The 72,089-nt window shown below is 45.4% G+C and overlaps 1 protein-coding gene and 1 non-coding gene across 2 annotated transcripts; both read left to right on the forward strand.

Moving 5' to 3' along the window:
• The first annotated feature begins 9,062 nt into the window (after positions 1 to 9,062).
• LOC130483901 (serotriflin-like) lies at positions 9,063 to 21,586 on the forward strand. Its single transcript, XM_056856810.1, has 8 exons — positions 9,063 to 9,125; positions 10,023 to 10,145; positions 11,158 to 11,248; positions 13,480 to 13,628; positions 14,276 to 14,370; positions 18,138 to 18,229; positions 21,265 to 21,366; positions 21,567 to 21,586. Exons 1-8 carry the CDS (start codon positions 9,063 to 9,065, stop codon positions 21,584 to 21,586), a joined length of 735 nt encoding a protein of 244 aa, XP_056712788.1.
• TRNAA-AGC (transfer RNA alanine (anticodon AGC)) lies at positions 16,721 to 16,792 on the forward strand. The gene has a single exon. It is a non-coding gene; the product is annotated as a tRNA-Ala (tRNA).
• Positions 21,587 to 72,089: the final 50,503 nt, after the last annotated feature.

A 72,089-nucleotide genomic window follows, 5' to 3' on the forward strand; every position in this document is an offset into this window, starting at 1 on the left:
CCCAACCTGACCTGTGGCAAAACATATAATTTAGTTCGGCCCTTAGAAGGTGTAATTCTCCTTAGGGTAGCCCTATAAGTCATTCGGAGAGGCCACATCCCTTATAAGTCTTGTCTCATTCCTTCCATTGCCCTCTCCCCCCTTCTGGGGCAAGTCTGCTGTGCACAGTTTAAGGACTCAAGGCGAAAGTGACCGCACCCTGATTAAGACCTTTGTTTGCATTTCAGAGAGTCTGCCTAAGGTCATGATGAATCTCTGCCCTTGAACATTCGTGTAAATATCAATCCTCCTTGTTTGTAAATACATATTGAGAAGGCACATGTAGGAGAGTAGGGAAAAGTTTAGCTACTTGTAAAAGATGTTGATGTTTATTATTATACTTTTAGATTGTACTTATATTTCTGCCCGGACTATAGGTAAAAACAAGAGCTATTAAGTAGTCCGTTCGATTAACTTTCTAAAAAGCTGTATGTTATATGTAATCTTTTTTTGTATATCGCAAGACAGATACCCCATACCTTTTACTCACCCCCCCTTCCCCTTCTGAATCCATATAATACAATAATAATAAAAAAAGAGAAGGCACAAGTACCTGTACAAAGCAAAAACTACATACTGATATCGGCGCCACCATAAAAAGTTCTGAACTTAAAATTTGTCCGCAAAATACACAAATGGACCCATTTTCCTCTGTGTAATGCGTTTGGAGACATGGAATCGGTAAAGTGGGAGATCATCACACGCGCCCATCTGGAACTCCTGTAACTTGAAGCCGCAGTTTCCCACACATCAACCAATTGCTCCTCTATCCCTGATTGACCTTATCACCCCTTACAATTCTCCATGTGAGTATGTACAATGGAGGAGATTTAGTTCTTGGTGCAAACCAAAACCTGTATTCTGCAGATCAGCACTGCAGGTATAATAATAATATAATTCAGCGCCGTCAAGTCACAACCAATTTATGGCATCCTCTCATGGAGTGTTCAGGCAAGAGATGAACAGAGGTGGAGAGCAACCCTTGTTTACCTTGGTGGTCTCCCATCCAAGCACTAACCATGGCCAATCCTGCTTAGCTTCCAAGCTCTAACCAGCATGGGCTATTTAGCTCCTGCAGGTATTTCTTATTAAGATGTTCTATATTTTTTTATAGATCCACTCTTTCAGCTTAGAATGTATGAGTGCATGTTCTACCCCGGTAGAGTTAGAGCTAGCGTAGTTTAGTGGTTAAGAGCAGCGGACTCTAATCTGAAAACCCGGGTTTGATTCCTCACTCCTCCACATGAAGACTGCTGGGTGACCTTGGGCCAGTCACAGTTCTCTTACAACTCTCTCAGCCCCACCTACCTCACAAAGTGTCTGTTGTGTATGGGGAGAGGGATGGCAATTGTAAGCTGCTTTGGGACTCCTTAAAGGTCAATAGAGGCGGGAGTATTAAAAAAAACTCTCCTCCTCCTCCCATTCTCCTCCTTCTCCTTCACCTTCTCCTTCTCCTCCTCCTTCTTCTCAAACTGCTTAACTGTGCTCTTGCGGTGCCAATGTGACATAGTGCTTATAGTATCTGACTAGGATATGATAGACCCAAATTCAATCCCTCTTCCTCCATGAAGCTTGCTGGGTCTCTCTCTTTCTCCCACTAATGTACCTCACAGGGTTGTCATGAGGATAAATGGAGGAGAAGGCAGCGATATGTACGGTGCTGAGGTCTTTGGAAGAAGGGCAGGATAAAAATGCACTAGATAGATAGCCCAGGCTAGCCCAATCTCATCAGTTCTCGGAAGCTAAGTAGGGTCGACCCTGGCAAGTATTTGGAGGGAGACCTCCAAGGAGTACCTGGGGCATGACGCAGAGGCAAGCAATGGCAAACCACCTCTGTAACTAGCCTCTTGCCTTGAAAACCCCACCAGGGGTCACCATAAGTCAAATATAACTTGATGGCAAAAAAAAAGTATATGTGTGGCAGGATAAACATGTGCAGGCTCTTTGCACGTGACCATGTGTGAAGCATCGTCATATGTGAACCCAGCATATTCCTGCACTCATGCATGAAATATGCAATGTGGGACTTAGGGACCAGCCTAAATGAATGGTGGAGAATCCTTTAATCCATTATGGTGAAATGTGCATGTGGAAAGAGAAGGTCGCAGCTCTGCACATTGCTTATTTTGCCACTCAGACTTGTGCATGTAACATGCTGGCTCCTGTTCTACATGTAAACACTTCCACCTTCTCACCTGCAAGATTGATATAGGTCATTTATGCCTTGGTACTTTGACTCACATTCACTCCCTGTCTGTCTCAGTTGTTCCTTGGAGTTATGCATGAGTTTCCCCTACATTAGAGATGACCTCGCTGCCAGCTCTCACAAATCCAGGACCTTCCCATTCCTCTGTTAACCTGATTCTTCCCACTCCCCTGAGCTCAACCCAGGTTAAATCCCTGTGCATAAGGCAAAGTGCGGGACCACCAAGCTTGGTTTCTCTCACTGCCAGTTACAAAGCAGCCTGTCCAGAGGTGGGGATTCAACTGCTTCCTGCTTCCTGGGAGCTCTTTCTGAGCAGAAGAAAGGCTTTTTAAAACCAAGGCTTGGATTTCCCCCTCCCTTCTTTTCAGATTGTTCCGTTTTTTGTTTTATGTTCTTAAAATGCTTTTTTGTGTGTGGCAACTGTTTTTTTTTTGGGGGGGGGAGGGAACTTTTCTCTCTCTACTGCCAATTACGAAGCAGCATTTCAAGGGACAGGGATTCAAATACTTCCTGATTTGAGCTTGGAGACTGCTGGTGCATAGACTCCCAACAGGAAAGCATGGGTACAGTGAGCAACGAACCTCATGTAAAACTCCCATGCATAAAGGACCATATGTACGCAGGGCAATCTGTGTAAATGGTACCTATTTTTCAGAGGGACACACTTCAAGCATCTCATTGGGATGGCTCATTCTCCAAGGAGCCTTCTTCCAGCCTAAATTTTGCTTGGATCATACCTCTGTTGGGAAACCACATAGATCCATCTCGATTGGCAGTAATAATGTTATGCTGGTGGGAAAACAAACAGGCATGTCAGCTGTCAGATGTATAGGCAGTTTTTGTTCCTGAACTGTGGAAAGGGTTGCATAGATAGGTCCTTCAAACTACTCAGCCTGCGTTTGAAAAAAACATAGGATGTCCCTGTACCTCCATGAACCCAGACTTTAGGACGGAGAAATTCAAAATGGTGGTTTAAAAAAACCCAAACAAAACAAACATCTGTAGTATATTAGCAATAAATGACTCCAGGAAAGGAATAGACTAATGACCACATTTTGGAATATTTGCTCTTCTCTTTGTTTATGTAATCCACCATCTGCACGCAAAGCTCCATGAGCATGAACTTAAACAAATGCCAACCATGCAAGGAGAGGAAGATCTCCTTTTTTTTTGGCATGAAATTAGGCCCACCCCAACATATAAAGAACTGCTCAGTCCGTTGGGTTGCTTCTTCCTCTGGCTGGGACGGTTGGCCTGTCTTTGGTGGAACATCTGTGGTGATCATCTGTAAATTGCTGACTTCCCTTCTTCCCCTACAAGGTAAATTTGCTGTTTAGAGAGTTAGAGTTGGATCCAACCGGCTAGTGAAAAAGGAAGAGAAGGTCTTCTTTGACCCCAAACAAAGGTTGTGCTGGGGATCACGGGACCTGCAGGGACAAAAGGCATGTGAGTAAGGTGCCGGAGTAAGGAAGGGAATGAACTGAAATGGAGTGAAAACGCTGGTTGGATCCAACCCTTAATGTTCTCGACCCTCTGTTATGGAAGAGAGTCAGTGTGGTATAGTGGTTAGAGTGTTGGACTGGGATCTAGAAGGTAAAAGGTAAAGGTCATCCCCTGTGCAAGCACCGGGTCATTCCTGACCCATGGGGTGACGTTACATCCCAACATTTACAAGGCAGACTGTGTTTATGGGGTGGTTTGCCTGTGCCTTCCCCAGTCATCTACACTTTACCCCCAGCAAGCTGGCTACTTATTTTGCCAACCTTGGAAGGAGGAAGGCTGAGTAAATCTTGAGCCGGCTACCTGAAACGGACTTCTGTTGGGATCAAGACCACAGCTTTGACTGCAGTGCTGCAGCTTACCACTCTGCATCACAGAGCTCATAGGACCAGGGAAACCCAGGTTTGAATCCCCACTCTGCCATGGAAGCTTGCTGGGTGACCTTGGGACAGTCACACACTCTCAGCCTAATCTACCAATTAACAGTGCTGTTGTGTGTAATGTTACAGAGATGGAAGTTCCTTAAGAAAATAGTGTTTGTTGTAGTATAACCATCTATTCATGTGTGTGTGTGTCTATGACTCTATGATTCTAAAGGGCACTTAAGAAGAAGAGTTGGTTTTTATATGTCAACTTTCTCTACCACTTAAGGGAGACTCAAACCGGCTTACAATCACCCCTTCCCCTCCCCGCAACAGACACCCTGTGAGGTAGGTGGGGCTAAGAGAGTGTGACTAGCCCAAGGTCACCCAGCTGGCTTTGTGTGTAGGAGCGAGGAAACAAATCCAGTTCACCAGATTAGCCTCCACCGCTCATTTGGAGGAATGGGGGAATCAAACCCGGTTCTCCAGATCAGACTCCACCACTCTAAACCACCGCTCTTAACCACTACACCATGCTGGCTCTTACCATTGAACTCAATGGGACTTATTTAGAACATAAGAAAAGCCCTGCTGCATCAGACCCAGGCCCATTAAGTTCAGCAGTCTGTCCACACAGTGGCCAACCAGGTGCCTCTAGGAAGCCCACAAACAAGACAACTGCAGCAGCATTCTCCTGCCTGTGTCCCACAGCACCCAATATAATAGGCACGCTCCTCTGATCCCGGAGAGAGTATTTCTGAGTACACATACTTAGACTTGCATTATAAACCAACTAAGCAGATGGTTGGCACAAGACTCCTTTGACAGAGTTCCTTAAATCCTATAAGTTGCAGGTCCAACAGTTAAAATGATTGCAGTTAAGCCCAGGTAGAGGATGTTCCAGAGAAGTATTCCCTGGACCACTATTTTGGACAATGTCCCCCCTGGGACTTTCCCCAGTGGCCATAAAGGCTAATCAACCCCAGCAGCTGCCTATCATTTCTCATTTGCACTTATAAACGATGTGTACCTTTCTAGTACCTTTCTCGTGTACCTTTCTAGTTGACTTAGTCCAGTTGGGGGCTGGAGTTAGGGGTGCCAACTTCCAAGTACTAGCTGGAGATCTCCTGCTATTTCAACTGTTCTCTAGCCGATAGAGATCAGTTCCCCTGGAGAAAATGGCCACTTTGGCAATTGGGCTCTATGGCATTGAAGTCCCTCCCCTCCCCTCCCCAAACCCTGCCCTTCTCAGGCTCCACCCCAAATATCTCCAGGTATTTCCCAATAGGATCCGGCAACCCTACCTGGAGTTCCCCTGCAATTACAACTGATCTCCCGACTGCAGAGATCAATTCCCTTAGAGGACATGTAGGGTTGCCAGGTTCCTCTTCACCACTGGCAGGAGATTTTGGGGGCAAAGCCAGAGGAGGGTGGGTTTTGGGGAGGGACTTCAATACCATAGAGTCCAATTGCAAAAGCGGCCATTTTCTCCAGGTGAACTCATCTCTGTTGGCTGGAGATCAGTTGTAATAGCAGGAGATCTCCAGCTAGTACCTGGAAGTTGGCAACCCTAAGGACATGGCAGCTTCAAAGGATAGACATCCTATCCCATTGTAGCAGGACTTTGTCACTGAACTCCCTCCCCTCTAGGGTTGTCAACCTCCAGGTACTAGCTGGAGATCTCCTGCTATTACAACTGATCTCCAGCCGATAGAGATCAGTTCACCTGGAGAAAACGGCTGCTTTGGCAATTGGACTCTATGGCATTGAAGATCCTCTCCTCTGCAAACCCCGCCCTCCTCAGGCTCCACCCCAAAAATCTCCCACCGGTAGCAAAGAGGGACCTGGCAACCCTACTTCCCTCTGCAAGGAACTGCCTCCAAATCGCTGAGAATATTACAACCTGGAGTTGGCAACCCAGGAACCATGACTGTGTTGAAGAACCCCAGGAACAAAAGAAGTGCTTCAGGAACTGGACTCGGATGAAACTTTCCAGCCTAGTGGTTTAGAACAGAGCCTTGTGGCTTCTTCAAACAATGGTAATGATGAAACTGAACCTCACGGGACACAGTCAGGCCCTGTATCAGTTACTGCAGGATGCCTCTCGCTGCAATTGGCAGGCAGCAGAACAGGTGAGTTCTCCTGCTCTGCCTTTGCCAACCACAGCTTGTCATTGGGAGAAATGAGGGCAAAGCTCTTTGATCCGCCTGATCCATTACTCTTTGCAGAGGATTATGTTGCTGGGCCACTCCTCGGACAGGTTGTGGGGCCCCTTTGTTTGAGTTGAGCTAAAAATGAACAAACGCTTAAGGAGAAAATGAGCTGGTATTAGAAGTCTACTTACAGTGCTGACCTAAGCACAGCTACACCCTTCTGAGGCTTCAGCGGATTCAGAAGGGTGTGACTCTGCTCAGGATTCGGATGGTTAGAAGCCTCCCTGGCAAGGTCTTAAGCAGGGAACAGCTGCTAGCTGCTAGCACTTGCCGATGTTGGGACAGGGAAAATATAACAGAAACCCCTCAAAAAGCACCAGTAGCCCTAAAATCAACATTAACTGGGGAACATCTGATGAACAGTTTTCTTTTTATTGCTGGACCATTTGCACAAGCAGACAAGGGTTGCCACCTCTGGTTTGGGAAACCTCTGGAGATTTGGGGACAGAACCTGGGAAAGAATCGCAGGACCGCAATTTAAGAAAGATGTAGACAAGCTGGAACGTGTCCAGAGGAGGGCAACAAAGATGGTGATGGTTTGGAGACCAAGTCCTATGAGGAAAGGCTGAAGGAGCTGGGCATGTTTAGCCTGAAGAGGAGAAGACTGAGAGGGGATATAATAACCATCTTCAAGTACTTGAAGGGCTGTCATATACGGGAGGGTGCCCAGATGTTTTCTGTTGCCCCAGATGGTCAGACAACAACAAACGGGTTGAAATTAAATCAAAAGAGTTTCTGTCTAAACATTAGGAAGAACTTCCTGACAGTGAGAGCGGTTCCTCAGTGGAACAGGCTTCCTCGGGAGGTGGTGAGCTCTCCTTCCCTGGAGGTTTTTAAGCAGAGGCTAGATGGCCATCTGTCAGCAATGCTGATTCTATGGCCTTAGGCAGATCATAAGAGGGAGGGCATCTTGGCCATTTTCTGGGCATGGAGTAGGGGTCACTGGGGTGTGTGTGTGGGAGATAGTTGTGAATTTCCTGCATTGTGCAAAGGGTTGGACTAGATGGTCCCTGGTGGTCCCTTCCAACTCTATGATTCTATGAAAGGGAGCTCAGCGGGGATGTCAATCCATACAATCTGCCCTCCGAAGTGGCTATTTCCTCTAGGGGAAGTGATCTTTGTAATCTGGAAATCGTTGTAATTCCTGGATAACTCCAGGACCTGCATGGAAGAAGGCAACCCTAAGATGAGGGTCTTTTATGCATGGCTGTTTCACTCGCCGTCATCCCATTGATGACTTCAGGTCTTTGTGTTGATAATGCATGCCGTTTCCAACTGTCAGAGGTAGCCTCGCTCTCACCCTGCGTTTCCCTGCATTTTGCCCGCGTTTTCAAATTTGAAATAAAACAGGTCTCTGAAAACACAGGCAAAATGCGAGGAAATGCAAGCAGGGAGGGAGGTGATCTTGGATGGTCAGAAACGGCATGCATAATCAAGACAAAGGCCCAAAGACTTCAGAGGGGTGACAGCAAGTGAAACAGCCATTATCAACTATAATGCAAAGTATCTTTAAAGCATTGATTTAGTCGGAACAAAAGACAAGGTCATCGAATTACTAACAGATTAAACATATATACTAATTAAAAAAACAAATTGCAATGGTGAAAAGAGGAAATTAACCTTGTTATAAATTGAAATGAATATTATACATTTAAATAATTTGGGTAATTTTTTTAAAAAATAAATGCGAATTATTAATTGAAAGTTCTTTTCTTTGGCTTTGACCCTGATACAGTAGGGTCAGTCTACAGTTTTAAAAATTAAATTAAAAAGAGAAGTGAAACAAAGTAACAGCAACTATTAAAGTAGTAACAGTCTTTTTAAAAGCCATTTGTATTATATAGGAAGCAAGCTAGTACTTCTTGTACCAGGTTTGATTCCCCACTCCTCCACATGAGCAGCGGAGGCTAATCTGGTGAACCGGGTTGGTTTCCCCTCTCCTCCCCATGAAGCCAGCTGGGTGACCTTGGGCTAGTCACAGCTCTCTCAGCCCCACCCACCTCACAGGGTGTCTGTTGTGGGGACAGGAAGGGAAGGTGATTGGAAGCCGGATTGATTCTCCCTTAAGTGGTAGAGAAAGTCAGCATATAAAAGCCAACTCCTCCTTCTCTTCATCCTCTTCATCCTCTTCTTCTTCCTCCTCCTCCTGTAGTTATAGCAGCTGGCCAGTAGGCAGGGTTGGGAAATTCCCGGAAGTTTGGGGTGGAACCTAGGGAGGGATCTCAGCAATCACAGTGCCACAGAGTCTACCCTCCAAAGCAACAATTTTCTCCAGGGAGCTGATCACTGTAGTCTGGGAATCAGCTGCCATTTCAGGAGATCTTTAGGTCCCGCCTGGAGATTGACCACCCTAGTAGAAGCTTTGTCACCGCTCGCTGTCAAAGGGTAAGGGGGCAAACATCTGCCCCTTTACCAATGATGTCATAATGAAATGAAATGGTAAATTGGCCTTATGGAATATTTGACAGTCCAAGACTGCACTCAGCTGATCAGTTTGCACAAGGCAGTCGGGTAACAGAAGCCTGAGAAGCTCTGCTTACTGAAGACATGCATGACTTCTTGGGTAAACTCTTGCACAAGTATTTGCAGAATAATCCCAATGGCTAGTTCCCTTCAGCTTGTAAACCTCGGGATCCGATCCAATATTAATAAATGCTATGAAATGACTGACAGGGAAAAACTGTGTTCTAACAAGAATGCTTTCCCAAGGAAAATAAACCACATCTTTACTTTTTCCTAGTGATGTCTCTTCTAGTGACTGTTTTGGCTCTCGCGGTTGGACTCCATCAATGTATTGGAAATGAGGTATGAAATAGACGATGAGGTATGAAATAGATGATGTGCATCTGATGGGATCAGGATTATGCTCTTGTTCCTTCAGCTCAGTGTTCTAATGATTCTGCGAGCTAACGTAGTGTAGTGGTTAAGAGCAGTGGTTTGGAATGGTGGACTCTGATCTGGAGAACCGGGTTCGATTCCCCATGCCTCCACGTGAGTGGCGGAGGTTAATCTGGTGAACTGGGTTTGTTTCCCCACTCCTACACATAAAGCCAGCTGGGTGACCTTGGGCAAGTCACGCTCTCACAGCCCATACAATATAATCTACTTGAAACTTGGCAGAGGATTAGTGGACAGGTAGTACTAGGTTACCTACAATTTTTGTGCCATTTGATTGAAAAACAGCCCCCCAGAATGATTCCTCCATAGGGAATAATGGAACTGAAAAATTTAAGAATTCAGTTGTCGTCGTCGTCGTCATCATCATCATCATCCCCCTGGGGAGAGGCTGTGGCTCAGTTTGTAGAGCATCTGCTTGGCACGCAGAAGGTCCCAGGTTCAATCCCCGGCATCTTCAGTTAAAGATGAAAGACCTCAGCCTGAGACCCTGGAGAATCGCTGCTCGTCTGAACAGACAATACTGACTTTGATGGACCAAGGGTCTGATTCTGTACAAAGCAACTTCAGGTGTTCATCATCATCATCATCATCATCACCATCCAAATACCAAAACTGTATGGGGGGACATAAATTACCCATAATACTGGGTCTAATCTACTCGAAACTTGGCAGAGGGTTAGTGGACAGGTAGTACTAGGTTACCTACAAATTTTGTGCCATTTTTGTGCTTCTCCTACTCTTTCTCCTCCTCTTCCTCCCTCAGTATATAACAGAGAAAAATCATGCATGTTGCTTTCTCGACAGGAATGGGATGCAGCATTTAATGCGTTGTCAACTGATCTGCCGGAGAGGCAGAAGGAAGTTGTCGACAAACACAATGATCTGCGGAGAAAAGTGGAGCCGAGGGCTTCCAACATGCTGAAAATGGTAAGAAAGCGTGCAAGGTTTTGTTGAGAGTTTCAAGGGCTCCTGGCCTCAGCCTAACCCCAGAACTACACCTGGCTTTGATTTGAAAAGCAGAAACCCTGAGGATTCTCTCAGTTCCAAAGAACATCCCATTCCTGGAGAGTAGCTGTGTTGATTTGGAGTAGAGGAGATAGATTCAAGTGCAATAGCACCTTAGAGACCAACAAGATTTTTGGGGTATAAGAAGGTTTCATTCCTGCTTGTATCTGATGAAGGGAGCTTTGATTCTTGAAAACTTATAACTTGAAAATCCTATTGGTCTCTAAGGTGTTATGGGACTCAAATGTAGAGCCTACATAGAGATACAATGTATCTGCAAAAAGCCGCGAATGGGTTTAAATGGGTTTAAATGGCCAAATTATTTGGGAAACCCGAATTTAAAGCCAAATTCCTACCTTTAACGGTATAGGAAATTCAGCATTTGGGTTTTCCTGAATAAAAAAATGGCCAATAAACCTGAACCTGAATTGTAATGAATTTTTTTTTCAACAGCCCTAACGAACACAACTTTCATGAACTTTAAAGGAAAACATCTAAAATTAATAATTTCTATAGCTCTTCCTCCAACTTAAGTGGCTCTTCCTCCAACTTAAGCGGCTCCTCCTTCAACTTAAGTAGTTCTTCCTCCAATTTAAGTGGCTCTTCCTCCAACGTAAGTGGCTTTTTCTCCAACTTAAGTGACTCTTCCTGCAACTTAAATGGCTCTTCCTCCAACTTATGTGTCTCTTTCTCCAACTTAATTGCCTCTTTCTCCAGTAGAACAGCCACCAAAATTGGAGGAAGTCTCCTTAGACTGGAGGAAGACCTCCAACATGAGCCAAGAGGAAATATTTTAATAAATGAATAAATAAATGAATAAACTTTGCTCAGTGGAGTGATAGGATATGGGGTAGGTTCCACCCCATTATCCTCACCATTGGTGCTTGCATCCAGTTGTGAAAGAGCTCCACATTTTTTTCTTGGTTCTTTGAAGGAATGGAATGGGACAGCTGCAAAGAACGCCCAAAGCTGGGCTAACGAGTGCAATTATAACCACAGTCCTGTAAGCCGAAGAACAATTGAAAGTAAGTTTCTGGGTTAGAGATTTCGCCACAATCTTTAACTCCCCTTATGTTAGAAATCATCAGTTCAGTATAGCAAAGGCAGGGTTATCAGGTTCCTCTTTGCCACCAGTGGGAGTTTTTTTTGGGTGGAGCCTGAGGAGGGTGGGGTTTGGGGAGGGAGTTTAATGTCATGGAGTCCAATTGCCAAAGCGGCCGTTTTCTCCAGGTGCATTGATCTCTGTCGGCTGGCGATCAGTTGTAATAGCAGGAGAACTCCAGCTAGTACCTGGCGGTTGGCACCCCTAAGCACAGGGGTGTCAAATTCATTTGACACGAGGGCTGGATAAAGCATAAATGTCACTTGGTCGGACTGGGCCGGACCATGCCTCACCAGCCCAGATTGGGAGTGGTGGTGGGGGGCTGCCTCGGCTGGCTTGTGGGCCAAATAAAAGCTCTCGAAGGGCCAGATCCGGCCCCTGCGGCTCATGTTTGACACCCCTGGTTTAGAATATTGTGAATGACGTTTCCCCCATGATATTTTCTGAAAAACAATATTTTGCCTGAAGAACAATATTTTGCATGGAGAGCCAGCTTGGTGTAGTGGTTAAGAGCAGTGGCTTGGAGCGACAGACTCTGATCTGGAGAACTGGGTTTGATTCCCCACTCCTCCACAGGAACGGCGGAGGCTAATCTGGTGAACTGGATTTGTTTCCCCGCTCCTCCACACAAAGCCATCTGGGTGACTTTGGGCTAGTCACAGTTCTGATAGAGCTCTCTCAGCCCCACCTACCTCCCAGGGTGTCTGTTGTGGGGAGGGAGAGGGAAGGTGATTGTAATCTGGTTTGAGTCTCCCTTAAGTGGCAGAGAAAGTTGGCATATACCAACTCTTCTTCTTCTTCTCTGGGCTTTTCACCAACTGAGCAGAATTCATTTGTTATAGAGAAGGCATACATATCAAATGGATTTTGTACATGGCTCTGAGAGTTATCACAGCCCCCCCAGATGGAGATTTCCCAGGCTTGTCACTCTCCTGTAGGGGGCGGGGGACCCCCTATCAGCAGGCACTTTCCTGCTGCTGCTCAGCTGGCTGGGGGGGGGGGATAGTGGGAAATGGAGGCGGGGGAGAACATTGGCAGCATCCTGATGTACTGACATCACTCCCCAAGTACCTGGAAGCAACATCAGTGCATTGCTGTGGGACGCTGGGGACTTTCTGGCATTTGGGCAAAACTCTATAATTTAACCATAGAGTTTGAACCAAATGCAGGAGCATCTCTGGTGTCCCTTGGCGATGCACTGATATCACTTCCGAGCATAAGGGGATTGCACTGCCGTCAATGTCAGTGCATTGTCAGTGCATTGTCAGTGCATTGCCGGCAATGTCATTTGTCATCAGCGAGGGCCTCCACTGCAGGAAAGTCCCCTGACTGGCAACCACCAGATTTCCTCCCCTATCCCAGGACTGAAACCCAATTCCAATACCATATATATTGGAGAGGAGAAGACTGAGAGGGGACATGATAACCATCTTCAAGTACTTGAAGGGCTGTCATATAGAGGGGGGTGGCGAATTGTTTTCTGTTGCCCCAGAAGGTCGGACCAGAACCAACGAGTTGAAATTAAATCAAAAATTTCCATCTAGACATTAGGAAGAACTTTCTAACAGTTAGGGCAGTTCCTCAGTGGAAGAGGCTTCCTCGGGAGGTGGTGAGCTCTCCTTCCCTGGAGGTTTTTAAGAAGAGGCTACATGGCCATCTGTCAGCAATGCTGATTCTATGACCTTAGGCAGATGATGAGAGGGAGGGCATCTTGGCTATCTTCTGGGCATGGAGTAGGGATCACTGGGGGTGTGGGGGGGAGCTGGTTGTGAATTTCCTGCATTGTGCAGGGGGTTGGACTAGATTACCCTGGTGGTCCCTTCCAACTCTATGATTCTATGATATAATCACATGACTTGCCTGGTTCCATGGTTCCCCAAAAGGGAGCAAAGCCCCCAGAATTTTGTTTCCTTGGCCCCTTTCTTTCAGCAGCCCCAGACTTGCAAAGGAACACAAAGAGCACTTTCCAGCCTGGCTGCCCTTTTTCGGTGGCGAGCACTCGAAGGCTCTCAGACGTATGCATCTTGCACATACAGGTCTAAACAGATTTCTAAAAATCGATCACACGTTCAGTCACCTTTCACCTCTGACCTTGAAAATCTGGATGGCCTCGCATCCTTTTTTTTTTTTTGTTCATACTATTTTGTCTTTCAGATGATCTTCTGTGTGGCGAAAATCTCTTTTATTCAAGCGTTCCTAAATCGTGGTCAGAAGCAATCCAAGCATGGTTTGATGAGAAGGAAGACTACGTATTTGGGGAGGGACCAAAACCAGAGAATGCAATAATTGGACATTATATTCAGGTATGAATACAGTGTCCCTGACCTGGATGGTGCAGGCTAGCCTGATCTCGACAGATCTCAGAAGCTAAGCAGGGTCGGTCCTGGTTAGTATTTGGATGGGAGACCACCAAGGAATACCAGGGTTGCTGTGCAGAGGAAGGCACTGGCAAACCACCTCCGTTAGTCTCTTTCTATGAAAACCCCCAAAGGGGTCACCATAAGTCGGCTGCGACTTGACGGCACGCACACTGAATTCAGTCTGACATGCTTGGACCAGGATTGTGCAGCTGCAGTATATTTATTGCCAATAAATGTCTTCACCTGCTGTTCAAAGACAGTGATAGAGGGATACAGACCAATCTCCCTGGGGAGGGAGTTCCAAAGTTTTGATGCCACGACAGAGAAGACCCTTGTTTTGGTTGCCACCTGGTGGAGTGACTTAAGGAGGGCCTCCAAAGATGACCAGAGTGTATGGATAGGTTCATGTGGGTTGACATCTTTCCCCACACAAATCCTGAACTGTAGTTATGATAACGTCTCCCTATGGTACCAGAAGGCAAAATATAGATTTGCAAAATCCAAGGCAGCAATTTAGATAGGCAGGAAGGCAGGAGCTCCTGGTTGTAATGGGAAACACTGACCTAATTAATTGTTTTCCTTCCTTGCAGGTGGTTTGGTACAAATCCTACTTGGTTGCCTGTGCTGTAGCCAAGTGTCAGCATGAGTTATATGAATATTTCTATGTTTGTCATTACTGCCCTGCGTACGTATACCAACTGAGATTATTCTTTGCACACATTTCCTAGTTAATGCATTTCTACGATCCTCATGCCGAATTAGAATTGTTGTCCAGAGAAATGTGGTACATAGGATTCCCAATTGCCTGGTAAGAACGGGCAATTGCCTGCCAACTCACTGAGCTGCCCGCCAAACCTGTGCTGGCCAGCAGGAGGAAGTAGGTCAGATGGGGGGGGGGATGATCCGCGTACTCTGCATGCGCACTGCACCACCAGCACTTACCCTGCACTGCCAGGTTACCCTCGAAGCGCCAGAGATTATCTAGCAATCTCCCCCAATACTGTATGGTTCCCATAGAGTTTTCAGAGGGGTATTGCTAGAGTGTCTTGCATGCGTGCGGCACTTCCGGGGTAAACCCAGAAGTGACAGTATTGCACTGTGTGCATGCATGTGACGCATGTGCGAGAGAAACTTGCCCTCGTGGACACATGCTGGAGGCTCCGCTGGAGGCAAGGTAGGACCTGGCAACCCTAGCGATACTACTGAAAACTACTGAAGAACCCCCAAGTTTTGTAAAGATTGGGTCAGGGGATCCCGAGATATGGGGCCCGGAAGGGGTCCCCCCAAAACTGCCCACAGGAATAAAGGCATTAAAAACACATTTGCGCCTTTCCGTGGCTCTGGGGGGGCATGTTTGGAGGTAGAGGTCCCAAAATCTCAGCGTACCTTGAAGAGACCCTCCTTGCAAGAACCTCCAAGTTTTGTGAAGATTGGGTCAGTTATGGGGCCTGGAAGGGGTCCCCCATCTGCCCATTGGAATAAAGCCATTAAAAGGGATGTACTAAAACGAATGACAAGTCAGCCCATCGAAAGCAATGGGAGAGGCTGCCCAGCCCATTGAAGATAATGGGAGAGGGGAATGTCGGTTGACTTGCATTGACTCCACTGAAATACATTACAGGGGATATACTAAAACGAATGACAGGCTAGCCCATTCAAAACAACAGGAGCGGCTGCACAGCCCATTGGAAACAATAGGAACCAGCCAGAGAGAGACTCACTGACCCACAGTTAACTCCACACGAAGCTGGCAACCAGTGAAAACAGTAGAAAGCACAGTCCCACACAGAGGCAATCAAGCCCACCCCCCAGCAGAACAGGTAAACCCACCCCCCTTTGGCTTCCCCCCTCTCTCTCACACACACAGAATCTCCCCCCCCCCACATACACACACACAGGAAAAAATTATAGAGTATTATAGAGAAAAGCCCCCAAATGGGTCTTACTGTGGATGTCTTCTTCTCTTCTATCAGGAGCAGGGACTGGGAGGACTCAGGAGTAATCCTATCCAATACAATTCTAGCAGACTCACTCACACATACTCTCTGGCACGGGAGGTTTTGCCTTGGATTTGCTGCTCTCTAGATGCACATTAAGGATTGCCTGCTCCCATTCATTCCAATGGGTGGATTAGGGGGGGAACCCATAACTCGGGATTAATTGCCTTTTAGTCAGACCCCCTGGCCGGGGTAATGGTACGGCCCAACTGCCGAGGCAACCAGACCCCCAGGCCGGGGTAATGGTACGGCCCAACTGCCGAGGCAACCAGACCAGACTCCTGGGCCGGGGTAATGGTATGGCCCAACTCTAATGTGTTTTTAAAGGCTGTAATGGGCAGATGGGTGGGGGGACCCCTTCCGGGCCCCATAACCCGGGACCCCCTGCCCCAATCATAACCAAACTTGGGGTTCTTGCAAGAAGAGTCACCTCAAGCTATGCTGAATGTTTGGGGCCTCTACCTCCAAAAATGCCCCCCCCCCGGAGCCACGGAAAGGTGCGAATGTGTTTTTAATGCCTTTATTCCTGTCGGTGATTTGGGGGGGGACCCCTTCCAGGCCCCACAACTTGAGACTCACTGCCCCAATTGCCACCAAACTTGGGGGTTCTTGCAAGAAGGGTCACCTCAAGCTACGCTGAAAGTTTGGGACCTCTACCTCCAAACATGCCCCCCCCCCCAGAGCCCGGAAAGGAGTGAATGAGTTTTTAATGCCTTTATGGTTATACTGCTGATTCGGAGCCCCCGAATTTGCTGAATTTATTCGGCAATTGCCCCAAACTTGCTGAATTCGACTTGTTGTTTTCCCGCCTTTTTTGAATTTGGTTCCATCCGAACTAGAAACCGTCCAATCAGGGAAATTTGGCTGTTTTTCGGTTCGGGATGAACCGAATCGACAGCCCTACTCTAGCATGCCCCTAAAAAAACCTCTATGGGAACCATAGAGTTTTTGGAGGAATATGCTACAGAGTCCCCGTCAAACCCAGAAGTGATGGGGATGCTCTAGCATGTTCCTCCCAAAACTCTATAGTTTAGGGGAGGGGCTATGGCTCAGTGGTAGAGCATCTGCTTAGCATGCAGAAGGTCCCAGGTTCAATCCCTGGCATCTCCAGTTAAAGGGACTAGGCAAGTAGGTGATGTGAAAGACCTCTGCCTCAGACCCTGGAGAGCCACTGCCAGTCAGAACAGCCAATACTGACTTTGATGGACCTAGAGGTTGGCAACACTACTTGGAAGGGACATTATTGTGCCACCCTTTATCTGGTCTGTTTCCCCTATCAGAAAGCTGAGGGGCAGTGGGCAGGCTTGTTGATTGGTGGGTAATTGCCCGCCATTAACAGGCACCTGGCAACCCTAATTGCCATGATCATTGCAGTTCCATCCTCCTTGCCACTATAATAACTCCACAGCACCTGGTACTAAGGCCGAACAGAACTTTATTAGAATGTAGGCAAGACCCAGTATGGGCCCTGCTAGGCCATAAACAGCCACAGTCAGCAACCAATATAACAAGTGAAAAGTGAATCTAAAGCAAAGGCCTAAAGCAAAAGCCAGCGTGGTACAGTGGTTAAGAGCAGTGGTTTGGAGCGGTGGGCTCTGATCTGGAGAACCGGGTTTGATTCCCCACTCCTCCACATGAGCGGCGGAGGCTAATTTGGTGAACTGGATTTCTTTCCCTTCTCCTCCACATGAAGCCAGCTGGGTGACCTTGGGCTAGTCACAGCTCTCTCAGCCCCACCTACCTCACAGGGCGTCTGTTGTGGGGAGGGGAAGGGAAGGTGATTGTAAGTTGGTTTGATTCTCCCTTAAGTGGCAGAGAAAGTTGGCATATAAAAACTAACTCTTCTTCTTTAAGAGATCATGTCAAAATAACTATGCAATACTATATGGGAACATCAACAAATTCACAGCTGCCCATGATATAACAGGAGGAACTCACCTTAAAAAGTACTCATTTGTTTGGAGTTGCAAGGAGGGGGAAGGAACTTCCAGTTCCCCCACACCCCACTTTCCCCAGTGGACAGGGCAGAGGGAGTTTGCCCCCTTTTTTTGGCTCCAGGTGCCCTAGGAAGGACCCATGGAGAAAAAGAAAAGGGGCAAAGCCCCTCCCGGTCCTTCTCCTTGTTGAAGCAGCCATAGAGTTGCGGAGATGTGAGATGAGATGGCCTCTAATTTGGAGAACCAGGTTCGATTCCCCACTCCTCTGCATGAGCAGCGGATGCTAATCTGGGGAAGCGGGTTTGATTCCCCGCTCCTCCACATGAAGCCTGCTGGGTGAGCTTGGGCCAGTCACAGTTCTCTCCAAACTCTCTCAGCCCCACCTACCTCACAAGGTGTCTGTTGTGGGGAGAGGAAGGGAAGGCAATTTTAAGCCCGTTTGGGTCTCCTTAAAAAGGTAGAGAAAAGCAGGGTATAAAAACCAACTCTTCTTCTTATTCGTCTTTTTCATATTTCAGGGGAAATGTCCTGGGAGAAAATTTTTATAAACCTTACAAAGTAGGAGAACCATGTGCAGATTGTCCCGATGCTTGTGATGATGGACTATGCAGTAAGTACAGTGTAGGCGGTGCTTCTTTACAAACATTCATTCCATAGATCCTATTCAAGTCATTTGGGTTAAACAGTCTGATCTTGATTGAAAAATGGTCGGAGGGCACAATCAGACATAGGGTTGCCAGCTCCGGGTTGGGAAATACCTGGAGGTTTTTGAGGCAGAGCCTGAAGGGGGCAGGATTTGGGGAGGGGAGGGACTTCAACGCTGTTAAGTCCGCTTGGGGAGGACACACGAGGTCACAGATGGAGTTCAAACAGCAACCGCGTTTATTGTGAACAGGAACAGAACTAAAGAACACAGTGCAAACGGCCCTGCTTATAAGCCCCCCTGGCTGCCCGCGGCCACTCCCCCCCTGATCCATGATGGGGGGGAAACAACCCCGGGTCACCAATGGTGCGTGCCGGCTTAGGGCCAATGGCGCGTGCAGGACTCAGGATCATTCGTTCAGGACTCAAGCTCCTAAGTTCCCCCTGCATATCGCCAACTATATACATACATAACAAATGCCATAAAGTCCAATTGCCAAAGCTGCCATTTTCTCCAAGGGAACCGACCTCTGTCGCCTGGAGATCAGTTGTAATAGTGGGAGATCTCCAGCTACTACCTGGAGATTGGTAACCCTAATCAAACATGTTGTTCAGAAATGCACCACGGAGGCACCAGGCTATGTAGAAAGGGATGGTTCTGGCTGTAAACTGGTCCTAGTTCCTTATTTATAAAGTGTGGTCTGCAATTTCAAGCACACACTTGGTTGCTGTGGGGAACCCTGGACAGAACAGACATGGGCTCTTTCCAAGTATTCAGTGGGCCAGTGCTTAGAAATCACAGTGAAGCCACTGTGACACTGTCTTGATTTTTTTTGGAGGGGGGGGCTTTCATTCAGGCTGCTTTCACACAGGTTGAGTGATGCACCTTCAGTACACTTTTGATGCCATTGTTTGCAAGGGGTTTGTCCCTGTTTCACATAGGAAAATCCACTTGCAAATGATTGCTAAAATGCATTGAAAGAACATTATCCAGTGGGCGGGAAAGCCGGCCAATTGCATGGAATTGTGCATAAAATGTGCCTGTAGCTCAAGAAACTCTAGATTGGCAGTATCCCTGGCACTGCTAAGCGGCTGTGATTGGCAACCATTTCCTCCAGAGGAGCTGATCTCTGTAGTCTGGAGGTCAGTTGTAATTCCTGGAGTTTTCCAGGCCCTACCTGGAGGTTGGCAACTGTAATGCCAAGAGAAGACAGGCAAGTGATATTTGCAGCTTGTCCCAACTATCCCGTAGTAAAGTCTCTGGTTAATTACTGATAACCATTTTACTTTACATCAACTCCTGATGTATACGGAAGGACTTCATAGTGAATGAGATCAGGGTTCCTGTTGGCAGCAGAGGACAGGACTCGCACTAATGGGTTTAAATTGTGGGCAGAAAGATACCGACTGGATATTAGTAAAAAAAACTTTTACAGTAAGTGTTGTCTGACAGTAGAATCAGCTACCTGGGGAGGTGGTGAGCTCCCCCTCACTGGCAGAATTTAAGCAGAGGCTGGACAAGCACTTCTCAGGGATGCTCTAGGCTGATCCTGCATTGAGCAGGGGGTTGGACTAGATCGCCTGTCTGGCCCCTTCCAACTTCTATGATTCAAAGATAACTTTAAGGTAGTTTGGATATCTACAGGGGCTTGTAGAAGCTTTTGATCCACTTTTTTTTTTGGTAGCAATTTATAAGACAAGAATGGGATCACTAATAGGATTGCCAGCTCTGGGCTGGAAAATACCTGGAGATTCTGGGGGCGGAGCCTGAGGAGGGCGGGGCTTGGTGAGGGGGGATTTCAATGCCATAGAGTCCAATTGCCAAAGCGGCCATTTTCTCCAGGGGAACTGACCTCTGTCACCTGGAGATCAGTTGTAATAGTGGGAGATCTCCAGCCACCACCTGGAGGTTGGCAACCCTAATCACTAAACATAGCTTATGCAGAGGGTTTCCCCAACCTATTGCATCTGTTTTGCACACCTTTCTCCCTCCCACTGTCTGTCTGTCTGTCTGTCTGTCTGTCTGTCTGTCTATTTCTAACCAGATTGCTCACATTTTCTAGCAGATCAGTGCAATAAAATCACCAAACATTTACACAGCACTGCTTTTTTTGTTAGTTGGTCATCATTGTTGAGGTGGAAGAGGGTGCGATGGATGAATTTGTTTCTCAGGGAAGGAGCTGAGCCTCTCCAAGGCAAGCTACTAGTCCACCCCACCCCAAGTTTTTTTGTATATTCTGTGGCACAGTAACCTTGAAGCCTTTGAAATGGAAAGGAAGAATAAAAATAACTATTCCAGAGTAGGGTTGCCTGCTCTGCGTTGGGAAATAACCGGTGATTTTGGGGGTGGAGCCTGAGGAGGGGAGGGTTTGGGGAGGGGAGGGACTTCAGTGGGGTATAATGCCATAGAGCAGGGGTGTCCAATCTTTTGGCTTCTCTGGGCCACATTGGAAGAATTGTCTTGGGCTGCACATATAATACACTAACACTGCCAACGAGTCTATTTTCCTGAGTGGCCATTTTCTCCAGATGAACCGATCTCTGTCACCTGGAGATCAGGTATAATCCCAGGAGATCTCCAGCTACCACCTGAAGGTTGGCAACCCTACTGCAGAGGCCTACTGCCTGGCCCATGTGGGTAGGCTGAATTCTCGTCTTGTGTTGACTGACACCCCCAAAGTTTGGAGAGTTCATTCTGTTTCTCACAGGTGGGATGCTATCTCAGAATGTCCCTCATCACATCTCTAGAAGGTACTCAAGTGGAAAGCTTCCATACCTTCTTTATTTGATAAGACCCAAAGAATTGCCTTGTTGGATTCGATCCAAGGTCCATATCGTCCAGAATCCTGTTTCATGTTATGTCCAGTCTGGGCTTCTCACAAGTGGGGCATAATGGGAATCTTTTTCCCCTGTTGCTTGTCCCAGGTCTACAGAAGTACGACTACCTTCAGCCCAATTAAGAATACCTTTTTGCTAATCACCTGCAAATGCTTTCCCTTTCAGCCAATCCTTGCAAACAGGAAGATCAGTACTCCAATTGTGTCTCATTAAAGGAACGCTTTACGTGCAAGCACCCGATCATTGAGCAAAACTGTCCTGGATGTTGTCAGTGTACTACAGAAATACAATGATTCCCGTTTTTTAAAAAGAGATCCTCAAGCTCAGCGGAAGAGGAAGCATTAAAAAAAAAAATAAGGAAAATGAAAACAAATTGCATATTTATCAAATAAATGTAATGCTAGCTGCAAATTAGACATAAAGACTCTGGGTTGTGCACTGTTCTCTTTTGTCTCCCATCTTCTTAGCTACGAACAATGGGTGTTGATTCCCTCCGGTCGCTCTGCAAAAAGACTTCCATGTTTAGTCCCACTGTATGACCCTCTCAATTATCAGTTCACAGGGTTATGAGATCTGCACGTAATGTAGGCTTTTGTTGGGTTTCATTATGCCCAAATCCTTGATAATTTAGAAGAGCACACATGGGCTATTGTGGGCAGGGAAGCCCGTTCAAAATCTCTGTGTGTGCCAGAAGAAAATTGCTCGGAGCCTTTTGTCTATTCAACAAATATACTTCATGTATTGTAGGAACTCCATTTCTGGATGGGATAGAGTAAAATATAGTTCCCTATCTATTGTAGGGGGAGGGACTGTGGCTCAGTGGTAGAGCATCTGCTTGGCATGCAGAAGGTCACAGGTTCAATCCCCGACATCTCCAGTTAAAGGGATTAGGCAAGTAGGTGATGCGAAAGACCTCCGCCTGAGACCCTGGAGAGCCACTGCTGGTCAGAGCAGACAATACGGACTTTGCTGGACCAAAGGTCTGACTCAGTATAAGGCAGCTTCATATGTTCATGTGTAACTAACTAGGATGGAGGGAGATCCAGGACTTGTGTCCTTCCTTCATGGGGGCAAGGTTAAGAAGTGTGTCCATGAGAGTGGAGGTGAGGAAGAAGCAGGAAGGAAGGAAGTCTTTCCCTGAGAGTAGCAATCACATGTATTTATTTTGGCGCATGTCTATACCTCCCTAGAGCAAATGTGGTGTACTGGTTAAGAGCGGTGGACTCTAATCTGGAGAACCGGGTTTGATTGCCCATTCCTCCACATGAGCGGTGGAGGCTAATCTGGTGAGCAGGGTTGGTTTCCCCACTCCTCCACATGAAGCCAGCTGGGTGACCTTGGGCTAGTCACAGTACTCTCTGAACACTCTCAGACCCACCTACCTCACAAGGTGTTTGTTGTGGGAAGAGGAAGGTGATTGTAAGCTGGTTTGAGACTCCTTAAAGATAGAGAAAATCAGGGTATAAAACCCAACTCTTCTTCATCACCATCACCATCACCTCCTCCTCCTCCTTCCTACGAGTCTTGCTGAGAACCTTTTTTACTTGAAAAGCAACTAATGCACATATAACATAAACATACCATCACCAGGATGTTAATTTGCCTGACCGACGGCCTTCCCCTCTGCTTCTTCCTCCACCTGAACGATGAACTCCATATTCACTTAAAAAGTGCAAGGATGGTGAATTACATTGTGTGTAAAAAAATAACCAAAGTTGGAATGGTCTTAATCATTTTAAACGGGTACCGCTTTTTAAAAGCATTTGTACATTCAGATCTCTGTGGTTAACTACCTGGTTTCAGGAGAAAACGAGGCGTGAACATTTTTATAACCGATGAACAAAGCAACCATTGATACGGTGAACAAGGAATTCCATAGTATTCTGGTCAATAGGCTGTGTTGCTTACGTTGGGTCATCGGTCATTAAGTTTCTTCATGCAACAATGAACACCATATCCTAGAAATAACCCTTTTGTCCCCTACACAGTTTCATCTATGGCTTCTTCTGTCTGCTTAAAAAAAAACAGTTTTTTTTTTATTTCTACTGTCTGCTTCCTATTTTTTAGGCAGCTCTCAATCCATAAGACGACTTGTCCTCTTATCCCATGACTATGAAGTTTGCTTAGCAGACTTTGGTAGGGGACTTTGTCAAAAGCCTTTTGGAAATCCAAATACACAATGTCTACAGGCTCATTCCTGTCCACATGCTTTTTTCAGTAAATGGGTGTTACATTGGCCATTCTCCAGTCCTCTGGTACAGAGGCTGATCTGAGGGACATGTTACATATCATTGTTAGAAGTTCAGCAATTTCCCACTTGAGTTCTCGAAGAACTCTAGGATGAATAGCGTCTGGTCCCTGTGACTTGTTAGTTTGCAGTTTGCCTAGACGTTCTAGGACCGTGTTGGCGAACCCATGGCACGCGTGCCACTTCCGGCACGCGTAGCCCTCTCTGCTGGCATGTACGGTTCCTCCAAGCCGCTGGCCTTTCCGGCTCTGCCCCGCCCCGGGTGATCTCCAACCAATAGAGATCAGTTCCCCTGGAAAAAATTGCCACTTTGGCAATTGGACTCTATGGCACTGAAGTCCTTTCCCAAACCCCGCCCTCCTCAGGCACCACCCCAAAAACCTCCCACTCATGGCGAAGAGGAACTTGGCAACCCTAGCCTCTCCCTCTGGGCCCCCTCTGGGGGTGGTATTCAGGTTAAATTGCCGCATTGGCACTCGACGATAAATATGTGGGTTTTCGGTTGCAGTTTGGGCACTCGGTCTCTAAAAGATCACTGTTCTAGGACTTCCTGCCTTGTTGCCACTATTTGAACCAGCTCCTCATTCCCCCTCCCCAAAACTTCAGTTCAGGAGAAGGTATCTGCCCTATATCTTCAACAGTGAAGACAAATTAGAAGAATTCATCTTGATATACTTCAACTTTGCAGAAAATGAGAGAGAGAGAGAGAGAGATTTCTTTTAGGAACAACATCTGAACGCAGCACGACCCTTTTAACTGAGCTCTTAGAAAACATTATTCTATATTAAGTAATGCAGAAGCTCCCTCTGGTGGCAAAATCCAACACTGCGTTTAACTAGCAGGGAATTCTCAGCGGACCCGATCCTTAGACAATGAACGGAAGCATTAAAAGGGATTATGTTGGGTTGGGGGGCGTGGGGGGGGGGGAAAGATGATCACTCGAGTGAGGTTGCTGATTTTGAAAACAATCATATTATTTTTACGTAGCTGGATCCTCTGCGCTCTGTGCAATGTAACTTCACTGAGACTTGCCTGGGTAAGCTGACGTCAAGAGCTGGGTAAATTATAGCATAGATTTTGCAGCCTTTTTGCATCTCATAAACAGGTTGCATTTTATTTTCTCAAGGGAAGAGCACTGGAAAAGAAGTTAAGGCGTTTGTTGCATCTAGGGTTTCCAACCTCCAGGTACTAGCAGGAGATCTCCTTCTATTACAACTGATCTCCAGCCGATAATCAGTTCACCTGTAGAAAATGCCTGCTTTGGCAATTGGACTCTATGGCATTGAAGTCCCTCCCCTTCCCAAACCTCGCCCTCCTCAGGCTCTGCTCCCAAAACCTCCCGCCGGTGGCGAAGAGGGACCTGGCAACCCTAGTTGTATCCCTTAGGGCTCATTTGTAAGCAAAGGCAGCGGGGTATAGCAGTTAAAGTGTCTGGCAGACCTGGATTCAGGTCTCTGCTCGGTCATGATGCTTGCTGGGTGACCTCGGGCCAGTCACTATGCCCCAGCCTAACCTACCCTGCAGGGTTCTTGTGAAAATAAAGCGTAGAAGGGGAGAATGCTGCAAACCATCCAAAACTCTTTGTTGGAAAAGCAAGATTTTTAAAAATGTACTAGATACAAATTTACATTCAGATTTATGAGAAAATATTCACCATTGATACTTGTGTGATGTGAAGAATTCTAACATGGGAGCATCTAAAGCCATTGAGCTTGGGTATAGGGTTGCCATAATTACCACTTATCTCTGGACTATAGCAATCGCTTCCCCTGGAGACAATGGATGCTTTGGAGAGTAGACTCTATGGCATTATATCTTGCTGAGGTCCCTCTCCAAACTCTTTGGTCCTCAAATTCCACCCCCAAATCTCCAGGACTTTCCCATCCTGGGGTTGGCAACTTTACTTGGGTGCCATGTCTATCTTCCCCATATATCTGAGCCAGGGAAACGTCTTGTCTTTTCTGTGCCCTCCTCTCCTGGAGATGCACCCCAGTTTCCTCCTCCCCACAATCCCTTGCAATTGTAAATCTCCCCCCTCACAAAAAAATCCATCTCTCACCTGTCCTATTAGAGAAGCCTTCTAAAACCGGTATGAAAGGATGACTTGAAGGAGAAGATGTGGTGATACAAACATGGGCCTAAGTTTCCTGCATAAACTGGTGGTATGACAGATGCTTTCTCCTGCACTGTGGATCAAAACCAAGCAATCCTGAGCTGTGTGGTTTCCTAGGAGGTGGTACCTGGGTCCATGTCTACTGATTTTGCCAACACAACGAGGCTTTGGGCTAGGGTTGCCAACCTCCAGGTTGCACCTGGAGATCTCCCGTTATTGCAATTGATCTCCAGACGACCAAGGTCAGATGATCTGGAGAAAAGGTCTGCTTTGGAGGGTTAACTCTATGGATTTATACCTGACTGGTGTCTCCCCTCTCCCCAAACCCCGCCCTCCGAGGCTCCACCCTCCAATATCTCTAGGTATTTCCCTGCCCAGATCTGGCAATCCTACTTTGGACACTGAACTGGATGGCACAGGCAAGCCAGGTATTGGAAGCTGAGCAGCATAGGCCCCTGGAAAGTAACACACGGAACAGCCTGGAGCTGTTTGTGATCAGCCAAACTGCTTGATGAGAAAAATAGGCTAGCTGGCTGGCAAACAGAATGTTAACCAGCAGACGTTTGAATACCCCTAGTTCTGATTTCCATGTGGCATTGCAAAATGTATTAACCCTCTACAGTTCATGCGCACTGAAATGATAGTAGTAACCCCAACACTGTGAAGTACTCTGCCCCATGGTATGTGCTTGCCCCCTTCACTGATGTCATTCCAGGGACAGGTGAAGACCATTCCAATCTCCCCAGCTTTCGAAGGACGTCAGTTAATCTCCTTGGCTCAAATTCTATTGTTTTTATGAAGTTGTTTGGAGATTTTATAGGTGATGGTCTTTGTTGACTATGGTTTTTTCATTGGGAGGGAAGGTGGCGTGGTACAGCCTGATTTCATCAGATCATGGAAACTAAGCAGGGTCAGTACTTGGAATGGAGACCACCAAGGAAGATTCTGTAGAGGAAGGCAATGGTAAACCACCTCTGCTTCTTACTTGCCTTGAAAGCTCCTTGCTGGGACTGCTGTAAGTTAGCTGTGACTTGGTGGCACTTTACACACACACATGGATTTCTAATTAACATAAGAACATAAGAAAAACCATCTGACCAAGGTCCATCAAGTCCAGCAGTCTGTTCACATAATGGCAAACCAGGTACCTCTAGGAAGCCCACAAACAAGACAACTGCAGCAGCATTGTCCTGCCTGTGTTCCACAGCACCTAATAGACTAGCCATGCTCCTCTGATCCTGGAGAGAATAGGTATGTATCATGACAAGTATCCATTTTTACTAGTTGCCCTGAATAGCCCTCTCCTCCATGAACATGTCCACACCCCTCTTAAAGCCTTCCAAGTTGGCAGTCATCACCACATCCTGAGGCAGGGAGTTCCACAATTTAACTATGAGTTGTGTGAAGAAATATTTCCTTTTATCTGTTTTGAATCTCTCACCCTCCAGCTTCAGCAGATGACCCGCATTTTGGTATTATGAGAGAGGGAGAAAAGCTTCTCCCTGTCCAATCTCTCCATACCATGCATAATTTTATAGACCTCTATCTTGTCTCCCCTTAACCACCTTTTTTCCAAAATAAACAGTAGGGCTGTTGGAAAACAAAATCGGTAAAATTTGGATTTGGCAAAATTCGGCCTGTTTTGATTCGGGAAATGCTGAAGTCCGATTTGGATCAGTGCAATTCGGTGAGAGATTTGGAGTTTGGGAAAAAATTCGGCCATTTAAAGCCATTAAAAACACATTCGCTGCTTTCAGCGGCCGGCCCAGGGCACTCGTCCCAGGATCCAAGAACAGATCCAGCAAGAAGAAACTTCTGCTGAATCCAACTCCATTCCTCCGACTAAGTGTCTCCCTGGTTTTGGGCTTAACATCCTGCCAGAGTGGGTCCCTGCCTGAAGAACAGGGTCCCGAGATAGCGAGGCTGTTGAAAAAGTGGCAAGGAGAACCCGGGGGGAGGTGGCGGGGGAAGGGGTTGAGATGGCAGGCACACCTGCACCATCTCTTCCTCTTGCACCTCCCCCACCCTCTCCTCCCATGCCCCCATGGAAGAACTGCTGTTGGGGAGTGAAGAAGCAGGTGTGCTGTCCAGTCGACGGGCTGTCCAGTGACTGTGCAAACTCCTGCACCACCCTCTTCGAAGTGGGGGTGAGCTCCGACAGACCCACGTCAAAGAAACTCAGCCCCACTTCCTCCCCAGACTGCTCCCCTCCTCCTCCTCCCGCCGCTGCAGGAAAGTCTCCAGAACAGCAGCACCAGGAGGATCAGGAAGAGGGACAGCCTGACCACCAGCAGCAGTCCCCTGGCCCAGTGCCAGCAGCACCTGTCATCACCTGTGCAGGGGTTGCAGCTCCAGAGGCCCCCTTGGGAAAGAACATCTGCCTCTGGATCTTGGAGGGTGCCTCTGGAGCTACTTCCCACCCAGGTCGGGGGTGAGTTGAAGGAAGAGGAGGTGCTGCCTGGGTGCCGAGCAGAGAGAGACTCACTAGCTGCCGCAGACTCAACTTTGAACTTTAAAACTTTAAAAGCAGAACACGCAGTCCCGCAGAGGCGAGGGGGCACACACCCCTCGGCAGAACGGGCGAAAGCCCCCTTTGGCTTCCCCCCCACCCACACAAACTGCTCCCCCCCACACACAGATTCTGCTTCCCTCCCCCCCCACACACACAGGAGAAAAGGTATAGAGAAAAAACCCCAAAATCAAACTGTGTGGATATCTTCCAGCAGGAGCATGGAGAAGAAGTAAACCCAATCCTATTCTGGTAAGCACCAGCAGCTCGGCCCAATCAGGAATCGGATCTCTCAGCAGCACCGCCACCAAATTGGAAGGCAATGAATACAGTCGGGACGGGAGGGGAGGGACGGGAGTTTTTAGACTCTTCTCCTGGCCATTTCAAAAGTGACAATCCCTGCTCTGATTGGCCAGGAGAAGACCCAGCTTGGCCACCATTGGCCTTGGGAGAATGCTCCTTACTAACTAACGGTTATGCTGCTGATTCTGAGCCCCCGAATTTGCTGAATTTATTCGGCGCGCCCCAAACTCACCGAATTCGGCTCGACGTTTTCCCACTTTTTTTGAATTTGGTTTCATCCGAACTGAAAACCGCCAAATTGGGGGAAATTCGGCTGTTTTTCGGTTCGGGATGAACTGAACCGACAGCCCTAATAAACAGCCCTAAACGTTTTAACCGTTCCTCATAGGGCAGTTGCTTTAGTCCCCTGATTGTTTTGGTTGCTCTTTTCTGCACCTTCTCATGCTCTGCAATATCGTTTTTTAGGTGTGGTGACCAGAACTGTACACAGTATTCCAAGTTGTCAAAATTAGGTTGTCAAAAGCTTTGAAAACTTTTTTTTAAAAAAAGTTACAAGTGGCATATAAATTTGGTGAAATAAATAAAAAAACAAATCACCCACTTTGCCTTGCGGAGCAACCGTGGCTACAGTGAACATTATGGCGTAACTCAAGCAGGATGCCTGGATGGACAAACTGCGACTGATGTGCTTCAATGGCACGTTCACGCCTTCAGTCACAGACTCCTCACTTTCCAAAATGCCATTTCTTGCAAATGGATGTTGTCTATTTACTTCCCCCCTTCCCCAAAAAGGCGCAGTGTTTGATTTCCATCCCGAAGAGACAGCGCTTAATAAATCAACTGCTACATTACAGCTTCATGCCAAGTTAGCACCTTCATCATGGAATTAAATTAGCAAAGCAAATAACGTCGGGTGATTGTGAGAGATGCTAATTACCCTCTCTGCTAGTGAAATAAGGCATGAGTGATGTGTGATGAGTCTGGTAGGGAGAGAGTCATGAACACTTGGAAATGCAACATTTAAATAATGTCTCAAACTGCCTAGGCAGAGGGAAATGAAGAACCGGCAGGGAGGGAGGAACATATGCTTTTGGGAGGAAAAAAAGAAGTCTGGAGAAAGTTGAAAAGGCAGTTTGCGTCATGGGGCAAAATAGACGGTTCTGGAAAATGCTCGTAGTCTGTGGAACTGCCTGAAATCTTTACTCTGAAGTAGGGTTGCCAACCTCCAGGTACTAGCTGGAGATCTCCTGCTACTTCAACTGATTGTAGTTCCCCTGGAGAAAATGGCTGCTTTGGCCATTGGACTCTATGGCATTGAAGTCCCTCCACTCTCAAAACCCTAACCTTTTCAGGCTCCGCCGCCCAAATCTCCAGGTATTTCCCCACCTGGAGTTGGCAACCCTAGGCCAGGGGGGACCTGGCGACCCTAAAAACAGCTGTTCAAAAATCTTGACCTGAACAGAGCTGATTCAGTAATATTGTTGAAGGCTTTCACGGTCAGAGTTCATTGGTTCTTGTAGGTTATCCGGGCTGTGTGACTGTGGTCCTTTTCTTTCCTGACGTTTCGCCAGCAGCTGTGGCAAGCATCCACAGTTACTCCTCTGAAGATGCCTGCCACAGTTGCTGGTGAAACGTCAGGAAAGAAAATACCAAGACCACGGTCACACAGCCCAGATAACCTACAAGAACTGATTCAGTAACCTCTAAAGGCAACTAATTCCAATGAAACAACCTATGCGAGTATAACAAAAAATCTGTAGATGGGCATAAAAGCCTCCGAGTAGAAAGAAAAACGACCCAACGGGTTCTCCTGATTTCAATTGGATATAGTAATTATAATATACCTACCTTGGACAAACAGATTTGGTTGTTATTACGTTGTTTGCATTCTTTCACAGTTCTTGGTATTTTAAATTTAGAGCCCCCGTGCTGCTGTTTATTTCCAGCGTTAACTATTTCAGCATAGGTGATTGTTTGTATTACCTGGAGGTTGGCAACCCTAATGAGGAGCTCGAGTATTGGGTTAGACAATACAAGTCGAGATGGTCTTTTATTTAGTTTCAAAACTGAATTTAACATTATGGATAGTTGCAGCTAATAAATAGGGTTGCCAGCTCCATCGTGGCAAGAGACAGCCAGCATGGTGGAGTGGTTACCAGTGGTGGTTTGGAGCAGTGGACTCTGGAGCACCAGGTTTGATTCCCCACTCCTCCACATGAGCAGTGGAGGCTAATCTGGTGAACTGGATTTGTTTCCCCACTCCTACACACAAAGCCAGCTGGGTGACCTTGAGCTAGTCACAGCTCTCTTGGAGCTCTCTCAGCCCCACCTACCTCACAGGGTGTCTGTTGTGGGGAGGGGAAGGGAAGGTGTTTGTAAGCTGGTTTGATTCTTCCTTAAGTGGTAGAGAAAGTCGGCATATAAAATCCAACTCTTCCTCCTCCTCCTCCTCTTCTTCTTCCAGGCTGAGAAATACCTGGAGATTTTGGGGCGGAGCCTGAGGAGGGTGGGATTTTGAGAGGGCAGGGACTTCAATGCCATATAGTCCAGTTGCCAAAGGGGCCATTTTATCCAGGTGAACTGATCTCTGTCGCCTGGAGATCAGCTGTGATAGCGGGAGATCTCTGGCCACCACCTGGCGGTTGGCAACCCTACCAATAAAGGAAATCTTGTGTAATTTTTGGCAACAGGGAAAAAGAACAGTTAAAGGGTTTGTTTTTTAAATTAGGGAATCTGCAAAAAAAATTAAGTAGCTACAAAGAAGTACAGTATGTTAAAAGTAGTGTTCCACACTCCTCTGGGCATCGCTCCTGACATATTACAGTAATAAGTCGAGACAGCTGTCACTGCGTAGCGGTATTAGTCTAAACCCACGTAAAAAGGAAAGGTACTCCAGCGCATTGTGATTTTGTTTTTTAGGGGAAAAAATCCTTTTGCTAGGAGAAACGACTGCGAGGAAGTTTAGCAGCTCGTCTTCTTGCGACTCAACGGAATTAGTTTTCGAAATGGGCTGAAGGATTCTCATTCCAGCCTCGACTCCGCCGGAAGACCACCTGCCGTGAAATCATGGCGTACCGACCAGCCGTTATTATAGCAATAGCCATAAGTTTACTGCTTATTGGTACTCGGCTCGGATCTTAGTAATTCTGAATTACTGAGTTAGCTTAGATTTATGGAGATGCGGGATCGTTTGAGAACGGCACTCATTCCGAAAAGGGAGATATTATCCAAACCAATTTGCTTATAGTGATGCAGTTGCAATCCCATAGTTATGGTTGTATCAGTGTTTTCCATTATCAGCTTCCCCTTTCGAGCCTTATAATTTGACCATAAAAATGCACTCCTTGTTGAAACTTCGCATATGAGGTCTGAGCTGGAGAATTATATATGCTCTTCCCCCTCCGTTCGTAAAAGCTCAACCAATCTAGCCCCTGCTTATGTTTCAGTTCTTCTTCTAAATGGTATTTATATTAAGCTTCTTAAACGACATCCCATGGTCTATATAAACTTCGTCTAGTTTCTCGAAATGGTAGCTGAAGAATCTTGGAAAAGAAATGTGAGGTCATCTTTTGACCTTCTGCTAAGGCTACTTTGGACGGCTTTGGAGAGCCAGTGTGGTGTAGTGGTTAAGAGCAGTGGTTTGGAGCGGTGGATCTGGAGAACCGGGTTCGATTCCCCACTCCTCCACATGAGCGGCGGAGGCAAATCTGGTGAACTGGATTTGTTTCCCCACTCCTATACATGAAGCCAGCTGGAGGACCTTGGGCTAGTCACACTCTATCAGCCCCACCTACCTCACAGGTAGGATTGCCAGCCTCTAGGTAGCAGCTGAAGATCTCCTGCAATTACAACTGATCTCCAGCCAACAGAGATCAGTTCACCTGGAGAAAATGGCCATTTTGGCAATTGGGCTATGGCATTGAAGTCCCTCCCCTCCCTAAACCCCGCCCTCCTCAGGCTCTGCCCCCAAAACCTCGCACTGGTGGCGAAGAGGGACCTGGCAACCCTATCCGCAGTGGCTACCGTGACAGCTATTTCCTCATTAAAATAACATGGCTGATCCGTTCACTGATCTCTCACCCTTTGTCTTCTTTGATTTGCAGCTTGCTTCTGTTCCCTAGCCTTAGCAAGTGGAGATTTGATCCATGGTGATCTGTCACCCTGATAATTACCAACATCTGAAAAGTAGACATTTTTCTAGCTAAGTCACAAACCAGGTCATCACAAAGCAAAACATTCCTGAGGAAAACTAGGAAAACTAGCAAAACCCCTCATGGGAGGAAGTGTTGGGCTCTGAAATCCTGTCTAGGGTTGCCAACCCCAAGTTGGGAAATTCCTGGAGATTCGGGGGTGTAGTAGGGTTGCCAGGTCCCTCTTTGCCACCAGGTGGAACCTGAGGAGGGTGGGGTTTGGGGCAGGTGGGACGTCAATGCCATAGAGTCCAATTGCCAAAGTGGCCATTTTCTCCAGGTGAACTGATCTCTATCAGCTGGAGATCAGTTTGGGTTGCCAGCTCTGGGTTGGGAAATACCTGGAGATTTTTGGGGCGGAGCCTTAGGAGGGCAGGGTTTGGGGAGGGGAGGGACTTCAGTACCTTAGAGTCCAATTGCCAAAGCGGCCATTTTCTCCAGGGGAACTGATTTATATCGGCTGGAGATCAGTTGTAATAGAGGGAGCTCTCCAGCTATTACCTGGAGGTTGGCAACCCTAAGATCAGTTGTAATAGCAGGAGAGCTCCAGCGAGTACCTGGAGGTTGGCAACCCTAAGATCAGTTGTAATAGCAGGAGAGCTCCAGCGAGTACCTGGAAGTTGGTAACCCAAAGGTGTAGCCCGGGGAGGGCAGTGTTTGGGCAGGAGAGCAACCTCAGCAGAGAATAATGCCATAGAACCCGCCCTCCAAAGCAGTCATTTTCTCCAGGGAAACTAATTTCTGTCATCTGGGGGTCAGCTGTAATTCTGGGAGATCTCCAGCCCCCACCCTCCTGGAGACTGACAACCTCACCTGTGACCGCTCTTCAGCACATTTGAATTAGTTGGGGGGGGGGGGGTGCGTTTCAAGCAGCAGCCAGGAGCATAACTTTACGCTTGCAGAACGCACGCTGAATTTCCTAGCTGCTAAAACCTTTGTCCCTTCTCCGCCGCTTCTCCAAAAGGGCTCAACGCGATGCACCCAATACAATCGCATCCAACCGACGGAAATCGATTAATCGACGCACTTATTAAAAATAAGTGAAAACCTTATTGAAAAGGGGGGCACTGTATGTGTTATGGGTCGATTCAAGAGGGCTTTTCCAAGACTCTGCCAGCGTTCTCTTTGGAAGCTGTTTTATGATATGTAGCTTGTTTCCCCAATAAAACACAAAACTGTTCTGCTCGTGGAAGACACGACTAACACAGCTGTGCGGTGGGCAATTCTTCTGTCTGCCTCAAGCCATGCTTCGTTCTCTGGCAGTGTGTTCTCTCTCCCCCGCTCCTTCTTTCTAGTTTCACAGGCTTCTAAATAATTGCGATCGACCCCAAAGTCTCATTTTTCTATTTTTTTTTGTTTGCAAACTAAGCAAGCTTGTTAGAGAAAATACCCAGCCAGCTAGCCAGGACTTACGAGCCGAGGGCTGGCATTCCTCTGTTTAATCTATGCCAGCCAAAACAACGCACTTTTGCCAGTCAGTAGTATTCTGCGTTGCCAATGGGCTGGAAAATACTTCCACGAGATAGGGGGAGCTTTGAAAGCCATACATTTCCAATTTTATTTTAAAAAAGAAAACACTAAAATCGCTCAAGTCACCTTATACAGAAGAGCTAGGGCCCGATCCAGATCTCAAGCGCTTTAAAGCGGGGGGTGTCGAACCCATTTGTTACAAGGGACAGATATGACATAAATGTCATATCAGGCCGGGCCATGTGTACTATCAAATTTAATGCCATGTACTGGAGATTCAAACTTTCTAGAAGACACAGGCAAAGCCAATTAATGGAAAAAAAATTAACTTTATTTTTACTTACTTTATTTTACAGTCTTACAGTATTTTCTTTTATTTAACTGTCTTTTATCATAGACACCTTGGGATGGGGGCTGCCTTGGCCGGTGAATCACCTGTGGGCTTGCCAGCCCAGATCAGGAGCTAGGGTTGCCAACTTCCAGGTACTGCAAAACAACAACGTTAGCTTGCTGAAACGTGTGTTTGGAAAATTAAGCAGCAATAATGCCAAAAATTCACAATAGCTAAGAGTATTTAACAAAAATGTGAGTTACAAGGACAACAATATCACAGTAATACAATACATACATATATCACAGTACCACAATACACGTTCGATACATATACATACACAAAAAATGTTTTTTCTCTTTAAATAAGTAGTTTTTTTCTCTTTAAATAAGTAGCTTTTAAATTACTTCAGTTGTACTGCAAGTTGGTTCCTATGGCATCCAATTTTTGCTTCTCTGGTCCCAAAACAATATCGGCAAAGAAATTGTCCAAACAATCAGAACATTATCGAATATGATGTGAACAAGCTAATCTGGTGAACCAGGTTGGTTTCCCCACTCCTACATATGAAGCCAGCTGGGTGACCTTGGGCTAGTCACACTCTCTCGGCCCCACCTACCTCACAGGGTATCTGTTGTGGGGAGGGGGGAAGGGAAGGAGATTGTAAGCCAGTTTGATTCTCCTTAAAAGGTAGAGAAAGTTGGCATATAAAAACCAATTCCTCCTCCTCTCCCTCTCTCTCCCTCTCCCTCTCCCCCTCCTCCTCCTCCTCCTCCTCTTCTTCTTCTTCTTCTTAACATGGATGATACATCTGGCTTGCTATAATGGATATTATTCATTTATAACTGCAATGAATTTGACTAATTCTTTTTATATGCATAGAAAATGAGAGGTTATCAACTACCAGTTGTGGTAGTGATGGATTCCAGAAGTTATTATTTTTTTATTATTAGCTTTTTTTTTTAATACCCTGCCTTTCCCCCTGTTGGGGACGCAAGATGGTTTACATCATTCTCCTGTCCTTCGTTTTATCCTCATGACAACCCTGTGAAGCAGGTAGGCCGAGAGTGCATCACTGGCCCAAGGTCACCCAGCAAGTTTGCATGGCAGAGTAGGGATTCGAACCTGAGACTCCCAGATCTCAATCTGATACTGTAACTACAACTGCATATCCTGTCTTGACTCATTAAATTCTTTTTTCCCTAGATCCAGAAATGTGGGTGGGAAATTCTTTCAGTGATTTATTCTTCCATGGAAAACCTTCCATTTCTAAAGGTCCATTGCTTCGTTAAAGTAATAGCTATGAATGCATGCCACTGCCAATACAGTATTATGCAGGAGACCCATGTGAAGCTGCCTTATCCTGGTCTATCCAAGTCAGCATTGTCTACTCATGCTGGCAGCAGCTGTCCAGGATCTCAGGTCAAGGTCTTTCACATCCGCTACCACCTGGTCCTTTTAACTGGAGATCCCAGGGATTGAACCGGCGACCTTCTGTGTGGAAGAAGAAGAAGAGTTGGTTTTTATATGCCGACTTTCTCCACCACTTAAGGAAGAATCAAACCGGCTTACAATCACCTTTGCTTCCCCTCCCCACAACAGACACCCTGTGAGGTAGGTGGAGCTGAGAGAGCTGTGACTAGCCCAAGGTCACCCAGCTGGCTTCATATGTAGGAGTGGGGAAACCAACCTGGTTCACCGGATTAGAGTCCGCCGCTCATGTGGAGGAGTGGGGAATCAAACCTGGTTCACCAGATTAGCATCCACCACTCATGTGGAGGAGTGGGGAATCCAGATTAGAGTCCACCGCTCCAAACCATCGCTCTTAACCACTACACCACACTGGCTCTCTCCACTGAGCCATGGCCCCTTCCCTATCAGGCCAGCTTGGCTGTTTCCAACTGGTAATTAATGATTTTCATGTGATTATTCCTGGGAATTGTGGAAGAGTATGCAGGTATGTTTTATTGATTTGCAAAACAGGGAGTGTGTATGTGTGTGTCTGGAAGGTAGCAGTGGAACGAAACCAGAAATACGCAAATCAAAATTAAAAGTGAAGAAATAATCTGCTTTGCTGCCCAGGTGACATCACATCCCAAATTAAAACTCTCATTTCTGTTTTGTGGCAGGGAAGCTGTAAACATCAGTCTGATCTGGAACTAGCAAGTACTGCAAGTGATGCCATGGAGAGGGAGGATGAAACTGAGGTGCCGCATTCATCTCTGTGAAAGAGAGTAAAATTCTGTTGAAATAATTGAGTGGGCAACCACGTCCACGCCATATGACGCTCAGTTCTTTGGGTGTGCTAAAACTCAGGTTTCAACAGGTTCCGATGCCTTCCGGTGATGTCTTAAATATAACGACGGAAGGGAAATGTTGTCCTTAAGTTTTAGCAAGTATTATTCCAATAAACATAAGTTCCTGATAAAGCTGTGCATTTATCTGAACGTAACATTTAAGCTTCCCTTGATTGATTTGTTTTCTAATAAAATGTTTCAGTTCAAGTATTTGTTGCTATCGGGAGGCCAAAATTAACATAGGGTACTTAATTTTTTTTAAACTGAATACAGCCCACATCAAACACGTTGAATCAGGTTATAGGGCACCAGGAAATGTTCCCATTCAAATCTGTCTGAAAAACCTCAGCTTACGCTCCAAACTGCCAAGTTCTGCTCTGTTGCTATTAAAATACGCAGAGTTTTATTAGAGAATGATTGTTAGAATATTTTACAATTTTATCAATTTTAATGTGATAATTTTAACCAGGGGTTGCTTTTATTGACCTTACACCTTTATATGTACGGGCAGTTTGTGATTCTGCGGTGCAAAACTATTGTGTCTGGAAATTTTGATGTGTTGGCACGAGATTGGTCAGTCGACTGTATTAATAAACTTGACTTGACTGAAACTTGACTTGTCTGAAAAACCCACATTACCGCCTGAATCTATCCCCAACTAACTTTATGCGAGGGAGCTCAAGAAATATCAGCTAATTTTGGAACTTTATTCACCCAGTCTTTTCTTTTCTCCGGTTAGAGACAGGTACTTTTTCTTAGTGGGTTGAATTTTCAATCGTTGGTTCACATCCATTTAATCTGCTTCCAGCTAATTTTTTTTGGGGGGGAGGAGAGCAAATAAGCCCATCAGAATGATAATTGGCGCTAACCTATCATTTGCTCATTCTCCTAACCCCCCATTAAACTTCTGCGGCAGCTCAGCCTTCTCCTGCTCCACTCTGCTTTAAGTCCCAAATGGTGTCAATTATCCACAAATCTCAACGGGCCTGTACCATCTGAATAACAATTCATTAACCTTCACTTTCCTCTCCTGATTAGCGCGCCCCCTTCTACATTCCTAATGTGGGAGACGTCATGTCAGAAACTCGTCCAAACTTTTTAATTATGCAAATAATACAACACCCAGAGATAATGATTTTTTTGCTGGAGACCCTCGGCTACACGCTCCCTGCTCTCCTAGGTTTTTAACATCCTGTTCTTTATTTCACGCCTTTGTATTATCTGAGCATTGTCAAGGAGAATGAAGGATTTTTCACTCCATTCCAGGTAGGTGATCCCCAAGGAGACCAAATACACAGACAGGCCGTTGATTTGAGAATATAGATCAGGTTATTTTTGTGTGTGCGCGCGAGTCGGATTAGGCGCATCCAGGATTGACGGTTTAAGATCCAAGGAGTGAAACAATGAGCGATTTTTTTGCTGATGTACAAACAGCAACAACTTGTGTATTTTTTACTCCAGGCCAATGGGACAAGCTTTCTTTCTTTTTGTCCTGCACAGCTACAGAGTCAAAGTTTTGATCCAGATGTCATAATAGGTCCATTATTCAAGAAATGCCAAATGCTTTCCATTACTATGTACCTTAACCCATCCTGTTCCAGAAACCCTTTTGTTGCCACAGAGTTGACTTCCCCTCTGTGTCCTCACGAGAGAGCCAGTGTGGTATAGTTGTTAAGGTTTAGTTGTTAAGGTGTCGGACTAGGATCCGGGAAACCCAGGTTCGAATCTTCACTCTGTCATGGAAACTTGCTGGGTGACCTTGGTTCAGCCACACACTCTCAGCCTCGACCCTGGCAAGTATTTGGATGGGAGACCACCAAGGAATACCAGGGACATGACGCAGAGGCAGGCAAACCACCTCTGAGCATCTCTTGTCTTGAAAACCCTACGGGGTCACCATAAGTCCTCATACAAGGAACAAACTGCAAATGGATACTTTGTTTTTAGTAATAGCACTAACCGTATAATCGTGAACAGAGTTAGACCCATTGACTTAGAAGTGGGGGTAACTCTTCTTAAAATTGCCCTGGAAGAGTGGCATTTTAGGCCACAATGTGTCTCTGGTTAAATGGTATTTTCTTGTGGCTCAAGGTGGCTTACATGGCACAGTCAAAACATTACCATTTAAAACTCATAGACCCTGTCCTACCAAAAAAATATCTACCTCACACTTCCAGTGGGTCCCAGCAAGGCTGTAGAAACCACAAACCAGTGCCTGGAGGCAGTTTTGAGATGGATGATGGCTAAACTGAATAAACTGAAACTTAATCCTGACGAAATGGAGATGCCACTGGTGGGTGGAAGGTAGGGTAGCCAGCTCCAGGTTGGTAAATACCTGGAGATTTTGGGGGCGAAGCCTGAGGAGGGTGAGGTTTGGAGAGGGGAGGGACTTCAGTGCCATAGAGTCCAATTGCTAAAGCAGCCATTTTCTCTAGGGGAACAGATTTCTGTTCCTAGAGACCAGTTGTAATAGTGGGAGATCTTTAGCCACCACCTGGACGTTGACAACCCTAGGGCTGACCCAGGAATTGAGGTGTCCCCTGTTCTGGATGGGGCTGCACTCCCCTAAAGGATCAGGTCTGTAGCTTGGGGTGCTTCTAGGCCTGGGCTTTCTGTTGGATAGCCAGGAGGCAGCAGTGGCTGAGGTGGTTTTCACCAGATTTGTCTCATGATCCAGTAACGGCCTTGCCTGGGTGAGAAAAATCTTGCCTCTGTGGTGCATGCCCTAGTAACATCTAGATTTAGGGGGTGCAGACCTCCTGAACCAGACCCCTCAATCCCTGCCACTGGGGGGGGGGAATATGGGGAAATGGGCATTTCCTCCAGAGGTCACAATGACACTTCTGATGTGAAGTGACATCAATGCTAACCACCTACCTGACCACTGTGGTTATCTTCAGGTCCCCTTCTTTGTGTACCCTTACTGTCTGAGGCTACATGAGTGGCAATCTGACAAAGGGCCTTCTCAGTTGTGGCTAGGGTTGCCATCCTCCAGGTGATGGCTGGAGATCTCCCGCTATTACAACTGATCTCCAGGTGACAGAGATCAGTTCCCCTGGAGAAAATAGCCACTTTGGCAATTGGACTCTATGGCACTGAAGTCCCTCCCCTCCCAAACCCTGCCCTACTCAGGCTCCACCCACAAAATCTCCAGGTATTTTCCAACTTGGAGCTGGAAACCCTAGTTGTCGCACTAAAATTATGGAATTCCCTCACAATGGAGATGTTTCTTGTCTTCTGTGAGTGGGTGAAGACTTACCTGTGTTCCTTGGCTGGTGATTAGTCTGAAAGGCAGTCAGTTTGCCAAGTTGCCAATTCTTTTCTAGCTGCTTAGCCATGCTACAGCAGAGTAGGTGGGAGCTGCTTAATTTTTCTCCCAAGAGTCTTGAGAGCTACCATCCAGAGACAGAGATCTGTTTGCCTGGAGAACATGGCTGCTTTGGCAACTGGACTCTATGGCATTGAAATCCCTCCCCTCCCCAAACCCTGCCCTCCTCAGGCTCTGCCCAAAAAACCTCCCGCCGGTGGCAAAGAGGGACCTGGCAACCCCTATACTGGGCCCTGGTCTCATTAGGCAGAGAAAAAGCCCCTGCCCTAGTTGAGGACTGCCGGACACTCTTCCGGATGGGGACCACCAGTAGGTTGTTACCTGCAGAGCGTAATGCTCTCTTGGGGGTGCACCAGGAGAGGCGGGCCCATATGTTTGCTAATTTTTTTTATGACAACAGAACCACCCATGTAACACACACACACACACACACACATACATATTTAATGTATTAATTGTCTTTCTGTTAACTGTAGAAATTATTACAGTTAAAGGGTTTTTTTTTGTAACTTGCACTTGTACACATTTCTGAAGAGCATACAGTGTTTACTGGCATGCGCAATGAAGTCATAATAGAATCATTAGGATGCTCCAGTAGGCAACTTTGCACACAATAACAACCTTGACCAGCAACGAACGCTTCCCGCAAGCTATCGCTGGCTTTATCGTCTCTGAATCACTATGCCCGAATCAAGAAGGGTTGACCCATGCTCTCTCGTCACGCACAATGTTTTTGGTTTGATTTGGCTGTCCAGATAGGCTGGCCTTCGAAATCCAAAGTTGGGAAAGAACTTAGTTAACGTGTATCTGCACACTTGCTAAATGGTTTTCTTTTTTAAAAAAAAATATAAATGGTAAACTAACTGTATTTAATTGATCCCCCCCCCATTGCTGTACACTGAGAAATAGGATTTTATATCTCTTGAATAATTCAGGGCACTGATTCCTATGGTGGAGAGAGAGAGAGAGAAGAATATAATGATCATCAGTGGAGGTCAAAAGGACAACCTGGCCTGAAGTTCATCCCATAGACACCGGGATTCATTTCTCGGTTATTACAAATTACCCTTCTGAAATATTCTTGCAAAAGGAAGTTTTGGGGGGCTGGGGTGGGGAAGAGCTCTGCTTTGGCACGTTGCAGCAGAAAGAAATAGAGGAAGTGTTAATTTTTAAGCAAGTTTGACAAAGATTGAGTTTCATATGACAAATACTGTCAGCGAGACAGGGTTCTGTCAGTGGAAGGAAGTTTAAACATTAACTATTTCTGTCAGGCTGTTGACACAACCACGCCAGACATTTCCCAAGATGCTGAGATGACTGCTGGCATTTGTCAACAATGCTGTCACGGTGACAGCAAGAAGACCATGTCTGGAAATGTGACAGTTTTGGCTTCGGGTCCCCCTGAGCATTGGTCCAGGTGTTCAGAGAAAGTGTGGGAAAAACCCACATTTCTGCATTGTCATTCGAACGCGGAGGGGAAAAAAAAAACACAGGAGGAAAATGAGCTGTCACTCCAATTCCCATGATGCTCTTCTGCTTAGCATAACCGTACTCGGTGGGCCAGGGTCCACTGGTCCATACGCTGACAGATAATTAAGAAAGCAGCAGCTTTTTCTAGACGGCTCTTCTTCATGATTTGCATTTTAGCCAGAGGCGACCAGTTATAAAAAAAACATGATGGAAAGATGGTAAGAAGGCAATTAGATGGATGGATGGCTGACTGACAGCTCTCTGGTACCGCTGCCGCAGATCCCATTGTACGCAGCCTGGCAGTTTTCTGCAGGAACTAACTTCTGCACTTTTTAAGGCTGATAAATGTAGGTCTATCTATAGAATGATCCTGTTGGACCGGCAGGGTTTTTAATACATTTCCTCCCCTCCCAGAAATAAACATAAATAGTTTCCGTCAAAGTCTCGAGCCGAAATGACTTTTTCGGGGATTTAATCATATCACGAAAATAGCAATAGTTAGCTCTTGCTGGTCTTTTATAAGCTGTGTTTTGGCTGAAGTGGTTTAAATAAATAGAGACAACCCCCCCCCATTTAAAGAGATGTGGTTTTTTAAAAAAAAGGATATCGGAAGGAAAGTGGTCTAACCATTGCTGCTGCTGTTTTGGGTGCCTAGTGTCTGTATCTGGATGAAAAACACTGATCCGCTTTAAGCAACCAAACGCCGTTGCGAATTGTCTCCTCCTATGTACACACTTCATGCTGAGTTATTTATTAGGCAGGTAATAACTTCATACTAAGTTATTTATCGCCAACAGTGTTTTTTTGCCATGGCGGATGTAATGATTTTGAAAATACCTTGTATTTTCCGCCCAGATCGTATTGCAGAACGTATCGCTTGTTAGCCGTATTTACTCTTTCAAACGGCAATGCTGATCTGATGTTTGGTTGTCTATATTTAATGTTAAAAGATGGTTGCTGTTCCCTTGTATTCAATATCTCAGCAAGTCACCAAACGGTTCCAGAAACTGCACTGTTTTGTTGAGAAAACTACAACAGATGTTTGCCTTTGAAAGGGCTTATTTGTCCAGCATAAGAAATTATGTCCCGTTAAATTACTGTTTTATAAGGAGATTTTTTTATCTTTTTAAAGCATTATGGATTGGGCTGATGTTGTTCCCTCTTACCCCGAACTTGAAACCTATTTGAGTCCCAATTCTATGAATGATGAATTTTGTTGGCAACAGCTGCAAACAGAAAACAGTTTGGAGACTCAAAATAATAAGAATTCAGTGTTGATGTTTCGACTTAAATGCTTTGAGAAAACTTTGAAAAGAAGACTTAAATAAGACTTTTGTTAAATAACTTGGCATGACAGAAGGCCACAACTAATGCCCCTGTTGTTAGAAACATGGACTTTTACTACTTTGCAAAAACGTGATGCTTGAAATAGATCTGATCTAACTGTGCTGATAGTAAAGCATTGTGGATAGTAAAATTGTGATAGTAAAACAAGGTTTCTTTCCTACGGCACAGCACAAACAGTATGGGGAGAAATTATTATTTCCCCCACACATTTTTCATCCAAAGTGTCTTATACAGATTATAAGCAGTCCTTTCTGGCATAACTAAGTACCAGAGTCGATACATTTTTGCTCTGGTTTCTCATTTCAGTTCGCCTATAACAAATCCTGCTTTGATTTCTATAACTGAAGATAAAATTTGGAAATTTCCTCAGATGGATAATCTCTAGGGTTGCCAACCTCTGGGTGGTGGCTGGAGATCTCCTGCTATTTCAACTGATCTCCAGGTGACAGGTATCAGTTCACCTGGAGAAAATGGCCGCTTTGGAAGGAGGATTCTATGACATTGAAGTCCCTCCCCTCCCCAAACTCTGCCCTCCTCAGGCTCCACCCATCAATTCTCCAGGTATTTCCCAGCCTGGAGCTGGCAACCCTAAGAATCCCATTGCAAATGTATATTAAAATGGTATCAAAATCCTGAGCTGAAATATGTCAGTGTGAACATAAGAGTGTAAGAAAGGCCATGCTGGATCAGACCAAGGTCCATCAAGTCCAGCAGTCTGTTTCCACAGTGGCCAACCAGGTGCCTCCAGGAAACCCACAAACAAGACTACAGCATTATCCTGCCCATGTTCCAAAGCACCTAAGACAATAGGCATGCTCATCTGATCCTGGAGAGAATAGGTATACAACATGACTAGTATCCATGTGTGGGGTGGGCTAAGGAACTGGTAGAATTATCTCTATGCCTTCGGCTCCAGTTCTCAGCCCCATTTTGCAGTATCCAATTTTTATTTTAAGGAATTCAAAGACCGTTTTGACCTAGTGCTACTATTGTTTCTTTGTAGTTTTCAGCCCACGTCACTGGTGTTCCTCCCGTTTTCTGACAGACATGGGAAAACATTGGCGAAAAGCCTCTCTTTATTATTTCATGAAGTTCTCCGAGAAGACTTTGCATCTTCTGCAAATGATCACCTTTGTGCAATTCACCAAACTTTCTTTCCCAGGAAACCTGTTCACATACTTAATGCATCTTTCCAGCCAGACTTTTCATATCCAAACTCCGATTCTAAGATACACATCTTTTCTGAAAGCACGTACAGAAGCGGCACTGAAAACTGTAACTGAAAACTCAATTGTCAAATTCTAATTTTGAGGTTCAGTGCATTTATCTCCGCTGAGTAGCATTTCATCAAAATCATTATGCTATAATAGTTAAGCAGTTGAAGCCTTAATCTTTAGGGTTGGATCGTATGCTACACTGGGGGGGTCACATTTTGTGCATTTACAAGCACATACAAAAGTTCTTAAAATAGCTTAAGTAGGGAGGAGAACAGAATATTAGTGAGTCTAAAAGGAAGACAGCACTCATCAAGTTGAAGGTTAACTTCATGTTTTGTGGCAGGTTTTCCTGTTCATTAACTCCTTGTTCTGAGATGAAGTCAAGTGTATACAATATGTAAAAACACCTACAAGCACTAGAGTTGTGCAAAAAGAAAATCAGTTAAATTTTGGGTTCGGGTTTATTGTGCCTGATTTCCCCCCCGGTAAACCCAAAATAAGCCGAATACCTGTACTGGTAAATAAGCCATACCGACTTATTTCCGGGTTTATAGGAAACATTTGGGACCATTTATGGGGATTTTTTGGGGACGCTCCTGGGGGGGGCATTTTTCAAGGTAGAGCCCCCAAACCCACAGCATAGATTGAAGGGACTCTCCTTGCATGACCCCCAAAGTTTGGTGAAGATTGGTTAAAAGGGTCTGATTTTATGGGGTCCGGAAGGGGTCACCCCCTACATAGAGAAGCATTGCGAAGTTTGCAATGCCCCCCAACCAAATAATTATTTGGCTTTTCCTGGAATCGCCTATTCGGCTCGGCTGATTGCCTGCGTTCCCCCCACCCAGTAAACCCGAGCCGTAAATAAGCCGAAATGGTGATTTTCAGCTATATTTGCGGCTCAGGTTTAACAATATGCACAAGCCTAACAAGCACTGTCAGTTTATAATTTTTTAAGAATTATTCTTAGCTTTATAAGGTTACGGTTTTAAGATATACCTTTTAATATCCTATATCTAGCTCTATGAGGGTTGCCAACTTCCAGGTGGTGGCTGAAGATCTCCTGCTATTACAACTGATCTCCAGGTGACAAAGATCAGTTCACCTGGAGAAAATGGCCGCTTTGGCAATTGGTCTCTATGGCATTGAAGTCCCTCCCCTCCCCAAACCCTCCGCCCCAAAAATCTCCAGGTATTTTCCAACCTGCAGCTGGCAAAGCTAATCTCTATACAATACAGACTCCAGCCACTGATGAACAGTCAGTTTCTTCATTTCATATTTATTCAGGATTTTTTTGTTTGAGTCAGGCAGATGAACACTTCCTGTAGACCAAGAGCCAGCCCATACAATCTGTTCTTATAATGTAGAAGAAGCATCCAATGTATAGGACTAATTTTAAATTTCAGTACTTAAAGGAGTAACTATCTGTCCCCAAATTATTTTGGACATAGCTGGTACCCTACTTTCCCAGTATACTTTTGATTTCTTGCAGAACTACTGAAAATTAATAAAAGGGGAAAAAAAAACAGAATCTGCTCTTTTTGAATTGTATCTGAAGGAGCTTTGACTGTTGAAATCTTGTACTCAAAAATATCTTGTTGGTTTCTAAGGTGCTAAATTTTGCTCTTCTATTAGAGACCAGGCCCAGGCTAGCCTGATCTCATCAGATCTCAGAAGCTAAGCAGGGTCAGCGGTGGTTAGTATTTGGATGGGAGACCACCAAGGAATACCAGGGTTGCTGTGCAGAGGAAGGCACTGGAAAACCACCTCTGTTAGTCTCTTGCCATGAAAACCCCAAAAGGGGTCGCCATAAGTCGGCTGCGACTTGACGGCAATTTACACACACACATTACAGACCAACGTGGCTACCCACCTGAAACCAACTTTGTTACTTCTAGTTGGAAATATTCTTAGTCTGTTTACACCACTTGCGTAGGGTTGCCCACCTCCAGGTGATGGATGGAGATCTGGGATTACAACTGATCTCCAGGTGACAGAGATCAGCTGACCTGGAGAAAATGGCCCTTTTGGAAGATGGACACTATGGCATTATACTCCATTGAAGTCCCCCTCCTCCCCAAACCCCTCCCACCTCAAGCTCCACCCCCAAAATCTCCAGGTATTTCCTACAGTTGTGGTTTTGTTGCTGTGAGATCATTTTGTATAACGTACTTGGTACCATAACTCTGTGCTGGGTACATCTGTACATCTCTAGAAAGAACTATTTGCAAAAAGAAGAGCATTGTTGTGACGGTGCATCTTCTATCTAATAATCCAGGGGTAGTCCCATGCAGATCAAATGATACAGTTTTGCATTGCTTGGATAAAATCACACAACCTTGTTGTACAGTTTGCATCACTTGGACATAATTATATCGTTTGCATTGCTTGGACCCCACACTGTGCCTTAGCCCACCCTGCACTGAAATATTTTCAGCTCAGGATTTTAATACCATTTTAATATACATTTGCAACAAGATTATTAGGGTTGCCAGCTCCAGATTGGAAAATCTCCAGGGGCCTGGAGACCCAGCCCTACGAGGAAAGGCTGAGGGAGTTGGGAATGTTTTGTCTGCAGAAGAGGATGTTGAGGGGGGACACGATCGCTCTCTTTAAGTATTTGAAGAGCTGTCACTTAAAGGAGGCAGGGGGCTGTTCTTATGTTTTTATGCCGAATATATTAGGTGCTGTGAAACACAGGCAGGATGGTGCTGCTGCAGTTGCCTTGTTAGTGGGCTTCCTAGAGGCACCTGGTTGGCCACTGTGTGAACAGACTGCTGGACTTGATGGGCCTTGGTCTGATCCAGCATGGGTTTTCTTATGTACCTTAAGTGGCAGGAAGATCCTCCATCCTAAGGAGATCCATCCTATGTTCCTCCAGTGTAGATGGTCCTTCCTCAGTGGAAGAACTTAAAACGTTGGAAGGAAATCTTCAAACGTTGCTTAGCAGAATGGTTGGATACTGGCCAATGACCATGGGTATGGAAGGCATGAAGCTGCTTTATACGGAGACATGGTTGGTTTATCAAAGTCAGCATTGCCTGTTCGTACTGACAGTGGCTTTCCAGGGTCTCAGATTAAGGTATTTCACATCACCTATTATCTGATCCATTTAACTAGAGAAGTCATTGAACATAGGGATTGAACCTGGGACCTTGTGCATGCCAAGCCATCTTCAAGTACTTGAAGGGCTGTCATATAGAGGATGGTGCTGAGTTGTTTTCTGTTGCTCCAGAAGGTCGGACCAGAAACAACAGGTTGAAATTCAAAACAGTTTCCGTCTAGACATTAGGAAGAATTTTCTAACAGTTAGAACGGTTCTTTAGTGGAACAGGCTTCCGCTGGAGGTGGTAAGCTCTTTTTCTCTGGAGATTTTAAAGACGAGGTTAGATGGCCATCTGTCAGCAATGCTGACTCTATGACCTTAAGCAGACGATGAGAGGGAGGCCATCTTGGCCATCTTCTGGGCATGGAGTAGGGGTCACTGGGTGTGTGTGCGGAGGAGATAATTGTGAATTTCCTGCATTGTGCAGGGGGTTGGACTAGATGACCCTGGTTGTACCTTCCAACTCTATGATTCTATTCTATTCTAGTCTAGTCTAGTCTAAGCAGATGCTCTACCACTGAGCAATGCTACCTTTCAAATTTATGAATGCAGATAGGGTAAATGAGCATTAAAGAGATAAAAGAAACCACAACAGCCACAGGGGATGGGTGGATATGGCTCAATGTCCTCTTCATATCACCCCCCTTACATGGTACACAGAAGATCTGTGACTTAAAATGTGAGAATGAAATTATTTGGTGCCATCTGCAATCACACCACTGACGACCACCATACTGCATACCACTTAGCATACAAATTGCCCAACAAATTGCATTCCAAATACCAAGCTGCATGCAAAGTAAGGAAAGTTCTACGGGACATTTGGGATGGGTGAGTTCAGAACTCTGGGCTTTCATTCTCTGAGTTTCTACATCATACGGCTGTGCCGTGTATTGATTCAGCCATGACGGGCATGCCAGGTATCAATATTCATTGGGACTGCCATAATAACATTATGACATTCAGAAAGAGAGAGAGACAGAGAATCATTTTAGCCTGTGGAATTTTGCTCATAATGAGACATTGCTCTCTGTTGGGTCTTTTAGACTTTATCATTATCGTTCCCTCTCTGCAGTTCTCTCCTGAGCTTTAATTATGGGATTGAAGCCCATTCAGAATGCCAACTTTCAGTCTTCTTTGCTCCATGGCAGTCACGTTGCCATCCTCCTGAATTGCCTCCCCAAACAATCCAGCATCTATTTTAGCATGACCTTTCCATGTTTTGACAGCTTTTCTCCCCAATCCCTTTATTTTTTGTCTCCACAGGTTTTTCTTTAGGACTACTAGATTCATTTCTAAGATGTCTCTCTTTGAATTCTATTTCCTGGTTGTTGTTTTTTTAAAACAACAACAACGAAGAAATATCCACACTAAACCCAACAATAACCATTTGACACATTCCAACCACTTTTATATCTGTATTATTTATTTATTTAGGTTATTAGTCCGCCTTTGTTGTGACTAAAGGCGGATTACATGGGGTAAATCAATAGGGCTGTGCATATCAGAAAACCCAAGCTGAAAATAAAGCAGAAAATTGCCATTTCGGCTTATTTTCAGCTCGGGTTTACCGGAATAAAAACTAAACACTTGAATCAGCTAAGCTGAATAGGCAATAGCCGGAAAAGCCGAATAATTATTCAGCTTTTCCGGTTTGGCTTGGGGGGAATTTTTGGAGGTAAAGTCCCCAAACTCGTAGCGTAGCTTGAAGTACCAAACATTGGGGGTTGTGCAATGAGAGTCCCTTCAAGCTATGCTATGAATTTGGGGGCTCTACCTCCAAAAATGCCCCCCTGGAGAATTTTAAAAGTACTTACCTTTTAAGACTTGTCAGCAATGGCCGCCAGTCTGTTTCCTTCCCCATGGTTGACTGCAAGGTTGCAGTTAATCATGGGAAATTGAGTTCTTAAGGGAGGAAGGAAGCAGCCATTACAAGCCTGGGAAATTCAATTTCCCATGATTAACAGCAACCTTGCAATCGACCATGAGGAAGGAAGCAGATGGGCAGCCATTACTGACAAGTCTAAAAAGGTAAGCACTTTAACATTTTCCTGGGGGGCATTTTTGGAGGTAGAGCCCCCAAATTCACAGTGTAGCTTGAAGGGACTCTCATTGCACAACCCTGAAGTTTGGTGACGATTGGGTAACGGGTCTGATTTTATGGGGTCTGGAAGGGGTCATCACCCCTCCATAGGGAAATATTGCGGACATACCCAATCTTCACCAAACTTCGAGGGCCGCACAATAAGAGTCCCTTCAAGCTACACTGTGAATTTGGGGGCTCTACCTCCAAAAATGCCCCCCAGGAGCTTCAAAATCCCCCATAAATGGGCTGGAATTCTTCTGGTAAACCCGGAAATAAGCTGAATTCCCATATTTACCGGTATTCGGCTTATTTCGGGTTTACCGGAAAAAAATCAGGCCCAATAAACCCGAACCCAAAATTTACTGCAATTTTTTGTGTGTGCACAGCCCTATAAGTCAAGCACAATCAACAGGATATATCGTCCAATGAACAACACAAGAGGGCTGGGACGATAGGAATCTGAGAACAAACAAAGGTTTTTTAATGCATGGCTGTTTCCCTCATGGCCATGCCCGCCCCCCAACTATTTAGGGACTTTGTTTTGATTATTCATGCATTTCCCAACCTTCAGAGGTCGCCTCGCTCTCCCCACGTGTTCCCGCATATTTCCCCCACATTTTCTGGATACTGGCTAAACACAAATCCAGAAAGCAGGCAAAATACACGGAGAGAGCGAGACGACCTCTGAAGGTTGGAAAATGCATGCATAATGAACAGAACCCCCACGAAGTAGTCAGAGGGGTGTCTGCAAGGGAAACAGCCATGCATTAAAGGTGCAAATCTCAAACACAGCAGGAAAAAAGCATAAGCTTTTAACCATGATATGTTGGAGTGTCGAAACTACCTAGTCTGGTGCATACTTACAGTGATAGGGAGCAATACCACAAGCCCATATCCTTTTACCAATGCAACTTTCAGAACCATTTCATTACAGTGCAACTCCTATTTACCCGTGCAAAAGCTCTCTTGGATAATCCCATTTTGTAAAGTTTGCGGCAAGCTGGGAAAGCAGAAGTCTTCCTGACCTCGTCAGTGTTTGTTTGTGTGTGTGTGTGTCCATGTGTGTATGTGAAGTGCCATCAAGTTGCTTCCGATTCAGGGTGACACTATGAATTAATGTCCTCCAAAATGTCCTATCATTAACAACTGACTGTCAATCCATCTCTTGTTGGGTCTTCCTCTTTTCTTGCTGCCTCCGACTTATCCTAGCATTATTGTCTTTTCCAGTTACTCTTGTCTTCTCATAATGAGACCAAAGTACGATAGCCTCAGTTTAATCATTTTAACTTCTAGGGAGAGTTCAGTCTTGATTTGATCTATAACCCACTTATTTAAGCTGTGATCTATATCTATCTATCTATCTATCTATCTATCTATCTATCTATCTGTCTGTCTGTCTGTCTGTTTGTCTATCATTGCCACAATCCTAATCCTATTACATTGCTTATTGTATGGCCCATCCTGTTGACTGCTTTGATTTACACTGTATAATCCTCCTTGAATCTCAGTGAGAAACCTGGAGTGTAACCAACTAAACAAATAAACGTGACTAGTAAGAATTCTTCCTAGCTGTGCCTTGAACTTGAACCATAGTCACATGGGTTTAGCGAGACTGCCTCAATTTCCAGGTGTCCAGTTTAGGAAACATCCCAGAGTTTGCTACTGTGACATTGTTGTGATGATGTCATGAACCCTTTCTAAATAGCCAATGAAGTGAAGACAATGGCACAATAGTACAGCCAATGACAATAGGGTTGCATGTTGCATTCTACATTCTGCAGATTGTGTTATAACCTACTGTTAAAAATTCAATTCAATTCAATTCATTCATTCATTCATTCTAGGGATTAAAAGAGAAGGAAAAATAAAATAGCAACAGCTTAATGATTCTGGAAATATTTAGTTCTACCATGAGGCTCATGGGTTTATGTAAAAGAGTGATGGTTAAGGAATGGTTTTAATATTGACTTCTTTCAATTTAGTGTTGTTTGGCCTGTTATTGACAACTATCGATTGTTTAACGTGTCTTCATTTATTGGCATTAAATGTTGGTTTTTATGTATTTTCTGTATTTCATTTTATGTATTTTATCCATATTGAAAGCCACCTTGAGCTCCGTAAGGAAGAAAGGCAGCTAATAAATGCTTTGAATCAATAAACTACATACATACAAAGAGGTTATCGAAGAGGAAAGGGTAAAGTATTTTAAATAATATAAATGTCCCAAACTAGTGAGAGAATGTGGGGAAGGGCTTCCTGTTTTAAAGCAGACGTGGCCCCTCTCGAGAAATGTCGCATGTTATTTGGATGAAAATGGGAATGGATTTAAAATCGAATCCTTGTAGTGATTTCTACACAAACGGAAAGGTGCCCCCTCCCCAATTTTTTTCAACATCTGTTGACTATTCCAATCTGCTTTGGAAAAACAAAAGAGAACAGCAGAGACAGCACCTTCTGTTTTCTCCCCTAGTTCCCATTCCTATTAAAAGCAGCCGGTCAAACTTAGAAATCGCAGCTTCCGGACTGCAGTTTAGCGCTTTGCTTTGCAATGCACAGGTCGCTTGTTAAAGCTGCCTTTGCTTGCTTGTTTTCACTTGGGGAGAAAGTCTTGGAGGATTTTGGACATCTTGTTATCCCCCATTCCAAAAACTGTCAAACATGCAACGACAACTGGGATGCTGCGGAAGACTCCCCGTCGGTTCAAGATCAACAACGCCCACATGGAATATTGGCCGTTTTACTAAGCATGCCACATTTTCAGATACCGCTGCAGGGTACGGAACGCGAGACTGTAAAATCGCCGTGTTAGTCATAAGAACATAAGAAAGGCCCTGCTGGATCAGACCAAGGCCCATCAAGTCCAGCAGTCTGTTCACACAGTGGCCAACCAGGTGCCTCTAGGAAGCCACAAACAAGACGACTGCAGCAGCATTTATCCTGCCTGTTTCGCACGCAAAATAAAAGGCATGCTCCTCTGATACTAGAGACAATAGGTATGCAGCGTGACTAGTATCCATTCTAACTAATAGCCATGAATACCCCTCTCCTCCATGAATATGTCCACTCCCCTCTTAAAGCCCTCCAAGCTGGCAGCCATCACCACATCCTGGGGCAGGGAGTTCCACAATTTAACTATGCATTGTATGAAAAAATACTTCCTTTTATCTGTTTTGAATCGCTCACCCTCCAGCTTTAGCAGATGACCCCGTGTTCTAGTATTATGGGAGAGGGAGAAAAGCTTCTCCCTGTCCACTCTCTCCAAACAATGCATAATTTTATAAACCTCTATCATGTCTCCCCTCAGCCGCCTTCTTTCCAAGCTAAACAGCCCTAAGCGTCTTAACCGCTCCCCATAGTCATCCGATCCGTTGTAGCTGCAAGTGTTTTCTTGAAACCTGGACATTGAAGCTAATGCGGAGACATTGTGTTGACAGACAGAATTGCCCTTGGATTTGTCACGGAGCCATATTCCAAAAATATGTTTTGCTGGAGATGAGAAACTAATATTCTACCAACCTTGGACACTACACACAGATTCTGGGGCAAATATTCTGCCAGCAGTAACAGCTAGAAGAGTGGGCCCCCGGCTGGTTTTAAAGTAACATGGCACAGTTCAATTTCATTGTTATGGGGAATTTGAAATCCAGATTTTAAGTTCCCCATCACATTAAAATTGAGTTAGAAATGTACTCGGCCGCTTTAAAACCCATACTTCGAATCTGCCATTCATTCTTCCGTTTCCCATTCAGTTTTTTCCACATCTGCCATTCATTCATGAAATCTGAATTTCAAATTCAGTGGGAGATTTGAAATACTTGTTTAGCATAAGCCACTGTCAAACAGCATCTTGCCTCCTCTCTAGGACTACTTGCAACCTTCAAAGGGATGTACAACGCTGATCCAGCTACTGATGGAGTGAGGCGTTTAACAGTTTTGATTATTGTGAATGGGACCCACACTGTGGTTCAGCCAGCCTCAGAACTAATTAATGATCAGGGATGTAAGAAGGGAGCTTGACGATCCTCCACAGCTTGGAATTTCTGATTTTTTGGGGATTTCACAGTCAACAGACTTTGGAGAATCGACAGAGTGTTTGAATGGAGATATGTCCTTCCATACTCCTTTCCCTAGATTTAGCATCCATTAGCTATTCATCTACCATTTCACACTTTTAAAAAGGGGGGAATGAAATTTAATTTTCCCTTGACAATATAAAGAGAAAAGTTGCCACATCTCTCACGCAACTGACAGATCTACATGACAGCAGATAATGCAGTATCTGCTTCTCAGAAAGTGCCGTTAGCTGTTTTATCCAGGGAGTGATACATTTATTTCATGCAGTATTATTTTGTGGACATGCTAAAACAATGTGGGCTAGGGAGTCTACTTGAATGTAAATATAAAAACACAACCAGAGAGTTTTTAGCTGGAGACAGTTGAAAACTGAGTTGGCGCTTGGGTGTCCACATTCGTTATGTACTCTTAACAATGCATTCCTATAGAATCATAGAGTTGGAAGGGCCACCAGGGTCATCTAGTCCAACCTCCTGCACAATGCAGGAAATCCGCAACTACCTCCCCTCCACACCCACAGTGACCCCTACTCCATGCCCAGAAGATTTCCAAGAGGCCCTCCCTCTCATCATCTGCCCAAGGTCACAGAATCAGCATTGCTGACAGATGGCCATCTAACCTCTGCTTAAAACCTCCAGGGAAGGAGAGCTCACCACCTCCGGAGGAAGCCTGTTCCACTGAGGAACTGCTCTAACAGTTAGAAAGTCCTTCCTAATGTTTAGATGGAAACTCTTTTGATCTAATTTCAACCTGTTGGTTCTGGTCCGACCTTCTAGAGCAACAGAAAACAACTCCACACCATCCTCTATATGACAGCTCTTCAAGTACTTGAAGATGGTTATCATATCACCTCTCAGTCTTCTCTTTAGGCTAAACATACCCAGCTCCCTCAACCGTTCCTCATGGGACTTGGTCTCCAGACCCCTCATCATCTTTGTTGCCCTCCTCTGGACATGTTCCAGCTTTTCTACATCCTTCTTAAATTCCTTTTCAGAGTTACTCCAGAATACACCTAATGAAATCAATGGGCTGAAACTGAAGTAACTCTGCATAGGATTGAGCAGTAAACAGCCTGAGTACAGAATTTTGAAGCAATATCTCAGTATATATAGCTAGAATTTCTGTATAGCTACAATTTCATTTCTGGTTGTTGTTGTTGTTTTTTTTTTTTAAAAAAAAACTCAAGCAGTGATAGTTTGAATGGGGTCTTTTAAGCTGAGGGTCAAAACTGTGGTTTTCTGAACATGCCAGAGTCATTTCAATGCACAAAAAAGAAGTCAGTTTTGATTACTTTTGTTCAGAGTTTAGGGACTAACTAGGATTTTTCCTATCCTGCATCTTTGCAGGCTGATCGTTCTTTTGTTATGTTAATGACTAATAATGATTGGTCGATATTTCCTCCATCACCGGGGAGGGGAAATATAGGTGGGTACACTGCTCTGGTCTTAGGAGGGAGGGACCCAGTTTGATGCAGCAGTCCAATTAAGAAAGGGAAAACGATACAGTTTAAATCTCCCACTGGTGACAAAGAAGGACCTGGCAACCCTGCTATTGGCTGGAGATCAGTTGTAACAGCAAGGGATCTCCAGCTAGTACCTGGAGGTTGGCAACCCTGTTTTGAGCTTACACTTGGATATCTAGTCAAGAAGTCGACCCATCACTGGTAAGAATTTTAAAGTTCTAATAGTTTGATTTGTCATCAGTTTAGGAGAGTCATGCATACTATTAAAGAGATATTTCTCCCTTGGGCTGGGAAAGAGGGGTAGGTGTTTAACGGGAGGATGTTGGAATTCTTTTGATACTGCCGCAATTCATAGAATCATAAAGTTGGAAGGGGCCATACAGACCATCTAGTCCAACCACCTGCTTAATGCAGGATAAGCCTAGAGCATCCCTGACAAGTGCCTCTCCAGCCTCTGCTTAAAGACTGCCAAATTCCATTGACTGCAGCAGCTTATGAGTCAAACGTGCGTGCGGCTTTCTGCATCCAATAATAGTAATGAAGATCAAGGGATTCCATAGTTAGATTCGAGTCCAGTAGCACCTTAGAGACCAACAGAAGTTTCAGCATATAAGCTTTTGAGAACCAAAGCTTGAGAAGGTGCAGAAAAGAGCAACCAAAATGACCAGGGGACAAGAGCAACTGCCCTGTGAGGGGCGGTTAAAGCACTTAGGGCGGTTTAGATTGGAAAGAAGGCGGCTAAGGGGAGACATGATAGAGGTCTATAAAATTATGCATGGTTTGAGAGAGTGGACAGGGAGAAGCTTTTCTCCCTCTCTCATAATACCAGGGTCATAAAACCAGGGTCATAATACCATAATACCAGGGTCATCTGCTGAAGCTGGAAGGTGAGATATTCAGAACTGATAAAAGGAAGTATTTCTTAACGCAACACATAGTTAAATTGCGGAACTCCCTGCTCCAGGGTGTGGTGATGGCTGCCAACTTGGAAGGCTTGAAGAGGGGAGTGGACATGTTCATGGAGGAGAAGGGTATTCATGGCTACTAGTTAAAATGGAGACTAGTCATGGTGCATACCTATTCTCTCCAGGATCAGAGGAGCATGCTGAATATATTAGGTGCTGAGGAACACAGGCAGGATGGTGCTGCTGCAGTCGTCTTGTTTGGGGACTTCCTAGAGGCACCTGGTTGGCCACTGTGTGAACAGACCACTGGACTTGATGGGCCTTGGTCTGATCCAGCATGGCCTTTCTTATGTTCTTAAAGCTGTCTTCATCAGACACGAGTAGAAATGGAGATCTCTGATTTTTTTTAATCCTAACCAGAAGACGGTCTCTAAAGTGCTACTGGACTTGAATCAAACTGTTCTATTGCAGACCAACATGGCTACCCTCTGAATAGGGTTGCCAAGCCCCTCTTCGCCACCGGTGGGAGGTTTTTGGGGCGGAGCCCGAGGAGGGTGGGGTTTGGGGAGGGGAGGGACTTCAATGCCATAGAGTCCAATGGCCAAACCAGCCATTTTCTCCAGGGGAACTGATCTCTGCCGGCTGAAGATCAGTTGTAATAGCAGGAGATCTACTACCTGGAGGTCGGCAACCCTACCTCTGAAACTATCTTCACGAAAAGGGATTCTATAAAACGGTCACAAAATGATTACAAAGAGTTGGAAACCTGGTTTCTGCCCTCCTGCCATGCTGCGAGGTGCCCAAGAGCATAATTTAAGTCCACTTTGGGATATTTGTTCTCCCCTTCACGATTAATTTGTCCCTCCTATGACACAGCTGTCGAGATTACCAGACCCTTTGTACTGTGTCCGCAAAGTCTGGAACATTGCGAGACCACTAGGTGGCAATGTTGCTACAATAAAAAAATAATAATACCCAAACCATCAGTCCCTCTTCACAGCTGCCAGACACTCCATGGTGTTTTAAACCTGAAATGACTGTTTATAGGCGGTCCGGGGGTTCAAGAAGCTACCATACCATCATTAGTGACTCATCTGAAGAAAATTGGGAGCCAAAGATCTGTTGTGAGAGGGCAGATGTTGTTGCCGTTTTTGCAAGACAAGCCAACCATGCCTCTCTGTCTGGACAACCTAAATGGGCCGCTGGCGTTAGCTGGTGTAGCAAAAGTCACAGCTCGGGTAGCTGCATCTGTATTCAGGCCCTGTAGCTAAAAACCACTGCTCTGAAAGGCTGTTCCTAATGGTCCTTTAGCAAGAACCCATCTTTCACATAGTTACTGTCATGTTTCCCTGAAATCCATTTGTGCAGAGATTGGTGATTCCTTTTGGTTTGAAATACACTTAAGCTTCCATAGAAGAAGCAGAAGCAGAAGAGTTGGTTTTTATATGCCAACTTTCTCTACCACTTAAGGAAGAATAAAATCATCTTACAATCACCTTCTCTCCTCCTCCCCCCAACAGACTCCCTGTGAGGTTGGTGGGGCTGAGAGAGCTCTAAGAGAGCTGTGACTAGCCCAAAGTCACCCAGTTGGCGTCATGTGTAGGAGTGGGGATTCCAACCGGGTCCACCAGATTAGCATCTGCCGCTCACGTGGAGGAGTGGGGAATCAAACCCGGTGCTCCAGATTCGAGTCCACCGCTCCAAACCACCGTTCTTAACCACTGCACCATGCTGACTGGATGAGATCTTGTACCTGCGTCCGTTGCGGAAATACAGACAATTTCCCTTGCTTCCCGGAATGGTCAAACAAGACAACTCCGTCAATTGCAAAACATCCTGAACACACTGAGTGACTGTATCAAAACCTACAATGTTTTTATTTATTTACTTCATTTGTACCCTGCTTTTCTCCCCATTGGGGACCCAAAGCCGCTTACAGCATTCTTTTCCCCTCCATTTTATCCTCACAATAGCCTTGTGAGGTAGGTTAGGCTGAGAATGAATAGCCCAAGGTCACCCAGAAAGCTTCCATGGCATGAGTGGGGATTAGAACCTGGGTCTCCCAGATACTAGTTCAACACTATTAACCACTACACCACACTGCTGCTCAAAAAACACAGAGATTGGTTGTTTTAAAACCACTTTACCTTCATCTTGGACTAGGAAGTTTTTGTTCTTTTCGTGCTCACATCAATAAACATTCTGTATTCTTATGGTATCAGTTAGCTGACAGTATTTTAATATTTTCATGGCCAACCATCTCTTGTAAGCTCAAAAATAGCTTACAATATAGCACGTTTGCGGATGATGGTATTTACACTTGATGCTTTAAGACTACAAAGCTCATGAAGCAGTGTGGCCTACCTATACACAAGTAAGAGAATACAAAATGCAAGACACTGTGCGATAGCAAGCAAAAAGGGCACTCATGAGAATGACTACACAGTCACTCTTCTGGGGTTTGCTCAAAAGGCACAAATGTTAAAATAAGTGCTGGGGAATAAGTCCAATTTTTCCAAGAAGCTTGAAGTGGTCAGTGTTCAGAACATCACAAATGTTATTAGAACAGCTTAAAAATTCCCAAAGGCAAACACTTCTTTTCCAGCCCATGGCTCAGTATAGAAATGTACGTGGTTCATTGGCGGAAATTTACTTACCGCTCTTACTATATTACCTTTCCCCACTTGAAAAGTCCCCTGAGATGGACTGCAGTTGGTGGGTTTACTCTGGGCATGGGATGAACAAAGAAAGCAAGTTTGGGTTTGTGCGTTTTAAAAAAATAACCTGCCGTTTTTTTCTCCCAGTGATAGCTTTTTCCGTGCTGCGCCTCCCTGCCGCTTTATACTCCGAGATGGAAATGTTAAAGAAACATCAAAGTGAATTTAAATGATCTAACTCTCCCAAGGAAAATGAAAACAAAGAAAGGGCTATCAAAGGAAGTCAGAAATTGTATGTACAGCCTGCGTGGGCAAGGAACCTCATGTTCCCCGCTATCCTACACTACCCCTCGAACTGACAGTCGATATAGTAAATCCTGTTCTCTGTGCCATATTTTTAAAAATAAACTCGACCTATAAATGCCCATATATGGATGTTTCGTAGGGCTGATACCCGTTCATTCATTCATTTTAAACATTGACAGCCCGCTTCTCTGAAAAAAAATGGACCAAGGCGTCTTGCAACATGTTACAGTGACAATTATCCCATTAAAGTACCACCACTCTTAAAAGCCAATGGAACAACCTAGTGGTCTTTTATGCATGGTCATTTCCCTTGCCATCACTCCTCCAATGACTTCGTGTCGTTGTTTCGATTATGCATGCCCTTTCCATCCTTCAGAGGTCGCCTCGCTCTCCCCCTGCATTTCCCCGTGTTTTCAGAGACCTGTTTTATCTTGAATTTGAAAACCTGGACAAAACGTGGGGAAACGCAGGGGGAGAGCGAGGCGACCTCTGATGGTCAGAAATGGCATGCATAATCAAAACAAAGACACAAAGTCATTGGAGGGGTGATGGCGAGTGAAGCAGCCGTGCATAAAAGACCAATGATACAGCTCAGATGTTTTGCAAACACAGAGCTTCACACACCCAAACACACAGATTTAAAAATGGGCAAAAGAGAGCACGAAAAACAGCACGAAAAGTCCTAAAACCACAGCGTAATATGGGTACAAGTGGTTACAACCACCTGCCCTGGAATTAGGGTTGCCAACCTCCAGGTACTATGCAAAAAATATATAACAGAGTTGCTTTAGGGAAGGGCTCATTTAGAAATTGCAACTACTATGGCCCATAGTAGTTGCAATTTCTAAATAAACCTCCAGGTACTAGCTGGAGATCTCCCGCTATTACAACTGATCTCCAGCTGATAAAGATCAGTTCCCCTGGAGAAAATGGCTGCTTTGGCAATTGGACTCTATGGTATTGAAGTCCCTCCCTCCCCAAACCCTGCCCTCCTCAGGCTCCGCCTCAAAAATCTCCAGGTATTTCCCAACCCAGAGCTGGCAACCCTACCTGGACTCTAAAACCCTAGTGAGAATAGAAATATCTTCATCTGGCACCTAAAAGGATGTAAACTAAGACTGGCACACGTGCCTGGTGAGAATGTTCTCCAGACCCCAAACCATGGTTCTTTTGCCCAGTTGTGTCCCATCCTCTTCCTTTTGGCAGTTCATGCTCTTGTAACATTAATATGGTGGTCGAAGGCTTTCACGGTCAGAGTTCATTGGTTCTTGTAGGTTATCCGGGCTGTGTAACCGTGGTCTTGGAATTTTCTTTCCTGACGTTTCGCCAGCAACTGTGGCAGGCATCTTCAGAGTAGTAACACTGAAGGACAGTGTCTCTCAGTGTCAAGGGTGTAGGAAGAGTAATATATAGTCAGAAAGGGGTTGGGTTTGAGCTGAGTATTGTCCTGCAAAAGTATTGTCCTGTAAGTATCAAGATAATGTGCTAATGAGGGTATGGTATGTTAATATGGAACCATTGTATCCTGAAGTGATCTGTTAATGTGTGTAATCCAAAGCTAATCTGTATGGCTATTGTTGAATGTTGTCTTTGTCAGTCTGGAGGTTTTTCAGGGCAGGAAGCCAAGCCTTATTCATTCTTAAACTCTCCTCTTTTCTGTTAAAGTTGTGCTGATGTTTATGAATTTCAATGACTTCTCTGTGCAATCTGACAAAATAGTTGGTAGAATTGTCCAGTCTTTCAGTGTCTTGGAATAAGACCCTGTGTCCTGTTTGTGTCAGTCCATGTTCAGCCACTGCTGATTTCTCAGGTTGGCCAAGTCTGCAGTATCTTTCATGTTCTTTTATCCTTGTTTGTATGCTGCGTTTTGTGGTCCCGATGTAAACTTCTCCACAGCTGCAATGGTTCCATATTAACATACCATACCCTCATTAGCACATTATCTTGATACTTACAGGACAATACTTTTGCAGGACAATACTCAGCTCAAACCCAACCCCTTTCTGACTATATATTACTCTTTCTACACCCTTGACACTGAGAGACACTGTCCTTCAGTGTTACTACTCTGAAGATGCCTGCCACAGTTGCTGGCGAAACGTCAGGAAAGAAAATTCCAAGACCACGGTTACACAGCCCGGATAACCTACAAGAACCAATTAATATGGTGGCTCCAGTGGGCTATATTGCGTATGGCAGTGCCTGTGAAGTATGCCCACTGGATATATAGGGTTGCCATGTCTAGGCTGGGAAAAACTTGGGGGTGGAGCCCGAAGAGGTTGGGGTTTGGGGAGGAGAGGGACTTCAATGGGGTATCATGCAGTCTTCCAAAGAGGCCCTTTTCTCCAGGGGAACTTATCTCTGTCACCTGGAGATCAATTGTAATAGTGAGAGAGCTCCAGCTAGAGTTGCCAGGTCCTTCTTCGCCACTGGTATATTATTATGTATTGGTGTGCATTAGAAGTAATGTTATTAGACCATTGATGAAGGCCAGGGGGGCAAAACCCGTTCAGATTGTGGTTTTAGTTTATCAACCTGTATTAGTCGCCATTTGAGCTTTCTTTTAATATATTTTTAATGTTTTAATATAGGTATTAGCGCCTCAAAATAAGTATATTTCTATACATAATTGAGTCTTTCCCCACCCAACCCACAACTGTTCAGAATGCTTAAGCAATTGACGAGTCCCAACCTTCAGAAGATGTTCATTTGGAAACATCAGGTAGAAAGAAGGGAACTTCATTTTATCACTCAGCGCTGGATCAAAGGAACCATAATTTAGCTAATGTGAGAAAAGAAACCTTATTTTTAACACTAAGAAACACATCACTCAGATTTTTTAAGCCAAGACTTACATCTTTGATACAACTAATTTAATCCTCCAACAAATATCACCATCCAAATTGTCAATTTTATACATACGTGCTGTTTCTAAAATTGATTTGTATTCTCTCTCTCTTATAAAAACTGTTCACTGCCTTGAGGGTCCTAACCGGATACAAAGTTGGCAAAGGATATATATTTTTTCCCTGTGTGTACCCATAATGATCAAGATGTGTGCCATGAGAAAGCATCTCTTACAGACTTGTGGCATCTATGGCAAAACCGGTTCACCAGATTAGCCTCCGCCGCTCATGTGGAGGGGAATCAAACCCGGTTCTCCAGATCAGACTCCACCGCTCCAAACCACCCACAGGTACCCTACGTGTAGGGACTAACCGCCCAACAGGTAGGGTTCTTTGACCAACTTGAAGGGCAGGATTGAACACCACCAATCTAACATCTCCATGATCAAGTCCTTTCATTTTTGCTTCAGTGATCTGGATAATTTCACACATAATCTGTACTTTTCCTTCTCCACACTTTTGCTTCTCATTTTGCTAATTCTTGCCAATCCCTAATTCCTCATTGCAGCTGAATGGAGCTATGATTTGGCTGTCTGAAATGGTTCTGCGGTCATGGAGTCTCCACCTGCTATTACAAGCCCGTGAACTGCCCAAAGGAAGATGGTGGGAACCGTGTGATACAATGAGACAGGGGAAGCATGCTGTCACCATTACATGAATGCTCTCAATCAAAGAGAGGTAAGTTCATCGGTGGAGGAGTTTATTATCAAGAATCTATTGACAAATTCTGTAAAGGTATGTGGTACAGTCCAGCTCTGACAACACTACAATTAATTTCAAGGGGTTGGCTGAGAGCCCCGTGGCGCAGAGTGGTAAGCTGCGGTACTGCAGACCAAGCTCGGCTCACGACCTGAGTTCGATCCTGACGGAAGTCGGTTTCAGGTAGCCGGCTCCAAACCACTGCTTTTAACCACTACACCATGCTGGCTGATGTAGCGAAATGAATTGATGAAATGAGTACCCAGCTTGCTGGGGGTAAAGTGTAGATGACTGGGGAAGGCCATGGCAAACCACCCCGTAAATGAAGGGCGAAAACGCACGGTCGCTTTAGCCTCCTTTATTCCCTGTTTCAGCCAGGATTCAGCCAGGATCGAACTCACGTTCGGTAAAACGCATGTGTTCGATCCTGGCTGAAACAGGGAATAAAGGAGGCTAAAGCGACCGTGCGTTTTCGCCTATAGTCTGCCTAGTAAACATCTGATGTGATGTCACCCCATTGGTGCTTGCACAGGGGACTACCTTTAGCTTTTTAGGCTAGGCTGAACCCTTTTTCCTTGACACTAGCAATTCCATCTGTAGCCAGCATGGAGTAGTGGTTAAGAGCAGCAGACTCTAATCTGGAGAACTGGGTTTGATTCCCCACTCCTCCACATGAAGCCTGCTGGGTGACCATGGGCCAGTCACAGTTCTCTCTGCACTCTCTCTGCCCACGTGGAGGCAGGCAATGGCAAACCACCTCCGAGCATCTCTTGCCTTGAAAACCTTATGGGGTCGCCATAAATCAGCTGTGACTTGACGGCGCACACACATACACAGGAATCCCATAACTACCCTGTGCAAAGGCCCTATCTTTCCGATCAAATTAATATCTCTGTTTTATCACTTCATACATCACATTGACTTAGGGCTTTGCAATCGAAGCAATTCGTACACACACTTTGTCGCACACTGGATTTATCACTGATTCCCCTCCCCAAAATAAGTTGCTGTGTTGAATGGTTGTTGTTGCTGAAGTAAAGATAAGAAGAAGAAGAAAAAGAAGAGTTGGTTTTTATATGCCGATTTAAGGAAGACTCAAACCGGCTTACAATCACTTTCTCTTCCCCTCCCCACAACAGACACCCTGTGAGGTAGGTGGGGCTGAGAGAGCTCTAATAGAGCTGTGACTAGCCCAAAGGTCCCCCAGCTGGCGTCATGTGGAAGAGTAGGGAAACAAATCCACTTTTACCAGATTAGCCTCCGCCACTCATGTGGAGGAGCGGGGAATCAAACCCGGTTCTCCAGATCAGAGTCCACTGCTCCAAACCACTGCTCTTAATCTCTACACCACGCTGGCTCTCTGCATCTTGAAAACACACTTTGACAAATGTATTGTGCCCCAGCCGTAGTGATTTGTGATCTGTACAGCTAACAAAGCATCTGCAGGACCCCATTTGAAATGTCTAAATCCACTAAAGAAGAAAACTGGAATATAAATATTAGGGGAGAAAAGATTGTGCGAACTGGGTCTATCTGCAGCTCAGATTAAAATAAGACTTGCGGTTGACAGCTCTCATGCAGACACGTCAAAATAGCCAACTGGCCAAAGGATTATGCGCTTTCATTTTTGCGAAAGAACCCCCTTCCAACTGAACTCAGCTGCTTTGGAGTAAACACATGCATTTAGCACGTTAAGTCTTTGACAGGTGATGAATATACAATCGGAAGTGGTGTTGACTCCTCCAGTTGACAACGGCTGCTCCTTCGGAGAAACGAACAAAAAAAAAAAATCAAGTTTTTGCACTGCAAAAAATAGGACGGAAACCTCTGGTTCTTTCTCTTTCCCGCAACTCCACTCTTCCGAATGTAAGGCACAGGATGAAATATAGATCACTGACTCGGCTGGTCTTGATCTGATTTTTTCAGCCATGTGATAACGGGAGCACAGCGTGAGAGGTTTTGACAGCAGAGCAAGGCAGAGATGAATAATGTGGCAAGGAAAATCAGAAGCATCTTGAGCAGGGGAAGTTTAAGAGACTTGGAAGCCAGGCCGCCGCGGTTGTCGAACTGAACACGGCAGCCTGGCTGAATTACACAGAGCAACAGGCAGAGAGGAGTTGTCTGATTTGATTCGCACGTTTGGTTTGAAAGACAGCAGAGACACGACGGCGGAGGAGAACGTTTAAGCCACTAAATAGGGAGGTAAGAGTCTGAAAAAAGAAAGGTACCTCATCGGCCCAATAACTACTGCAGGTCAAACTTGAACCCACCTTATGCAGGAACAGACCGTTGGTCCATCACAGTCAGTGTTATCTACTCAAAGGAGTCTCAAAGCGGCTTACAATCGCCTTCCCTTCCCCTCCCCACAACAGACACCCAGTTAGGTAGGTGGGGCTTATAGAGTTCTGAGAGAACTGTGACTGGCCCAAGGTGACCCAGCAGGCTGCATGTGGGGGAGTGGGGAAGCCAACCTGGTTCTCCAAATTAGAGTCTGCAGCTCATGCGGAGGAGTGGGGAATCAAACCCGGTTCTCCACATTAGAGACCACCGCTCTTAACCACTACACCACGCCTGCTCTCTGGCTGTGTTCTGGCTGTGTCCTACCTTCTAGTACATGGCTGCTGGACCTCTTACCACCCTGGCCATGCCCTACACTTGAGGAATCTTGCAGCCTCCCTGTTTTGCCAGATTCCCAGGGGTAGCTGAGCATGTCCAGAGCTATCTTGAGTGTTTGAAGGTGTGAGTTTACTGCGGAGATTGTAAAACCATTCCTCTTTGCTTAAATCTCCTCCTCCTCCTCCTCATCGCATGCCATCAAGTCATAAGAGATTCATGGCCACCCCAGGACTATGGGGTTTTCAAGGCAGAGGTGATTTTCCATTGCCTTTCTCTGCATAGCAACCCTAGCTGATTGGTGGTCTCCTACACAAGTACTAACCAGGGCCAACCATGATCTGGAGAACCGGGTTTGATTCCCCATTCCTCCTCATGAGCAGCGGAGGCTAATCTGGTGAACTGGATTGGTTTCCCCACTCCTGCTAGTCACAGTCTCTCAGCCCCACCTACCTCACAGGGTGTCTGTTGTGGGGAAGGGAAGGTGATTGTAAGCTGGTTTGATTCTTCCTTAAGTGGTAGAGAAAGTCAGCATATAAAAACCAACTCTTCTTCTTCTTCTCCTTCTCCTCTTCCTCCTCCTCCTCTTCCACTACCACCACCAGCATCTCCACCTAAAAGAACCAGGTAAGTGGTGATGTGAAAGACATGAAACCTTGGAGAGCTAGTACTAGTCTAGGTAAACAATGCTGACCTTGGTGAACCAATTGTCCGATTGGTTCATGTGAGTAACCATCAACCCATGAGTCAGACCCCTCCGATGGACCAGCTGCTAGACTGCAGGCTACCAGAATAGAGCTACCAGAATGGGGTTTGTTTGTTACCTTTCAGAAGAATATGGTATCCTGCTTCTTGCCTCTTTATTGCATGCATGCAGAAAAGCACAGCAGGTTAGGTGGAGAACATTCCTCCACAGCTCTGGTCCTTGTCTTGTTCCTGGTTATGGTATACCTTCTGGTACTTGGCTTGTTTTTCCTGCATCTGGCTGTCTTGGTCTGCTTGTCCATAGTCTTAGCCTTGATCAATGAGGTCATAACTCTGGCTCCTCCTCTTCCTGTTATGTAGGGTTGCCAACCTCCAGGTACTAGCTGGGGATCGCCTGCTATTACAACTGATTTCTATCCAACCAACAGAGATCAGTTCACCTGGAGAAAATGGCTGCTTTGGCAATTGGCACTGAAGTCCCTATCCTCCCCTCCCCACCCCAAACCCCACCCTCCTCAGACTCTGCCCCAATAACCTCCTGCCGGTGGTGAAGAGGGACCTGCCAACCTTATTGGTCACAGGATCTGGAAATGTTGAAGACCACTGGGTTACAAGTTCGGTAGGCCTGTGTTAACCAGTTTGACATAGCCATGTAATTGAAATTGGGAAAAGTAACTTTTAAAAATTCTTTTTTCCAAAAGTGAAGCACATTACTTCCAACTGGCAGCTCCATAACCCATGGTTCTCCCAGTTTTCATTAAAACATTTAGCGCGCCTGTCCCTTTCAGAATCATAAATTCTGCTAGCATTACACGCCGAGCTGATTTAAAGCAGTTCCTCAATCACAAGGAGGCGATGACTTTAGATTTTAGTGCTCTGTAATGTTCTGAAACAAGCCGTAATCTTCTTTGATGGACAAAATCTGACTCCCCACCCCCTTCTGGATTTGGATCATCAGGTTTTCCTTCTATTATGAAGAACATCATCAACAGCTTTTAAAAAATGTGCGCATTGATGGGTCCGGGCATAATTTATGTGAAATCTTCTGAACGACTCTCCCGTTTGTGAGTTAGGCTGGCTGGGGGTACGACTCGCAACGCCCTGGCATTTGCTGAGCTCCCCGTTCGAGTCAGCGGAGCTTCGTCAGCCCCCAACGCATCTGTGAGCCGATGCTTAATTCAACAGAGATACATTCGGAGAAAAGAGGAAAGGATGTGTCCACGTCCTGCTTCTATGTTTAGGAATACAGGTGATTTAAAAAAACACACAAAACATTTGTGAATATTTCTCTTTTTTAAAATTTAGAGTTTTATTAAATTAAAATTACAGAAATGTGATAAACCAGATAAAAAATAAAAGGAAAAGAGAAGAAGAAAAAAGAATGTAAAACTACAAACAGACAAGGAACAGCAAGGGAGACGGTCACTTTTCTTGAAGAAATGTCATTTTTATTTTAATGGGGGGTGGGGTGGATCAAACCAATTTCATCCATGATCTTTTACAGTGATAAAGACCATGGCTTATCTAACAATTTTTGGGGGAATGCCCTCTGCATTGGGAGGGACTGTGGTTCCGTGGAAAAATCTATCTTTGCATGCAGAAGGTCCCAGGTACAATCCCTGGCAGGTAGGAGGTGACATGGAAGACTTCAGCCTGAGACCCTGGAGAGCTGCTGTCAGTCTGAGCAGACAATACTGACTTTGATGGACCAATGGTATGATTCAGTAGAAAGCAGCTTCATGTGTTCAAGATGATCAGGGAAGGGGCTTTGGCCCAGTGGTAGAGCATCTACTTGGCATGGAGACAGTCCCAGGTTCTATCCCTGGTATCACTAGTTAAAAGGACTAGGCAGCAGGTGATGAGAAAGACCTCTGCCCCAGACCCTGGAGAGCTGCTGCCTGTCAGAGTAGGCAGTACTGACCTTGATGGATCAATGTTCTGACTCAATATTATGCAGCTTCATATATGTTCACATATATCCACAGACAGTTGCATGCACAATAGCCAGAATTGCTGGTATTTGCTTGGCAGCCAAGCGTCTGCTTAACCTAAGGTTGAAGACTTTAGGCAGGAAGCTGGAGCCAACAACACTAAAGCATGTTCCAGCAAATGCTGTGGGTTTGCTGAGCCTTAAATACTAGGGTTGCCAGAACCAGGTTGGGAAACTCCTGGAGATTTGGGGGTGGAGCCTGGGGAGGACAGGGACGACAGTGGGGTACAGTGTCATAGAGTCCTCCCTCCAAAGCATCCATTTACTCCAGGGCAACTGATCCTTGTAGTCTGGAGATGAGCTGTAATTCCAGGGGATCTCCAGGTCCCACCTGGAGGCTGACATCCCTATTAAATACCCTTGCAAGGAGGAGGAGCTATAAGCTCCTCCCCTCCAGGAGCAGGCCGCTGGTACTTAAAGGTGCCAAGCTCAGTTACAGCAGGAAGTTCTGCGACGAGGCCGAGGTTGTCCTGGACTTTCTGGGCCTCGAGGGGGTCAGTTGGAGAGGCACCTTCAGTGCAGAAGCAGACTCTGAGTTGGAGGGTTCCGGGTTCAAGTTCAAATCAGAAGGCAGGGTTGTATCCCAGGATGAATGGGCTAACTCAGACTCTTGGGGATTCTCCTACACATCAAAGAGGGCTCCTGGAGGTATCTCACCTACCTCCTTCTGTGGCAGTTTTAGGCGCCCTGCCACCTTCTTTTCTGAGTCTCTGACCTCTTCTCCTTCTCTGTACTCTGGGCTGTGACATCTGTTCAATAAAAATGAGGGTTCGGTAGATTAAGATAGGAGGGATCGCCCCTCCCAATGATCAGTTCAAAGAATGGACTTTCTCAAGACTGTACAAACTAAGTGAGCATTTGATCAGCGGCATGTGGGACAAAGAATCTCAGCAGCATACGGATACAGTTGCCAACCTCCAGGTGGTGGCTGGAGATCTCCTGTTATTACAACTGATCGCCAGGCAAAAGAGAACTGTTCACCTGGAGAAAATGGCTGGTTTGGCAACTGGACTCTATGGAAGGTGGATTCTATGGTATTCTACCCCATGGAAGCCCCTCCCTTCCCTGAACCCCACCCCCCTCAGGCTCCACCCTCAGAATCTCCAGGTATTTCCCAACCCAGAGCTGGCAACCCTATGCATGCCAAGGTGATGCTCTGCCACTGGGCCAAACCACTGGGGCCATGAGTTCACTTGAACTGGGAAGAGCTGGGTCTAAACTGTCTTCTACCAGCTCCATTGAATCTCGCTGCAAGTCATTTCCATTGGAATCAAGTGGCAGTTACCTGCAAGAGAAAAGCATGGAAAAATGGAGAGAGATTCTTTTCTGCTGTGAACTGTCATGCATCACCTCTTTTACAATTCTAATTTAGAAGGATTAACAGTGTACATCCCGGTTATTAACACCACTTAATTCCAATTAGGTGCTTTTTGGATTACACCCCGTGTAAAATATTTAATGATGTCACTCAGGAATGACTCAAGAAGATGATAGACCCACACAGAGAAAACGAGGCCACGGCTAAAATAGTATAACTACCCCGGTACAACATGCTACAAGTGCAAAACAAGAACATATTGAACAGACACTCTGTGAGGTAGGTGGGGCTGAACGAGTGTGACTAGCCCAAGGGCACCCAGCTGGCTTCATGTGGAGGAGTGGGGGAAACAAATCCAGTTCACCAGATCAGCCTCCGCCACTCATGTGGAGGAGTGGGGAATCAAACACCTCCAGATCCGAGCCCACCGCTCCAAACCACCTCTCTTAACCACCACACCACGCTGGCTCCCCTAACATTCATTTCACAGATGTATTTTTCTTTCTCCAATTCCATTTTTCTGTCGGTCTCATCTCCATTTAATTCCTGCCTTACTGGTGCCAAGAGAGAACGTTTCATTTCCTAATTTTCAGCACCGTCGAAATTATTTCCCAGGCTGAGAATTAGGTGCCTTTTCCAAAATATTCCCCATGTAGGTTTAAAAAAAACCCACAACAACCAGGGGGAGGGTGGGTAGACAGTCACGATCTTGACAAGCAGAGCTGGGACTTGTCACCTTGACATAACCAGCCCGGAGTGCTGACAAAGCTCCACGGAACTTATGAAGGCTGACAAAATACACCTCGGCATATTGCGGGAGATTCTCCCCTGCACACACAAACACTTACAGGAGAGGAAAAAAAGAACAAAGCCCCAGAGAACAGAGGATAGGTATGCAGCACATCCTTTTTTCCCCTTTCTTTTTTTAAAACGAGGATTCGTATGGGGGTTGGAAGGCGGCAACCCTATCCATTAGATCCTTGGCTCTTAACTATTTACAGGCGAGGAATTGAGCCTGGGAGACGGCGAGATGCCATGGCCTCTTCTTTGCCATAGAGTGTCGCATTGGACACTTCAAACGCCTAGCTAGCCACGGAGAAATCAGAAATGCTGTCAGCCAGGCTGTTTTCCCCACCCAGACGAAAGAGCTACTTTTCAGATGGGAGTTCTCTGACTTCCCCAGCTCTCTAACTCCGATCCACCCCAACCAACACAGAGACCTGTAATTATGTGTGCTGTAACACATTACTCTTGAGTTACTTACTTCTGTTTTGTTGATGAGAATTAAGCCCTGCGTGGCATTACTCCTGAGTAAATCTACTCTTTAGTAAATTTATGCTCTGTGGGGCAACTTTTTGTATGCTGCAATATATTACTCTTGAGTAAATTTCCTTTCTACTCCTGAGTAAATTTACTTTCTGCTTTGTTGATGAATGAATTATACAATTTTGTTCTTATAATTATTGCTATATATATACATACATACATACACACACACACACACATATATATGTATATATATGTATATACATATATATACATATATATATATATATAAACTTTTCTTTGCAATTGAGCCTTGTGCTGCCTTCTCTTTCAGTCTATACTATTTCAGCACAGGTTACCTATTTTCCTGACCTCCAGGTAGTAGCTGGAGATCTCCTGCTATTACAACTTATCTCCAGCTGATAGAGATCAGTTCCCCTGGAAAAAATGGCTGCTTTGGCAATTGGACTCTATGGCATTGAAGTCCCTCCCCTCCTCAAATCCCACCCTCCTCAGGCTCCACTCCCAAAATCTCCAGGTATTTCCCAACCCGGAGCTGGCAACCCTAGTTAACAGGCAGTTTAGGAGAGGGCCATAGGGTCCTAGGTTCAATCCCTGGCATCTCCACCTAAAATACGGTTGCCAACCTCCAGGTACTGTGCAAATAAATAGTAACCGGCTCTTGTGATGTATGCAAATTGGTGATGTTATTATTTACATGTGCAAAAACATACAAGATTACAACAATCGATACAATAATGCACTTATCATAGCTGGTTGCTACTCAAAGGAAGTCAATCTCGGTTGACAATAACTTTACAAGGTAAGTACAAAAACTTATTGTTTAGTAAAGTCTTTTTCTTTTTTCAGATGAAAATTTTGAAGCGTAGTTGAAACTGAAGCAAGACGGAGCTGGGAGCGTCCTCCGGATGAAACCAACGCTTTCCCTGTCAAAAACAGCTTCTTCAGCCAAAAGCCTCACAGTATACTTATCTTCATAAAGCAATACATTTTCTCAGCTTTGTTTGTCTCGTTCCTCTCTGCGCCTAGTAGGCTGCTTGAGTGGTATCGTCCAGGTACTAGCAGGAGACCTGATATCACAACTGATCTCCAGCCGATAGAGATCAGTTCCCCTGGAGAAAATGGCAACTTGGGCAACTGGACTCTATGGCATTGAAGTCCCTCCCCGTCACAACCCCGCCCTCCTCAGACTCTGCCTCAAAAACCTCCCGCCGGTGGCAAAGAGGGACCTGGCAACCCTAACTCAGTCACAAATTAATTTTACTATATTAAAATGTTGATTTTTTAAAACAAAAATCCCATGTCTATAGTTTCCTGAGGGAGGCTAACAATCATTGTAGAAAGTTATGCGCTCGCCTTACACGTTAACTGTAGAGCACCGCTGGGGGGAAATGCCTCGTGAGCGCCATAAGCGCTTAGTTATTCTGCAGCCTGCTGATTTGGGCGCAATTGCGGATGACAAGGAAAGGGGGGGGGAAAGAAAAGCAGGGTATTTGTTTAAATCGAGAACAGAAGTGGACAAGGAGAGCGGGGCCTTCCCTCTGCCCGCGTTTCCTCGCTCCCGTTTTTGTCGCGGGGATGTTGATGCCATCTGTTTAATAGGCACAGCAGCTGACAACTGAATTAGCGCTCTTTCCTTAGTGTGCCACCGGCTCATGACAATAGCCTAAGGGATAAGATATAGATAACGGAGAGGTTTTCTCACTGTTGTGATATATTTTTTCATATGGTTAATAAGCCAACTGAAATGACATTCTGTCACAGCGGTGCAATTGGGCGAGCTCGCGATTCCCCGTGTGCGAACCACTAGGAGGGGAACGCATTGTTTCACAGCCCCCCTCCTTTTTCCTTGCCTTCCTCGCTTTCCTTCCGGAACTGGTTTTATTATTATTATTCTTTTTAAGTGAACGTGACAATCTGCAAACTAGAGATGTCCTTCGGAGTTGCTACAGATTAGCTCCTGTTTATTATGACTAATGGGAAAGGCTTCGGAGTAGGGAGCTTTTCGCTCCGGTTGCGGCTTTTGTTCAAAAAGGCTAATGGTGATACGCAGATG

Source organism: Euleptes europaea, chromosome 10 (genome assembly GCF_029931775.1).
Source record: "Euleptes europaea isolate rEulEur1 chromosome 10, rEulEur1.hap1, whole genome shotgun sequence".
Lineage (NCBI taxonomy): Eukaryota > Metazoa > Chordata > Lepidosauria > Squamata > Sphaerodactylidae > Euleptes > Euleptes europaea.

Excerpts from the sequence above, each read along its gene's own strand:
- LOC130483901 (XM_056856810.1), top strand. The coding sequence starts at position 9,063 with ATGTCTCTTCTAGTGACTGTTTTGGCTCTCGCGGTTGGACTCCATCAA. Across the intron at positions 9,126-10,022 it reads ATCAATGTATTGGAAATGAG|GAATGGGATGCAGCATTTAA; the intron begins GTATGAAATAGA and ends CTTTCTCGACAG. Across the intron at positions 18,230-21,264 it reads TTGTGATGATGGACTATGCA|CCAATCCTTGCAAACAGGAA; the intron begins GTAAGTACAGTG and ends TTTCCCTTTCAG.